The 68,369-nt window shown below is 52.4% G+C and overlaps 5 protein-coding genes and 2 long non-coding RNA genes across 9 annotated transcripts; 5 read left to right on the top strand and 2 right to left on the bottom strand.

The window, feature by feature from the left end:
• The first annotated feature begins 2,451 nt into the window (after nt 1-2,451).
• Nucleotides 2,452-3,489, top strand: LOC133626979 (testis-specific serine/threonine-protein kinase 1-like). The gene is given in 3 exon segments (XM_062009419.1): nt 2,452-3,157; nt 3,160-3,404; nt 3,406-3,489. Coding segments are annotated over 3 exon segments (1,035 nt in total).
• Nucleotides 3,490-8,337: 4,848 nt separating this feature from the next.
• Nucleotides 8,338-9,931, top strand: LOC133626892 (uncharacterized). The gene is made up of 3 exons (XR_009819826.1): nt 8,338-8,592; nt 9,489-9,577; nt 9,809-9,931. It is a non-coding gene; the product is annotated as an uncharacterized LOC133626892 (long non-coding RNA).
• A 9,602-nt stretch (nt 9,932-19,533) lies between these two features.
• On the top strand, nt 19,534-20,571 carry LOC133626978 (testis-specific serine/threonine-protein kinase 1-like). Its single transcript, XM_062009417.1, is given in 3 exon segments — nt 19,534-20,239; nt 20,242-20,486; nt 20,488-20,571. Coding segments are annotated over 3 exon segments (1,035 nt in total).
• Nucleotides 20,572-37,552: 16,981 nt separating this feature from the next.
• On the top strand, nt 37,553-38,590 carry LOC133626977 (testis-specific serine/threonine-protein kinase 1-like). The gene is given in 3 exon segments (XM_062009416.1): nt 37,553-38,258; nt 38,261-38,505; nt 38,507-38,590. Coding segments are annotated over 3 exon segments (1,035 nt in total).
• A 4,617-nt stretch (nt 38,591-43,207) lies between these two features.
• On the top strand, nt 43,208-44,962 carry LOC133626963 (uncharacterized). The gene is made up of 3 exons (XR_009819859.1): nt 43,208-43,636; nt 44,478-44,566; nt 44,798-44,962. It is a non-coding gene; the product is annotated as an uncharacterized LOC133626963 (long non-coding RNA).
• A 9,815-nt stretch (nt 44,963-54,777) lies between these two features.
• On the bottom strand, nt 54,778-55,821 carry LOC133626937 (interferon regulatory factor 9-like). Its single transcript, XM_062009197.1, has 3 exons — nt 55,498-55,821; nt 55,288-55,403; nt 54,778-54,921 (listed from the first exon to the last, which is right to left on the bottom strand). Exons 1-3 carry the CDS (start codon nt 55,778-55,780, stop codon nt 54,850-54,852), a joined length of 471 nt encoding a protein of 156 aa, XP_061865181.1. The 5' UTR covers nt 55,781-55,821; the 3' UTR covers nt 54,778-54,849.
• A 713-nt stretch (nt 55,822-56,534) lies between these two features.
• Nucleotides 56,535-67,564, bottom strand: LOC133626917 (matrix metalloproteinase-24-like). Of its 3 annotated transcripts, XR_009819837.1 has the most exons (5): nt 67,437-67,564; nt 65,307-65,455; nt 63,040-63,189; nt 60,729-60,963; nt 56,535-57,336 (listed from the first exon to the last, which is right to left on the bottom strand). XR_009819837.1 is itself a non-coding variant. In XM_062009041.1 (3 exons), exons 1-3 carry the CDS (start codon nt 67,533-67,535, stop codon nt 57,249-57,251), a joined length of 336 nt encoding a protein of 111 aa, XP_061865025.1. In that variant the 5' UTR covers nt 67,536-67,564; the 3' UTR covers nt 56,535-57,248. The 3 variants fall into 3 exon arrangements, 1 of the variants encoding a protein (XP_061865025.1); XR_009819836.1 differs by lacking the exon at nt 56,535-57,336 and having other exon boundaries at nt 60,837-60,856; XM_062009041.1 differs by lacking the exons at nt 60,729-60,963; nt 63,040-63,189.
• Nucleotides 67,565-68,369: the final 805 nt, after the last annotated feature.

Genomic DNA, 68,369 nt, shown 5'->3' with positions numbered 1-68,369 from the left:
GTGTGGGCAGCAGGATATGGGAGCTGCTCCTGCCCCTCTCCTCTGCCATCTCTGGTGAGGCTCCATCTGCAGTCTCGTGCCCAGTTCTGGGCTCCCCTTGCTCGCTTTGAAGCTCCTCTCAGCCTCTGGGGAAGGGTTGGGCCGAGTCCATGTGTTCCTACAGGCTCTGCCGTGTTTCTCCTGTGTAGGTGACGTGCTGTCAGAGGAGACTTTACACGTCCCATTGTCAGAGAAGGATGCTGTGAACTCTTTTTCAAGCAGCAGCAGCAGCTGCAGTGGAAGCTGCGAGAGCAGCTGCAGCGGCAACAGCAACTGTGGATGCGGGTGCAATAGCAGCGGCAGCATGGTGATTAAGGTGATGATCCCAGCCCTGCTCCCTCACCCTGGGGAACCCTCTGCTCTCCTCCTCCTCTGCTCTGCAGCCTCTGCACTGTCTCCCTTCGCTCCCTATTTTTGCCCTTACAAGTTCAGCAAAACCCCACTTTGGCCCCCAAAGCTCAACTTTTGCCCTCAAAACCACACCACAACCCAACTTTTGCTCTCAAAAGCCCACTTTTGCCCTCAAACCTCCACCAAAACCCAACTTTTGCCCTTTAAACTCTACTTTTGTCCTCAAAGCTCCACCAAAACCCAACTTTTCCCCTCAAAACACCACCAAAAACCAACTTTTGCCCTTAAAACTCCACTGTTGCCCTCAAAACACCTCCAAAACCCAGTATTTGCCCTCAAAACTCCACTGTTGCCCTTAAAACTCAACTTTTGGCCTCAAAACCCCACCAAAACCCAACATTTTCCCTTTAAACTCCACTTTTGCCCTCAAAACTCCCCAAAAACACACCTTTTACCTTCAAAACTTCACCAAAAGCCAACTTTTGGCTTCAAAACTTCCCCAAAACCCATCTTATGCCCTCAAAAGTCTTCTTTTGGCCTCAGAACTCCCCCAAAACCCCACACTTGGCCTCCAGACTCCTTCAGAACCCTCTTCCCCATCTCCAGGCTCAAGCTCCCCTGGGACAAGTCTGGGCTCGTTTCCTCCTGTCGCTCAGTACCGCTGTCAACCTCCCTCCAGGTCCTTTACACCAGCCCAGCTCTCAAGCAGTGCTGCTCAGCCGAGCTGCTGGAGGAACAGCTCTCGCCTACTGAGAAGACAGAGGTGGTCGTCTGGATCATTGAGGCCTTGGGAGGAGACCAAGTGCCCCAGAAGCAGAAAGCCGTCCTGGACGCCGTCGTGAGAAACCCGAGCTCCTGGCTTTGGGATGTAAGTTTGCCCCGAGGTTGGCTTTCCTCCTCCCTGAACCCACCCGAGGCCTTTCCAAAGCGGCAGAGGGGGCTGGGAGAGGGGCAGGAGCTTTAGAGGAGGACGGGTCGGCATGGCCACACCTTTGTTCTCCTTCACACCGTCCCCACGCCTCCCAGCCCCATGAGCCGAGCCTCCTCCTTCCCACCCCGTGAGGAAAACCACCTCAACCTTCCTCCTGAGTGTCCCAAGAGGGAGGGGGAAGGTGCCAAGAGGCACCTGGAGCCAACCCTGCCGCTGCCTCCCGCAGGGCTGCCATGGCCATGTTGGAGGTGATATTCTCCACGCCCAAACTACTGTGTTCAGCCTTGAAGGAGATGCTGGCGCTGCTCCAGCACAGGCTGTTCCGGAAGGTGTTCAGCTCCCACGTGGAAGACACCTACATCTACCCCCTGGCTGTGAGTGGGGACTCAGTGGCACGTGGAGTGCTGGGGGTGGGAAGGGAATCTTCAGGGATCATCCAGCCCAAGCCCCTCGTCAAGCCTAGCTGATCTCAGCAGAAAGCTTCTGCTGTCAAAATGGCCCCAAACCCTCACCTTTCCCCTCAAAACACCCCCACACCCTCACCTTTCGCCTCAAAATGCACCCAAACCCTCACCTTTCTCCTCAGAACGCCACCAAAATCCCACTTTTCCCCTCCAACTCCTCCCAGCCCTCCTCAGTGCCTCTCCTGCCCCTGCAGATCCTGGCTGGGGCTCACCCTGGCATCAACTTCACCTCCATCTACAAGTTTTGTCACTTCCTCAAGTGGCCTCGCAGCCCGATGCTGCCCCTGGTGCTCACAGCCCTCCTCACCTTGTCTGAGGACACCAAGACGGTACGTGCTGATCCAGCCAAGCACAGCCTCTGAGTTCTGGGGGCAAAAAGGGCTGCTGTGGCTTCACCACAACCTCTTTCCCCTCCCAGGCCAGGACCATCAGCTTGCTGGTGCCTGATATCTTGGAGCTCATGGCACATGCCAGCACTGATGTCAAGGTGAAGGCTTTGGCCGTCTTGAGGAGGGTGTTTGGAGCCGTGAAGAAACGAGACCCCAAGCCCACGATCATGAAGCTCTGTGAAGAGCTGCCACGGTTCTTTGATGATGTGAGGAGCTGCTGGGAGCTTCGGTGGCATCTGTGGGGAGGATGGTTTTGGGCTTCCCCAGCTCTCCCACCATGTCTGATGCTGTGGCGCTGGCAAAGAAAGGCTACAGCCTGAGAAAGACACTCGGAGAAGGTTCTTATGGGAAAGTGAAATCTGCCCACTGTGTCCAGCTGAAACGCAACGTGGCCGTCAAGATAATCAACAAGAGAAAAGCTACTCAGCACTTCCTGGAAAGATTTCTGCCCAGGGAAATCGAGGCATTGAGATGTTTGCAGCACCCCTCAATCACCAAAACCTTTGAGATTTTTCAGACACCAGCTAGGAAAGTGTACAGAGTGTTGGAGCTGGGGGAAAAGGGAGACCTCCTGGACTACATGGGGATCACAGGAGCTATGACAGAGGACATCGCTGGCACCAAGTTTCAGCAGTTGGCATCTGCCATCAAGTATTGCCACGACTTGGACGTTGCTCACAGGGAGCTGCAATGTGAGAACATCCCTCTCCATGCACATCTCAATGTCAAGCTGGCAGACTTTGGCTTTTCCAAACTCCTGTCTCGGGAGGAAAATGGCAGAATTGTTCTCAGCCAAACCTTCTGTTGTTCTCCTGCGTACGCAGCCCCTGAAGTGCTGGAGGAAATTCCCTCTGACCCCAGGATTGCTGACACATGGACTCTGGGTGTCAGCCTGTACTCAATGGTCTGGGCTTCGTTGCCTTTCAATGATTCCAACGTCAGCAAAATGACCCGTGTTCAGAAACGACAGCGGATCCCCTTCCCCAGTCCAAACATCTGACTGCAGAGTGCAGGGATCTCGTTCACCGCTTGCTCCCGCCCGTCGTGGCTCAGAGGTTGTGCGTAGATGAAGTCTTGAAGCACTCATGGCTGCACACTCCAAAATGCACGATCCCTTTGCCTCTGCCAGCTGCAAAAGAGGGTGAGTGTTCCCAAACCCTTTGTGAAGGAAAGCCTGGGCACTACCAGCAAGCCAAATCCCCTTCTGTATACGGGGGAGGAGAGAAGGACAAAGGATCCTCTTAAGGACAGCTTTACTTTCCAAGTCAGGAAACCAGCGACTCCACATCTCAGTGCTGTAGCTGGCACGGGATAATTCTTCCCTGCTCCAGCTGAGGATAGAGAGGGATGAAGAACACTCAGCTGCTGAAGTAAACGCATTTCACCTCCTCAGAAAATGTGCCAACTTGATAGGGGTTTATCATTTCTTGACAGTTTTTCCTGATGGGCTCTGCTGCTGCTTTTGCTTAATGTTGTTGTGGCATCTTTGAGGCGTTCTTCAGTTTCTTACAAAACCAGTAATAAAGAATGGATTAAAGCTATTTCTCAAATCAAGGAAAAGCATTTCTCGTGATAAACTCTTCCTATTTCGGTCTAGAAAGAATTAACAAGGACAAAATGATACCCAACATATTTTCCCTCTTGCTTCCAAGCAGCTGTTACTTGATTCTGAGCTCTTGGCCAGAGCTCGCAGGGGTGCAACCAGGAAGGCTGAAGCCCTTCTACAATCAAATCTAGCCAGGACAGTTAAGGAAAACAAGAAGGGGTTTTTCAGGCACATTGGTAGTAAAAGGAAGCTGAGGGGGAATGTGGGCCCGCTGCTGAACACAGAGGGTGCCCTGGTGACCGAGGACGCAGAGGAGCCCGAAGTACTGAATGCCGCCTTTGCTTCGGTCTTTACGGCCACGGCCGGCCCTGGGGAAGCCCAGTCCAGCAAGGACAGTCGCCTGGCCTGGACAGCAGAGGACTTGCCCTGGGTGGAAGAGGAAGAGGTAAAAAGCTTGTTGGCTGAGCTTAACACTCATAAGTCAATGGGTCCCAATGGGATGCGTCCAAGAATGCTGCGGGAGCTGCTGATGCGATTGCTAAGCCTCTCTCCATCATGTTTGAACAACCATGGAGGACAGGTGAGGTGCCTGAGGGCTGGAGCAAGGCCAGTGTCACTGCATTCAGTGCTGCCATTCAGTGACATCAGGACAGGCTGAGAGTTGGGCAGAGAGAAACCTCACGAGGTTCAACAAGGACAAGGGCAGAATCCTGCAGCTGGGAAGGAACAACCCCCTGCACCAGGACAGGCTGGGGGTGACCTGCTGGAGAGCAGCTCTGCAGACACAGACCTGGGAGTGCTGGTTGAGGGAGGTTCTGCTCCTCCTCTACTCTGCCAAGGGTAGAACTCCTGGAGAGAGGCCAGTGCAGGGCCACCAGGATGCTGAGGGGACTGGAGCATCTTCCTTATGAGGAAAGGCTGCGGGACCTGGGGCTGTTCAGCCTGGAGGAGACTGAGGGGGGATCTCATTAATAGTGACAAATATCTCACTGGTGGGTGTCAGGAGGTTGGGGCAGCACTTTTTTCGATGGTATCTAGCAACAGGACAAGGGCTGATGGGATGAAGCTGGAACAAAAGTTTCCATTTCAACATAAGGACAAACTGTTTCCCTGTGAGATGAGGGAGCCCTGGCCCAGGCTGCCCAGGGAGGGTGAGGAGGCTCCTTCCTTGGAGGGCTTCAAGACCTCCTGCATGACATGTTCCCGCGTGACCTGATGTAGATGGGAGCTGCTTCTGCAGGGGGTTGGACTGGATGAGCTCTACAGGTCCCTTTAACCCCCACCGTGCTGTGATTCTTTGAAAAAAGATTCTGAGGGAGAACCACTAGAATGCTGAGATGGAAAGGGCAGCTGAGCTCCGGACTGGTCTGTGCCCCACACCCTCTTCTGCCCCACTGCCCCGGGTCCCCAGCTGCGTCCTGCAGTGTTCCTCTCTCCCTGTTCTTCTCTCCTTGCAGCACTGATTCCCCTCGAGGCGTCAGAGCCTGGGTGCTTTCCTCTTGCCGTAACTGCGCACCGTTGGCTGAATCTTTCTGGGCTGCAGCCGGGCTGTTTCAGTCTGGGCTGAGCAGACTCACTGCAAACATCTCGAGATTGCTCCCACACTGAAAAGGCTCCAAAGGCTGCTGTGATTTAAAGCCAGCTGACAATAAGCAAAGCCTGCAGTTGTTCACTGCGCCCCACCTCAGCAGGGCAAGGAGGAGAATCGGGAGGAAAAGATGAAGCTTTGTGGGTTGAGATAAGGAGAGTTTAATAAAACACCACGAGGAGAGAACAAAGCGTTGTAAGAGCAGCAAAGGAAAGCAGCAAAGGAGCGATGGCAGGTGCAAGGGCTCAGTGCCTGCAGCCCCACGCTCAGTCCCGATGGAAAGGCCGCAGTTGTCACGCGTGGACTGTGCTGCCGTGTCCTCAGGCTCCCGAGGAGAGGCTCCCGCAGTGCCTGTGGCCACTCTCAGCGTGCTGCAGCCATGAGCCAAGGCGCACAGAAGGAACCCGGCCTGGCCCCTCTCAGCCTGCGCCGGGGGCCGATTCAGAGGGAGATGTTTGTGTGTCAGGAGCGCAGCCAGCGCAGCTGAGCGTAGTCCTCGGAGCTCAGCACATAGTCCAGGAGCCGCCGCAGCCAGGCGGGATCTCGGCGGCGCGCCAGCAGGAAGCTGAGCTGCCCGTCCCTGCTGTGATCCCCGGAGCCCAGCTCGTGGTCCAGGAGCCGCCGCAGCCACAGCGGCTCCTGGCGGGGCCACGGCACGTGGCGGGGCCGCCTGCGCCTGTCCTGCAGCCCGGCGGGGCCACGCTGCCCACGCTCAGCCCCGGCTCTCCGGCCCCGCTGCCCTCTGGGCCCCCGCCGCCGCCGCCCCTGCGGCTGCGGCCCCGGCCCCGCGGCGGGACGGAGGCGGCCGTGAGGCTGCCGGGCCCCCCCGGCGTCGCCCTCCTCTGCAGGCAGGAGGCAGAGGGCCAGGATGGGCTGGTGGCACAGCGGGCAGTGGGCGGCAGCCCAGCGCTGGGTGCAGGCCTGGCACAAGGCGTGCCAGCACGGCTCCAGGGCACAGGGCCGTTGCAGGGGACCGAGGCAGACGGGGCAACCGTCCCTCTGCTCCTGCCTGGGCACCTCCATGGCCGCTGCTGGCACTTGCTGTCCTCTCAGCTGCTGGCGGGTCGGGATCTCAGCCACCGCAGGCAGGACTCGCCGGCTGCCACCGGTGGGACTCAAAGGCTTCAGGCGCTGCTGCTGCGACTCGGCGGCTCCTCAGGCACGTGCCGACGTCTGGCTGCTGAGGGCAGGACTCGAGGGCTCGGCTGCTGCCTCCAGGGCTCGACGTCTGCCGTGTGCCGGGCAATCTGCAGCTGGGCTGCTGCCGTGTCCCACAGGGGCCTGTGACTGTCTGTGACATCACAAGGCTGTCGGGAGCACGGCCAGGAGCATCCTCCCCGTGCTGCAGGAGCACGCGGCCTGCGGGGAGCAGCAGGGCAGCGATTGGCCGAGGAGCTGCGTGTGCCTGTGACGTCACAGAGGGGAGGGGGCGGGGCTTAGTGCGGCGGGGGGCGGGGCTCCAGCAGCTCCTCCGGGGGTGGGGGAAGGTGGCCAATCAGAGAGCAGGCCACGCCCGCTCTCAGACCACGCCCCCAGCCCTCACCAGCACCTCGGTGCGATCCAGCGCTGCCCCCTCCAGCCCGTGGAGCAAAGCAGCGTGGGAAGGGGACAACGGGGCCTCCCCAAACCTCTTCTCTAGGGGAAGCCCCTGCCCAAGTCCCTCCAATGCCCCAAATGGACCCCAAAACTCACTCTCAATGCCCCAAGGGGACCCTAAAATTCCCTGAATGCCTCAAGGGGACCCCAAAAACCCTCAAACCCCTCCCCAATGCCCCAAGGGGACCCCAAAACTCCCTGAATGCCTCAAGGGGACCCCAAAACCCCTCAAACCCCTCCCCAATGCCCCAAGGGAACCCCAAAAGCCCCCCAAAACCACCCCCAAAGCCCCAAGGGAATCCCAAAAGACCCCCCAAACCACCCCGAAAACCCCCAGGGGACCCCAAAACCTCCCCCCAATGCTTCAAGGGGACCCCAAAACCCCTCAAACCCCTCCCTAATCCCCAAGGGGACCGCAAAATCCCCTCAAAACCTCCCCCAAGTTAAAATTTAATCTTAGTAAGTGTTGATTAGAAATTGATGATGAAGGAAACACTCTCTATCAACTGGTAACAAAATGAAGGAAATTGCACATGTTCCAGTTCAGACTTGCAATGGAATCGATCTGGGAGGACGAGGGGGGAACCTGATGAACGGTGATTGGCTTCCTAACCTTGGGATAGTAGTACTGGGGATATTTGGAGGATTCTTAATAATTCCATGTTTAATACCTGTTTTTTACCAGATTAATGCACTCGGTTATACAAGCAATGCAGATAACTGCAGGGCCCGTTGATTCAGAACCAGGGAAGGAGAAAACTCATTCCTTGATGAGACTAAAAACAAAAGAAGATCCGAAATTGATACCAATTCGGCAAGTACTGACTCGATTAGAAACAAAACCACGAATCAATACCATAAAGAAGAAGATGGGGGATTGTGAACTGTGTTCACCTGAGTTGTGTCACTGTGAAACAATGCCGGGGCCCCAGGGTATAATGTGACTTTGAACCACTCTGTTTGTCCCTGTATAACCACAGGTTTAGGAGAAGCAGGATGGTGTGTATACAGAGGGATTGCTAGTGCTTGGGGTAGTTTCCCTCCCTCATCAGGGCCATATAGAAAGGCTGTGTGAGCCTGGGCTTGAGGTGGGAGCAGTGCAGGGGTGGAAACAAATGCTTCTCCTCAGCAGTGCTCCCTGAGGCTGACAGGGAGTGAGACCTGGCTGGCAGGGGCTGTGCTCTGGGCTGTCACTGGCCCGATGGCTCCTTCCTGTGCAGCATTTCTGGTTCATTCTCCCTGCTGTCTCCACAGGCTCCCCGGGAAGCGCTTTCCCAGACCCTTCTGGCTGAAGTGCCCAAGCAGCTGGTGTCCTGTTATAAATGGCAGGGATGGCCACCTCTGAAACCACCAGAGATAAAGAAGGTGTAGACTGCAGCCTGGTGCTGGCAACCTGGATCCCTGGGGTGAAGAGAGCTGTCAGCACCCAGGCCCTGCCGTGCAGCTATGGGTGCTCAGTGCCTTGAGATTGTGCCATTCACACCAATTCTCCTCCCTGCCCCTGCTTTGTATCTTTGATCTTTTCTGTTCCTGAATGGAAGAAATGTAAATACATGTTCTGGTTTAGCAAGGAGCAGCTTTTGGCTTAGTAACAGGGGGAGGGGGTTGCAGTGAAGACCCGGTAAAGAGTTTGTGGACAGAAGCTATCGGGAACAGACTAACTGAAACCCCCACTGCAGAGAGGGGAGGTGAGGGCAAAGTGGGGGATGAGGGCAAAGTGAGGTGTGCGGGGCACGGGGGTCCCTCCACAGCATCGATGGGATGGGATGGGATGGGATGGGATGGGATGGGATGGGATGGGATGGGGTGGCATGGGATGGCATGGGATGGGATGGGATGGGATGGGATGGGATGGGATGGGGTGGCATGGGATGGGATTGGATGGGGTGGGGTGGGGTGGCATGGGATGGGATGGGATGGGATGGGATTGGATGGGGTGGGGTGGGGTGGCATGGGATGGGATGGGATGGGATGGGATGGGACGTGGCGGCTGTGGGGTGTGGGAGGGGGCCGGGGCGCAGGGCAGCGTCAGCCCACGTTCCTCACGGCCGGTCAGAGCTTGGCTGTACCAGAGCAGCAGGGAATTCTCAGTACCTGGATCTCTCCCATCCCGCCTGGATGCCTCTGTGCTCCATGGAGAAAGGAGAAGGATTCAGGGGCAGGAGGGCCCTTTCCCTCTTGCCAGCCTCCAGGCAGTTGGGCACTTTGGGTGTGAGGTGAATTGCAGCCTCAGGGGATCTCATCCATGGTACCTTCCTCATGCACCGTCTCACCCTGCAGCCAGCTCAGCCACCGCAGCAGGCACCTGCATCCTCCTCTTTCCAGATGATGCTGTGGCTGCTTTAGCAGCTGACCTACAGCTGTGTGCTGCTGGTGGGGTTCTCACTCCCTTCCCATCCCTTCCTCCATTGCGAGCTGCAGGGTCTGCCCTGGCCAGCAGGAAAATAACTGCCCACCCCAGCAGCTTTTTGTGATGCTCAGTGGTTTGGTCACCTTGCAGAGGAGACCAACGAGCCACGTGGGAAACATGGGAAAGCGTGTCTGGGAATGACCTGTCGTCTCTCTCCCCTCTGTTTGTTTGTAGCTCTTTGGCTGGCCTCACTACGGGAAGCTGGCCGTGGGAGAAACGCTGTCCATTAAGGTTTACAACTGCAGCAAGGTCTTCAGTAACAGGTGGGTGCTCTGGTTGTTGAGTGACCAGCAGAGGTGGGGGAGGAGGCACACTGAGCTTTAAGTGTTCTACTGGGGAAGTAGAAACTGTTTATTGGCAATTTGATGGAAGGATGATGAGCAGATGCTCAGCCTTTGGATTCCTTCCTGGGGCTTGGAAAGAAGGGTGGCTCCTTCCTTCCTGACGAGGTTTCCTAAGTCACTGCTAGCTTTCTCTCTGCTGGGCCTCTCCAGAGCTGTCTCAGCCAGAGCAGAGCCGTGCCGGTCCTTACAGCTCGTGCAGACCTGGGATTCCTCAGCTTGAAGCTGATGCTGGCCATCCCCTGTGTGCCATCACTAACCAGGAGACCGCTCTGTTGTCCTATTGCCATGGCAACAAGAGGCGCCAACCGCTGTCCCCAGAAGCAGACAGTCACTTCGAGGCAGAGCGACCTCGGGGACCGTGGGATCAAACCTCACCTGCCTTGTGCCACGTTCATCATCTGTGGGCGCTCGAGGCGATCTTCTGCCCGGTGAGTTCAACAAGAGAAGTGGAACTTCATCATGTTCTGGTGACCGCCAGGAACTTCTGTGCTTGAACTGCTGCTGGAGTTTAGGTCCAGAATGAGTTCCAGTGCGTCACTGGCTTGGGGAAAGCGGCACTATTTTACCTGCAATCTAAAGGGGAGGGAAACAGAAAGAAATGCATTTCTCCAGCTTTGTGGCCCAATTCTAGAAGAGATCTAGAATTGTCTGTCAGGGGAACTACAATCATTGTCAGTTGGCAGCAAGAATTCTCAGGTCTAGAAGTGCAATTCACATGCTGTATTTGAGGAATAAGCTGAAGTTGATCACGGCTTTTGAGCTCTTTTCAAGCGAGACAGCCAGTTTGCTGCTTCAACTGACATGTCCGGGAGTATCTCAAGTGCAATGGAATAACTGCCTTGAGAACAAACCCCGTAGCAAATCCACAGACTCCTCAGAGCGTGGCAGGGGTTGGAAGGGACGTCTACCGACCATCTCCAAGCCCCTGCTAAAGCAGGTCCAGCTAGCTCAGGTTGCAGAGGGAAGCGCACGTGGCAAGACTTCCAAAGCTGCACTGAAGTTGAACCCGCATGAAGCTCTGCAGGAGCAGAATCGTGTCAGATCAGATGCACATTGACGCTGCTTCTGCTGAAAAACAGTGTGGCCCAAACGGGAAAAACGGGAGTACTGAGTCCCGTACAGTACCTTGCACAGGGGTTAGGAGCGTGCCCATGCTCACCCGCCACATGATGTTAATGCAGCACTTTCTTCCCAAGGACATACTCATAATGGTCAGTGTCAAAAGACCTTTTTCCTACCCCCAGCCAAAGCATTGCAAAGTACAGAACAAATGACTTTACCAAGCTGGTTTTGTCTCTTTCAGGGGATGGAGTCAGGAAGCAGGTCTCCTGAAATGAAGAAAAAAGCTGTGAAGCGAGGACACGTGGCAGCTGTAAATATCACAGACTCACAGCCTCACAGCATTGCTTTAGTTGGAAAAGTCCTTGTACGAGCATCAAGTCCAACCACTAACGTAACACTGCCAAGGCCACCACTAACCCATGGCCCTCCTCAGCTCCACAGATTTGCAGTATCTCCAGGGGCAGGAGATCAGCAGCTCCCTGGGCAGCCTGGGACAGTGTCTAACAGCCCTGTGGGCGAAGCAATATTTCCTCATCCCCAGACTAATCTTCCCCTGGTGCAGCTTCAGGCCCGTTGCCTCTTGTCCCATCTCTGGTTACTTGGGAGCAGAGACTGACTCCCACCTCACTGCAGCCTCGTCCTGTCAGGGAGCTGAACATGAGCTGCCTACCTCAGCGCATGGTAGAATGAGATGTTATTCAAGAGCTCTGAGGTGCTGTAAACAACTTCTTGGGTAAAGAACTGAAGTCAGTTAATGGTTTCCAAAGTGGTTTTGTATGGTTGAAGTTAAGGATTAACCGGAATGTGTTTTGTGTTTGTTCACTTGGAGGAGCAGCAAGAGCCACCCCAACCTGGACAAAGCCCAGACAGTGACACTGCTCTGCACAACCTTGACAGTCCACATCAAACCCACCTGTTTGCCCCGTATGGCAGTATGTGCACAGGTATCCCCAGGGCTGCCTTTGTGCAAAGGGAAAGAGATGTTATACAAAGTGTTGGGAGGAAGGAAGAAAAGGACCTTGAGAGTTAAACACTCATCAAAAGCCTTTGATGTACATTTCTAGATGTGATTTCAACACCTGGAGATGACAGACCCTGTAAGAAGATGAAGATGACGGCTCCCGTCCAAAAGGCAGAGTCAGAATCAAAAGCAGAAGTGCAGCCCAGGTTTCAGAGCCCTGCGGCAAGTCCAACAGCAGAGCCTGAAGTTCATGGGTCACCCAATATCCCGTGCGTACACTTAGGACAAAGCCAAGCCACTGAATCTTTCATGTGGCTGTTTTCACAGTCCCAAGTGTCCCCGTCCTGCTCCCCGTCCCCCAGCCCAAAGTCAGGATCAACTTGAAAGTTCAGGCAGCCTTCCTGCTTTGTGTTTGCTTGGCAGTGTTGCAGAGTCATTCTCGCCTCAAGACAGCGACGCTTCTTCCTCGGACTCTTCCCTCAGCGCCGTTTGGAGAGGATTATTTAAGCTGCGGAGTGTGGCCACGTATCTCAGCAAAGCATATCCCGTGTCTGGCTGCTTTGATAATCTTAGTGAGGTCAGCACTGCCATGTCTTTGTCTTTGGATCTGTTCTGCAGTTCTGTGGCTAGAAAGGCCGGGGATGCTGCGTAGTTATTAGAGCAGTGCTCATGGTGATGGCTTCCCTTTAGTAACAGCAAAAGGAGCTGGAGGATGGGAAAAAGCACCTTCTAAAAATTCCTCTCAGATTGGTGGAGGATGCTCAGGACTGTAAATGTGTTTGGAGATGTGTTTGGATCTGGAAGAACAGCTTCCTGTCAGCTTCCTTCTTGGGAAAGAGGTTCCAAACAAGGCAGCATTTCAAGTCGATGCCTTGTTCTGTTCTGAACCGAGATGGGTCACTGATGTGACCTGTCAGAAAGTTTTGGTTGTCCATGGATGAAAAATACCATCCTTCTCACTAATTTTCAACTGAAACCAGTTGGATGATGACATTCATGAGTCTCTTGGTGTTTCTCAGCCTGCCATGTCATGCTTCTTGTTTAGGAATTACCAGAGACGCTTCGGGTTGGTGGGACGATCCCACCGAAGGCAGTCTGGGATTACATTGCTGACCTCAGAACTGCACCTCATCAGGTATCCACTGAAAATCTTCTTTATTTCTTGCTCTTGAGCTGCAGATCCCCTTGATCTCTCTCTCCTGCAGAGCACTTAAATCTCCTTGCTCCTAATTCATTTGTAACGATTGAACACAAACTAATTATTCAATGTTGAAGACTGAAATTCCATCTAGAAATAAGGAGATCTGATCATTGAATGCAGGAAATAGAATTCAGTACTAAGTCCACTTCAGAAGTGAAAGTTGATGCTCTGTACAAAAATAGAGGCCCGAAACTGAGACTTTTCTGTTTCTTTCTGGATCACTTGGAGCATCCAGCTGTTGAGTTTGATGTCAGACGAGCACTGTATTTCTGATAAGGACAGATGGTATCAGCTGGACTATTGCCTGGGAAACATCAAGAGAGTGATAATTGTACCACTGCTTTTTACCCCTGAGGTTGGCCCTTTCCTGCTTGATTTGCTGCTCTGTTGAAGGCTGAATTGTTCCCCTTTGCTTTTCTATTGCAGGAATTGTGTTTGATTCGTTTCCGTCCCGTGTATGAAGAGGAAGATATTTATGCCTATGTGTCTCTCTACGCCTACTTGATCAGTCGTGGTTGTTTTGGGGTTGTAACTAATACTCCCAAGAGAAGTATCAAGAATTTTTACCTGATCCCCCTGAGCTCTGAGGACCCAATTCCATCCCAACTCTTGCCTCTTCATGGGCCAGGTAAGCACAAAAGAGGGGAGGCTAAATGCTGCAGAAGCTGAAAACGTTACAATGCAGGTCATTCTTCATTGGCACAGCAAAGATTTGCAAAAGATTCACCAGCAGTTATGAAGCAGCAGATGTGAGGAGCTGACCTGTCTCTGTCTTACTCTCTGTGTGATATTATTTGGGAAATAAGGTGTCTATGGGATCAGGTTTGAACCTAAGAGGTGGCAGAATGGGTGATCTAGGGGGATATTGTGTGAACAGAGGTTATTGCAGAATGGAATTGCAAGGGGTCATCTCATGGAATTGAGACAAACAAGTTCTGTGGGGGTCAGTCTGGAATTAGGAAGTTTCTCTTGACAGCAGAATCAGAACTCAGTCTCTCAGCGGTGCACTGTTTGTGTTCCCTTTCAGGTCTCGCGTCATCTCGGCCCAATGTAATTCTCGGAGTGATTGTTCGTCAGATCAAGAAGCATTAAGTTTATGTTTGTAATCTTCTTAGGGGCTTGTTAAAATATTGTTACATTATTATCATTATTATTGTTGTTTTCACTCTTACCAGTTTTAGCAATCAGTTTGCTGTTCTCGTTCAAATAAACAACATTGTTTTGCAACAGAGCAAGGGCTGAGTCAGTATCTTTGGTATATATGGAGTAAGGAAAAGGTGGTGGGCAGAGGAGAGGGTCAGTGCTGTGTCAAGGCCTCTGAGCCCTGGCCAAAGGGGGTTTGGGGAGGATTTTGAAGCTGCTGGGAATGCCAGCATTGGTGGGAGGATCTCAATTCCATCCCTTTTCATCGACCAGGTAAGCCTAAAAGAGGGGAGGCTAACTGCTAGGTAAAATCAGCAGCCAAAAAATCCATCTGAGACAAGTTGCTGCATCTTTAATGTAAAGATGATGAATTTGTTATAGAAAGATACTTTTCAAAATGGGGGGGGGGCACCTAAAAATGAGGGAAAGGGATTAGTGGCGAGGGGGCCCCCAAAAATGAGGGGATGGGGGTTAAAATGAGGGGGGAGGGTAAAAGTGGTGGGAAGGGGGTTAAATATGGGGGGGCACCTCAAAAAAGGGGGTTAAAAATGGGAAGAGGAGCAGAAAAGGATGGAGGAGGCCCAAAAATGATGAAAAGAGGCCTAAAATGAGAGGGGGGAGGAGCAAAAACGGCGGGAAAAGGCCTAAAACCGAGTGGGGGGGCAGCCCAAAATGGGGTAATGGGAGACCTCTGGATTTGGGGAGGGGGTTGTGGACCCTGCCTCAGGTTTTGGGGTGTTGCTGACCCCTCCCCCCCCTTTTATTGTTCTTTTAGGAGACGTCACGGGAGGTCACGTGACCAAAGATCTGTTTTTGGGGCTGTTTGTGGGGATTTGGGGTGTTTCCAACTCCCCTCCCCCCAAAGTAAACCTGCTTTAGCCCCTTCCCCATCCTTGTGTGAGCAGTGTGTGGCATTGTGACGTCATCAGAGCGTCGTTGTGACGTCATCAGAGGGGGGAGGGGCAATGGGCGCCATCTCCCGCCAAAAATGGCCGCCCAGGCCTCAAAACAGCCCTCAGAAACCATCCAAAACCCCAGTTTTGCCCTCAAAACTCCACCAGAACCACATTTTTTCCCCTCAAAACCACACTTTTTCCCCTCAGGAGTCCACAAGCACCCTAATTTTCCCCTCAAATCTACATTTTGTCCCTGAAAGCTCCACCAAAACCCCACTTTTTCCCTCAAAACTCCACCAAAATCCCCCTTTTCCCCTCAGAACTCCACCAATACTCCACCTTTTCCCTCAAAGACCCCACCTTTCCCCTCAGCTTCACTTTTTCCCTTAGCTGACCTCAAAAATGGGGTTTTGTCCTCAGAACTCCACCACAACCCCACTTTTTCCCCTCCTAAGTCCATCAAAACCCCACTTCTCCCCTCAAATCTCCACAGAAACCCCATTTTATCCCTCAAATCTCCTCTGAAACCCCATTTTCTCCCCCAGAACTCCACCAAAACCACACTTTTTCCCCTCCTAAGTCCATCAAAATCCCATTTTCTCCCTCAAATCTCCACAGAAACTCCATTTTCTCCCTCAAATCTCCTCTGAAACCCCATTTTCTCCCTCAGAACTCCACCAAAACCACACTTTTTCCCTTCAGAAGTCCACAAGCCCCCTATTTTTTCCCTCAAATCTCCACTTTTCCCCTCAGAACTCCACCAACACCCCACTTTTTCCCTCAAAGACTCCAATTTTCCCCTCATCTGTCCATGAAAATCCCACTTTTCCTCTCCAAACTCCACTGAAAACACACTTTCTCCCTCAAATCTCCACCAAAACTGCACTTTTCCCCCTCAAAATTCCACCAGAACTTCACTTTTTCCCTTAGATGACCTCAAAAAGTGGAGTTTTGAGGGAAAAAAGTTGGGTTTTGTGGAGTCTTGAGGGCAAAAGTGGAGTCTTGAGGGCAAATTGGAGTTTTGAGGGCAAAAGTGGAGTTTTGAAAGAGAAAGTTGGGTTTTGGGGGAAAAAATTTAGGGTTTGGTGGAGTCTTGAGGGAAAATGGATGGTTTTGGTAGAGTTTTGAGGCAAAAGTTAGGTTTTGGAGGAGTTTTGATGTAAAAAATGGAGTTCTGAGGGAAAAAGTTGGGTTTTGGAGGAGTTTTGAGAGCAAAAGTGGAGTTTTGAAAGAGAAAGTTGGGTTTTGAGGGAAAAAAGTTGGATTTTGGTGGAGTCTTGAGGGAAAATGCTGGGTTGTGATAGAGTTTTGAGGTGAAAGTGAGGTTTTGGTGGACTATTGAGGGAAAATGCTGGGTTGTGAGGGCGAAAGTGGAGTGTTGAGGACAAAAGTGGGCATTTGGTGGAGTTGTGAGGGCAAAAGTGGACGTTTGGTGGAGGTCTGAGGGGCAAAGCATGGAAAAGGAAGCAGAGGAGAGCAGCAGTGGAAAGGGCTCAGGTGGAGGCTGGAGCTGCCCAGAGCTGTTTCCCCGAGGGGGCCGCAGCCCCTGTGCCAGGCTGCCCAGCGAGCTGGTGGCTTCCCCATCCCTGGAGGGCCCCCAAAGCCGTGGGGCCGAGCTGCCGAGGAGACCCTTCCCGAGGCCGTGACCATGGCTTCTGCCAGCTGGCCCTTGACTGGGCCCTTTTTCCATCGGAATGCTCTTCCTTATCCTTCCCTGAACCCCTCGGTTGTGGATCGGGCCTGGGAGGAAGCGCAGACATCCCAGACGAGCTCAGCCGTGCGAGCTGTGAGCGAGGCTGAGTTGCTGCAGAGCAGCGAGTGAGGGTTTCCCCCCCTTTCCCCACACCCCCCATCAGGGCTGGGCAAGGGAGGGGGAGTTCAGCAAAGCCTTGGGTGATGATACCTCGGCGGTGACACCTCGCTGGCGCGGGCTCGACGCTCCTCTTGGGTGGCAAGAGGCTGAACGGGAGCCGGTGGTGGCCAAGGCGGCCTTTTGTGGGGGCATCAAGGAGAGTGTGGGCAGCAGGATATGGGAGCTGCTCCTGCCCCTCTCCTCTGCCATCTCTGGTGAGGCTCCATCTGGAGTCCTATGCCCGGTACTGGGCTCCCCTTGCTCACTTTGAAGCTCCTCTCAGCCTCTGGGGAAGGGTTGGGCTGAGTTGATGTGTTCCTACAGGCTCTGCCGTGTTTCTCCTGTGTAGGTGACGTGCTGTCAGAGGAGACTTTACACGTCCCATTGTCAGAGAAAGATCCTGTGAACTCTTTTTCAAGCAGCATCAGCAGCTGCAGTGGAAGCTGTGAGAGCAGCTGCAGCGGCAACAGCAACTGTGGATGCGGGTGCAATAGCAGCGGCAGCATGGTGATTAAGGTGATGATCCCAGCCCTGCTCCCTCACCCTGGGGAACCCTCTGCTCTCCTCCTCCTCTGCTCTGCAGCCTCTGCACTGTCTCCCTTCGCTCCCTATTTTTGCCCTTACAAGTTCAGCAAAACCCCACTTTGGCCCCCAAAGCTCAACTTTTGGCCTCAAAACCCCACTTTTGCCCTCAAACCTCCACCAAAACCCAACTTTTGCCCTTTAAACTCTACTTTTGTCCTCAAAGCTCCACCAAAACCCAACTTTTCCCCTCAAAACATCACCAAAAACCAACTTTTGCCCTTAAAACTCCACTGTTGCCCTCAAAAAACCTCCAAAACCCAGTATTTGCCCTCAAAACTCCACTGTTGCCCTTAAAACTCAACTTTTGGCCTCAAAACCCCACCAAAACCCAATTTTTGCCCTCAAAACTCCACTTTTGCCCTCAAAACTCCCCAAAAACACAACTTTTACCTTCAAAACTTCACCAAAAGCCAACTTTTGGCTTCAAAACTTCCCCAAAACCCATCTTATGCCCTCAAAAGTCTTCTTTTGGCCTCAGAACTCCCCCAAAACCCCACACTTGGCCTCCAGACTCCTTCAGAACCCTCTTCCCCGTCTCCAGGTTCAAGCACCCCTGGGGCAAGTCTGGGCTCGTTTCCTCCTGTCGCTCAGTACCGCTGTCAACCTCCCTCCAGGTCCTTTACACCAGCCCAGCTCTCAAGCAGTGCTGCTCAGTCGAGCTGCTGGAGGAACAGCTCTCGCCTACTGAGAAGACAGACATGGTCGTCTTGGTCATTGAGGCCTTGGGAGGAGACCAAGTGCCCCAGAAGCACAAAGCCGTCCTGGAGGCGGCCGTGAGAAACCCGAGCTCCTGGCTTTGGGATGTAAGTTTGCCCCGAGGTTGGCTTTCCTCCTCCCTGAACCCACCCGAGGCCTTTCCAAAGCAGCAGGGGGGGCTGGGAGAGGGGCAGGAGCTTTAGAGGAGGACGGGTCGGCATGGCCACGCTCCCCTCCTCCAGGTGTCAGGATCATGAGGTGCATCCATGGGATGATGACCAAGGTGTGCACGGGGTTCTCCCAAACGCAGCTGCAGGTCCTCCTGAAGACGCTGGTCGAGCACTACCCCAGCCAGTTGTGTCAGAGCCTGTGGATGTTCTCTCCAAGTCAGGACAGGTACTGACCTGAGCGGCCGCCAGGCTTTGTTCTCCACACCGTCCCCACGCCTCCCAGCCCCATGAGCCGAGCCTCCTCCTTCCCACCCCGTGAGGAAAACCACCTCAACCTTCCTCCTGAATGTCCCAAGAGGGAGGGGGAAGGTGCCAAGAGGCACCTGGAGCCAACCCTGCTGCTGCTTCCCGCAGGGCTGCCATGGCCATGTTGGAGGTGATATTCTCCACGCCCAAACTACTGTGTTCAGCCTTGAAGGAGATGCTGGCGCTGCTCCAGCACAGGCTGTTCCGGAAGGTGTTCAGCTCTGACGTGGACGACACCTACATCTACCCCCTGGCTGTGAGTGGGGACTCAGTGGCACGTGGAGTGCTGGGGGTGGGAAGGGAATCTTCAGGGATCATCCAGCCCAAGCCCCTCGTCAAGCCTAGCTGATCTCAGCAGAAAGCTTCTGCTGTCAAAACGCACCCAAACCCTCACCTTTCCCCTCAAAACTTCACCAAACCCTCACCTTTCACCTCAAAATGCACCCAAACCCTCACCTTTCTCCTCAGAACGCCACCAAAATCCCACTTTTCCCCTCCAACTCCTCCCAGCCCTCCTCAGTGCCTCTCCTGCCCCTGCAGATCCTGGCTGGGGCTCACCCTGGCATCAACTTCGCCTCCATCTACAAGTTTTGTCGCTTCCTCAAGTGGCCTCGCAGCCCGATGCTGCCCCTGGTGCTCACAGCCCTCCTCACCTTGTGTGAGGACACCAAGACGGTACGTGCTGATCCAGCCAAGCACAGCCTCTGAGTTCTGGGGGTAAAAAGGGCTGCTGTGGCTTCACCACAACCTCTTTCCCCTCCCAGGCCAGGACCATGAGCTTGCTGGTGCCTGATATCTTGGAGCTCATGGCACATGCCAGCACTGATGTCAAGGTGAAGGCTTTGGCCGTCTTGAGGAGGGTGTTTGGAGCCGTGAAGAAACGAGACCCCAAGCCCACGATCATGAAGCTCTGTGAAGAGCTGCCACGGTTCTTTGATGATGTGAGGAGCTGCTGGGAGCTTCAGTGGGGAGGATGGTTTTGGGCTTCCCCAGCTCTCCCACCATGTCTGATGCTGTGGCGCTGGCAAAGAAAGGCTACAGCCTGAGAAAGACACTCGGAGAAGGTTCTTATGGGAAAGTGAAATCTGCCCACTGTGTCCAGCTGAAACGCAACGTGGCCGTCAAGATAATCAACAAGAGAAAAGCTACTCAGCACTTCCTGGAAAGATTTCTGCCCAGGGAAATCGAGGCATTGAGATGTTTGCAGCACCCCTCAATCACCAAAACCTTTGAGATTTTTCAGACACCAGCTAGGAAAGTGTACAGAGTGTTGGAGCTGGGGGAAAAGGGAGACCTCCTGGACTACATGGGGATCACAGGAGCTATGACAGAGGACATCGCTGGCACCAAGTTTCAGCAGTTGGCATCTGCCATCAAGTATTGCCACGACTTGGACGTTGCTCACAGGGAGCTGCAATGTGAGAACATCCCTCACCATGCACATCTCAATGTCAAGCTGGCAGACTTTGGCTTTTCCAAATTCCTGTCTCGGGAGGAAAAAGGCAGAATTGTTCTCAGCCAAACCTTCTGTTGTTCTCCTGCATACGCAGCCCCTGAAGTGCTGGAGGAAATTCCCTCTGACCCCAGGATTGCTGACACATGGACTCTGGGTGTCAGCCTGTACTCAATGGTCTGGGCTTCGTTGCCTTTCGATGATTCCAACGTCAGCAAAATGACCCGTGTTCAGAAACAACAGCGGATCCCCTTCCCCAGTCCAAACATCTGACTGCAGAGTGCAGGGATCTCGTTCACCGCTTGCTCCAGCCCGTCGTGGCTCAGAGGTTGTGCGTAGATGAAGTCTTGAAGCACTCATGGCTGCACACTCCAAAATGCACAATCCCTTTGCCTCTGCCAGCTGCAAAAGAGGGTGAGTGTTCCCAGACCCTTTGTGAAGGAAAGCCTGGGCACTACCAGCAAGCCAAATCCCCTTCTGTATACGGGGGAGGAGAGAAGGACAAAGGATCCTCTTAAGGACAGCTTTACTTTCCAAGTCAGGAAACCAGCGACTCCACATCTCAGTGCTGTCTCTGGCACGGGATAATTCTTCCCTGCTCCAGCTGAGGATAGAGAGGGATGAAGAACACTCAGCTGCTGAAGTAAACGCATTTCACCTCCTCAGAAAATGTGCCAACTTGATAGGGGTTTATCATTTCTTGACAGTTTTTCCTGATGGGCTCTGCTGCTGCTTTTGCTTAATGTTGTTGTGGCATCTTTGAGGCGTTCTTCAGTTTCTTACAAAACCAGTAATAAAAATGGATTAAAGCTATTTCTGAAATCAAGGAAAAGCATTTCTCGTGATAAACTCTTCCTATTTCGGTCTAGAAAGAATTAACAAGGACAAAATGATATCCAACATATTTTCCCTCTTGCTTCCAAGCAGCTGTTACTTGATTCTGAGCTCTTGGCCAGAGCTTGCAGGGGTGCAACCAGGAAGGCTGAAGCCCTTCTACAATCAAATCTAGCCAGGACAGTTAAGGAAAACAAGGGGTTTTTCAGGCACATTGGTAGTAAAAGGAAGCTGAGGGGGAATGTGGGCCCGCTGCTGAACATAGAGGGTGCCCTGGTGACCGAGGACGCAGAGGAGGCCGAAGTACTGAATGCCGCCTTTGCTTCGGTCTTTACGGCCACGGCCGGCCCTGGGGAAGCCCAGTCCAGCAAGGACAGTCGCCTGGCCTGGACAGCAGAGGACTTGCCCTGGGTGGAAGAGGAAGAGGTAAAAAGCTTGTTGGCTGAGCTTAACACTCATAAGTCAATGGGTCCCAATGGGATGCGTCCAAGAATGCTGCGGGAGCTGCTGATGCGATTGCTAAGCCTCTCTCCATCATGTTTGAACAACCATGGAGGACAGGTGAGGTGCCTGAGGGCTGGAGCAAGGCCAGTGTCACTGCATTCAGTGCTGCCATTCAGTGACATCAGGACAGGCTGAGAGTTGGGCAGAGAGAAACCTCACGAGGTTCGACAAGGACAAGGGCAGAGTCCTGCAGCTGGGAAGGAACAACCCCCTGCACCAGGACAGGCTGGGGGTGACCTGCTGGAGAGCAGCTCTTCAGACACAGACCTGGGAGTGCTGGTTGAGGGAGGTTCTGCTCCTCCTCTACTCTGCCAAGGGTAGAACTCCTGGAGAGAGGCCAGTGCAGGGCCACCAGGATGCTGAGGGGACTGGAGCATCTTCCTTATGAGGAAAGGCTGCGGGACCTGGGGCTGTTCAGCCTGGAGGAGACTGAGGGGGGATCTCATTAATAGTGACAAATATCTCACTGGTGGGTGTCAGGAGGTTGGGGCAGCACTTTTTTCGATGGTATCTAGCAACAGGACAAGGGCTGATGGGATGAAGCTGGAACAAAAGTTTCCATTTCAACATAAGGACAAACTGTTTCCCTGTGAGATGAGGGAGCCCTGGCCCAGGCTGCCCAGGGAGGGTGAGGAGGCTCCTTCCTTGGAGGGCTTCAAGACCTCCTGCATGACATGTTCCTGCGTGACCTGATGTAGATGGGAGCTGCTTCTGCAGGGGGGTTGGACTGGATGAGCTCTACAGGTCCCTTTAACCCCCACCGTGCTGTGATTCTGTGATTCTATGAAAAAAGATTCTGAGGGAGAACCACTAGAATGCTGAGATGGAAAGGGCAGCTGAGCTCCGGACTTGTCTGTGCCCCACACCCTCTTCTGCCCCACTGCCCGGGGTCCCCAGCTGCTTCCTGCAGTGTTCCTCTCTCCCTGTTCTTCTCTCCTTGCAGCACTGATTCCCCTCGAGGCGCCAGAGCCTGGGTGCTTTCCTCTTGCCGTAACTGCGCACCGTTGGCTGAATCTTTCTGGGCTGCAGCCGGGCTGTTTCAGTCTGGGCTGAGCAGACTCACTGCAAACATCTCGAGATTGCTCCCACACTGAAAAGGCTCCAAAGGCTGCTGTGATTTAAAGCCAGCTGACAATAAGCAAAGCCTGCAGTTGTTCACTGCGCCCCACCTCAGCAGGGCAAGGAGGAGAATCAGGGGGAAAAGATGAAGCTTTGTGGGTTGAGATAAGGAGAGTTTAATAAAACACCACGAGGAGAGAACAAAGCGTCACAAGAGCAGCAAAGGAAAGCAGCAAAGGAGCGATGGCAGGTGCAAGGGCTCAGTGCCTGCAGCCCCACGCTCAGTCCCGATGGAAAGGCCGCAGTTGTCACGCGTGGACTGTGCTGCCGTGTCCTCGGGCTCCCGAGGAGAGGCTCCCGCAGTGCCTGTGGCCACTCTCAGCGTGCTGCAGCCATGAGCCAAGGCGCACAGAAGGAACCCGGCCTGGCCCCTCTCAGCCTGCGCCGGGGGCCGATTCAGAGGGAGATGTTTGTGTCTCAGGAGCGCAGCCAGCGCAGCTGAGCGTAGTCCTCGGAGCTCAGCACATAGTCCAGGAGCCGCCGCAGCCAGGCGGGATCTCGGCGGCGCGCCAGCAAGAAGCTGAGCTGCCGGTCCCTGCTGTGATCCCCGGAGCCCAGCTCGTGGTCCAGGAGCCGCCGCAGCCACAGCGGCTCCTGGCGGGGCCACGGCACGTGGCGGGGCCGCCTGCGCCTGTCCTGCAGCCCGGCGGGGCCGCGCTGCCCACGCTCAGCCCCGGCTCTCCGGCCCCGCTGCCCTCTGGGCCCCCGTCGCCGTCGCCCCTGCGGCCGCGGCCCCGGCCCCGCGGCGGGACGGAGGCGGCCGTGAGGCTGCCGGGCCCCCCCGGCGTCGCCCTCCTCTGCAGGCAGGAGGCAGAGGGCCAGGATGGGCTGGTGGCACAGCGGGCAGTGGGCGGCGGCCCAGCGCTGGGCGCAGGCCTGGCATAAGGCGTGCCAGCACGACTCCAGGGCACAGGGCCGTTGCAGGGGACCGAGGCAGACGGGACAGCCGTCCCTCTGCTCCTGCCTGGGCACCTCCATGGCCGCTGCTGGCACTTGCTGTCCTCTCAGCTGCTGGCGGGTCGGGATCTCAGCCACCGCAGGCAGGACTCGCCGGCTGCCACCGGTGGGACTCAAAGGCTTCAGGCGCTGCTGCTGCGACTCGGCGGCTCCTCAGGCACGTGCCGACGTCTGGCTGCTGAGGGCAGGACTCGAGGGCTCGGCTGCTGCCTCCAGGGCTCGACGTCTGCCGTGTGCCAGGCAGTCTGCAGCTGGGCTGCTGCTGTGTCCCACAGGGGCCTGTGACTGTCTGTGACATCACAAGGCTGTCGGGAGCACGGCCAGGAGCATCCTCCCTGTGCTGCAGGAGCACGCGGCCTGCGGGGAGCAGCAGGGCAGCGATTGGCCGAGGAGCTGCCTGTGCCTGTGACGTCACAGAGGGGGAGGGGGCGGGGCTTAGTGCGGCGGGGGGCGGGGCTCCAGCAGCTCCTCCGGGGGGTGGGGGAAAGTGACCAATCAGAGAGCAGACCACGCCCGCTCTCAGACCACGCCCCTCTCAGGCCACGCCCCTCTCAGGCCACGCCCCCAGCCCTCACCAGCACCTCGGTGCGATCCAGCGCTGCCCCCTCCAGCCCGTGGAGCAAAGCAGCGTGGGAAGGGGACAACGGGGCCTCCCCAAACCTCTTCTCTAGGGGAAGCCCCTGCCCAAGTCCCTCCAATGCCCCAAAGGGACCCCAAAACTCACTCTCAATGCCCCAAGGGGACCCTAAAACTCCCTGAATGCCTCAAGGGGACCCCAAAAACCCTCAAACCCCTCCCCAATGCCCCAAGGGGACCCCAAAACTCCCCGAATGCCTCAAGGGGACCCCAAAACCCCTCAAACCCCTCCCCAATCCCCAAGGGGACCCCAAAAGCCCCCCAAAACCACCCCCAAGTTAAAATTTAATCTTAGTAAGTGTTGATTAGAAATTGATGATGAAGGAAACACTCTCTATCAACTGGTAACAAAATGAAGGAAATTGCACATGTTCCAGTTCAGACTTGGAATGGAATCGATCTGGGAGGACGAGGGGGGAACCTGATGAACGGTGATTGGCTTCCTAACCTTGGGATAGTAGTACTGGGGATATTTGGAGGATTCTTAATAATTCCATGTTTAATACCTGTTTTTTACCAGATTAATGCACTCGGTTACACAAGCAATGCAGATAACTGCAGGGCCCGTTGATTCAGAACCAGGGAAGGAGAAAACTCATTCCTTGATGAGACTAAAAACAAAAGAAGATCTGAAATTGATACCAATTCGGCAAGTACTGACTCGATTAGAAACAAAACCACGAATCAATACCATAAAGAAGAAGATGGGGGATTGTGAACTGTGTTCACCTGAGTTGTGTCACTGTGAAACAATGCCGGGGCCCCAGGGTATAATGTGACTTTGAACCATTCAGTTTGTCCCTGTATAACCACAGGTTTAGGAGAAGCAGGGTGGTGTGTGTACAGAGGGATTGCTAGTGCTTGGGGTAGTTTCCCTCCCTCATCAGGGCCATATAGAAAGGCTGTGTGAGCCTGGGCTTGAGGTGGGAGCAGTGCAGGGGTGGAAACAAATGGTTCTCCTCAGCAGTGCTCCCTGAGGCTGACAGGGAGTGAGACCTGGCTGGCAGGGGCTGTGCTCTGGGCTGTCACTGGCCCGATGGCTCCTTCCTGTGCAGCATTTGTCCTGGTTTAGCAAGGAGCAGCTTTTGGCTAGGTAACAGGGGGAGCGAGCTCCTGGGTTCACACCCACCTCCGGCCCAGCTGGGCCAATCTGGCGCCTCTGCCAGCACTATTTAGGGACGGGAATTTGAAGTGCTGGCAGGAGGTGTGAGAGTGATACAAGATGGAGGCGACCACGTGGACCCTTCAGCCAGAGAAGGAGGAAGGAACGAGAAGCACTAGACCGGAGACCCCTCTGCAAGCCGTGGCGAGAATACAAGCTGTGCCCCTGAAACCTATGGAGATTCGTGGCAAGACTGAGAGCCACCAACAGCTCCGTGTGGGTGAGCCCGGACGGGCGGGGGACTGTGTGGGGAGGGGCCATGGCCCAGGCCGTGCTGGAGAGCCTGCACGCCGCAGAGCAGCCCCACACGAGAGGCAGAGACGAGCTGCAGCCTTTGGAGTCAGTGGGCATCGGAGCAGCCCGTGCAGGGCTGTGTGTGTGTGAGTTACCCCACGGACTCGCAGGGAGGACTGGTGTGGAGTTCACCCGTCCTGAGGCGGGACAAACGGCAGAAGCTATCGGGTACAGACTAACTGAGACCCCCACTGCCTGCCCCCCCGAACCGTTCAGGGGGGGGACAAGGTAAAAACCCCGGGATCAGGGCTCTGAGCCCGGGAAGAGGGGAGGGGTGGCAAGAAGGTGTTCTTAAAAAGGCTGGTTGGACTCTCCATTGATGTATTACTCTGGGTTGTTTCATTTTGGTTGTGTTTTGGTTGATTTTGCATTAAATTATTTTCTGTTTTCTTCCCCAAACCGAGTAGCCTGGTCTGTTTTGTCCTGAACCTTAAGCGGCAATTAAGCTCTCCCTGCCCTCGAGCAATCCTCAGCCTCTTCAGTACTGGAGGCTAATCGTGGCCTTTGTTCCCTGATGGGCCTAAACCAGGACAGCATTTCTGATTCATTCTCCCTGCTGTCTTCACAGGCTCCCCGGGAAGTGCTTTCCCAGACCCTTCTGGCTGAAGTGCCCAAGCAGCTGGTGTCCTGTTATAAATGGCAGGGATGGCCACCTCTGAAACCACCAGAGATAAAGAAGGTGTAGACTGCAGCCTGGTCCTGGCAACCTGGATCCCTGGGGTGAAGAGAGCTGTCAGCACCCAGGCCCTGCCCTGCAGCTATGGGTGCTCAGTGCCTTGAGATTGTGCCATTCACACCAATTCTCCTCCCTGCCTGTGCTTTGAATCTTTGATCTTTTCTGTTCCTGAATGGAAGAAATGTAAATACATGTTCTGGTTTAGCAAGGAGCAGCTTTTGGCTTAGTAACAGGGGGAGGGGGTTGCAGTGAAGACCCGGTAAAGAGTTTGTGGACAGAAGCTATCGGGAACAGACTAACTGAAACCCCCGCTGCAGAGAGGGGAGGTGAGGGCAAAGTGGGGGATGAGGGCAAAGTGAGGTGTGCGGGGCACGGGGGTCCCTCCACAGCATCGATGGGATGGGATGGGATGGGATGGGATGGGATGGGATGGGATGGGATGGGATGGGATGGGGTGGCATGGGATGGGATTGGATGGGGTGGGGTGGGGTGGCATGGGATGGGATGGGATGGGATGGGATGGGACGTGGCGGCTGTGGGGTGTGGGAGGGGGCCGGGGCGCAGGGCAGAGTCAGCCCATGTTCCTCACGGCCGGTCAGAGCTTGGCTGTACCAGAGCAGCAGGGAATTCTCAGCACCTGGATCTCTCCCATCCCGCCTGGATGCCTCTGTGCTCCATGGAGAAAGGAGAAGGATTCAGGGGCAGGAGGACCCTTTCCCTCTTGCCAGCCTCAAGGCAGTTGGGCACTTTGGGTGTGAGGTGAATTGCAGCCTCAGGGGATCTCATCCATGGTACCTTCCTCATGCACCGTCTCACCCTGCAACCAGCTCAGCCACCGCAGCAGGCACCTGCATCCTCCTCTTTCCAGATGATGCTGTGGCTGCTTTAGCAGCTGACCTACAGCTGTGTGCTGCTGGAGGGGTTCTCACTCCCTTCCCATCCCTTCCTCCATTGCGAGCTGCAGGGTCTGCCCCGGCCAGCAGGAAAATAACTGCCCACCCCAGCAGCTTTTTGTGATGCTCAGTGGTTTGGTCACCTTGCAGAGGAGACCAACGAGCCACGTGGGAAACATGGGAAAGCGTGTCTGGGAATGACCTGTTGTCTCTCTCCCCTCTGTTTGTTTGTAGCTCTTTGGCTGGCCTCACTACAGGAAGCTGGCTGTGGGAGAAATGCTGTCCATTAAGGTTTACAACTGCAGCAAGGTCTTCAGTAACAGGTGGGTGCTCTGGTTGTTGGGGTGACCAGCAGAGGTGGGGGAAGAGACACACTGAGCTTTAAGTGTTCTACTGGGGAAGTAGAAACTGTTTATTGCCAATTTGATGGAAGGATGATGAGCAGATGCTCAGCCTTTGGATTCCTTCCTGGGGCTTGGAAAGAAGGGTGGCTCCTTCCTTCCTGACGAGGTTTCCTAAGTCACTGCTAGCTTTCTCTCTGCTGGGCCTCTCCAGAGCTGTCTCAGCCAGAGCAGAGCCGTGCCGGTCCTTACAGCTCATGCAGACCTGGGATTCCTCAGCATGAAGCTGATGCTGGCCATCCCCTGTGTGCCATCACTAACCAGGAGACCGCTCTGTTGTCCTATTGCCATGGCAACAAGAGGCGCCAACCGCTGTCCCCAGGAGCAGACCGTCACTTCGAGGCAGAGCGACCTCGGGGACGGTGGGATCAAACCTCACCTGCCTTGTGCCACGTTCATCATCTGTGGGCGCTCAAGGCGATCTTCTGCCCGGTGAGTTCAACAAGAGAAGTGGAACTTCATCATGTTCTGGTGACCGCCAGGAACTTCTGTGCTTGAACTGCTGCTGGAGTTTAGGTCCCAAATGAGTTCCAGTGCGTCACTGGCTTGGGGAAAGCGGCACTATTTTACCTGCAATCTAAAGGGGAGGGAAACACAAAGAAATGCATTTCTCCAGCTTTGTGGCCCAATTCTAGAAGAGATCTAGAATTGTCTGTCAGGGGAACTACAATCATTGTCAGTTGGCAGCAAGAATTCTCAGGTCTAGAAGTGCAATTCACGTGCTGTATTTGAGGAATAAGCTGAAGTTGGTCACGGCTTTTGAGCTCTTTTCAAGCGAGACAGCCAGTTTGCTGCTTCAACTGACATGTCCGGGAGTATCTCAAGTGCAATGGAATAACTGCCTTGAGAACAAACCCCGTAGCAAATCCACAGACTCCTCAGAGCGTGGCAGGGGTTGGAAGGGACGTCTACCGACCATCTCCAAGCCCCTGCTAAAGCAGGTCCAGCTAGCTCAGGTTGCAGAGGGAAGCGCACGTGGCAAGACTTCCAAAGCTGCATTGAAGTTGAACCCGCATGAAGCTCTGCAGGAGCAGAATCGTGTCAGATCAGATGCACATTGACGCTGCTTCTGCTGAAAAACAGTGTGGCCCAAACGGGAAAAACGGGAGTACTGAGTCATAACCAAGTGTGTCACGGTTCTGCCGTGTCAGGGTTTGAAGGTACCTGCTATTACAGGCTTAAAAAGACCTTTTTATTCTGGCTTTAATGTGAAAAGTCATCACACTTCCAGTTAAAGTTCCGGAGTCTGCTGCTTTCACAGAAACATTTAGAATGTCTGACTGAAATGACTCTTAAGATGCAACTGCACTGTTAATTTCTTTAGAGCTTGGGAAAAGTTGACTAAAGGCTGGCCCCAAAAACTTGTAGCTGTCTATTTAACTTAGTACTTTGAAGGAATTCACTCAACTGTGGTGGTATGAAGGGACTGTGAGTGGCTTCAAATTCAAGGGAAGTGTTTGTTACAATACCGTGAGATGACATCAGAACATTTCATATCAGGCTGGGACTAGTTTTGATTTTGAGTTTTGACCCTTCCTCGTGTTTCTCTTCAGCATTTCAGAGTGAGGACAGTGGTGTGTGTGCTGTGGAACTTGCTGGAAGCTGAGAGCCGGTGCATTGCAAAGTACAGAATAAATGATTTTACCAAGCTGGTTTTGTTTCTTTCAGGGGATGGAGTCAGGAAGCAGTTCTCCTGAAATGAAGAAAAAAGCTGTGAAGCGAGGACACGTGGCAGCTGTAAATATCACAGACTCACAGCCTCACAGCATTGCTTTAGTTGGAAAAGTCCTTGTACGAGCATCGAGTCCAACCACTAACGTAACACTGCCAAGGCCACCACTAACCCATGGCCCTCCTCAGCTCCACAGCTTTGCAGTATCTGCAGGGACAGGAGATCAGCAGCTCCCTGGGCAGCCTGGGACAGTGTCTAACAGCCCTGTGGGCGAAGCAATATTTCCTCATCCCCAGACTAATCTTCCCCTGGTGCAGCTTCAGGCCCGTTGCCTCTTGTCCCATCTCTGGTTACTTGGGAGCAGAGACTGACTCCCACCTCACTGCAACCTCGTCCTGTCAGGGAGCTGAACATGAGCTGCCTACCTCAGAGCATGGTAGAATGAGATGTTATTCAAGAGCTCTGAGGTGCTGTAAACTTCTTCTTGGGTAAAGAACTGAAGTCACTTACTGGTTTCCAAAGTGGTTTTGTATGGTTGAAGTTAAGGATTAACCGGAATGTGTTTTGTGTTTCTTCACTTGGAGGAGCAGCAAGAGCCACCCCAACCTGGACAAAGCCCAAACGGTGACACTGCTCCGCACAACCTTGACAGTCCACATCAAACCCACCTGTTTGCCCCGTATGGCAGTATGTGCACAGGTATCCCCAGGGCTGCCTTTGTGCAAAGGGAAAGAGATGTTATACAAAGTGTTGGGAGGAAGGAAGAAAAGGACCTTGAGAGTTAAATACTGATCAAAAGCCTTTGATGTACATTTCTAGATGCGATTTCAACACCTGAAGAGGACAGACCCTGTAAGAAGATGAAGATGACGGCTCCCGTCCAAAAGGCAGAGTCAGAATCAAAAGCAGAAGTGCAGCCCAGGTTTCAGAGCCCTGCGGCAAGTCCAACAGCAGAGCCTGAAGTTCATGGGTCACCCAATATCCCGTGCGTACACTTAGGACAAAGCCAAGCCACTGAATCTTTCATGTGGCCGTTTTCACAGTCCCAAGTGTCCCCGTCCTGCTCCCCTTCCCCCAGCCCAAAGTCAGGATCAACTTGAAAGTTCAGGCAGCCTTCCTGCTTTGTGTTTGCTTGGCAGTGTTGCAGAGTCATTCTCGCCTCAAGACAGCGACACTTCTGGCTCGGACTCTTCCCTCAGCGCCGTTTGGAGAGGATTATTTAAGCTGCGGAGTGTGGCCACGTATCTCAGTAAAGCATATCCTGTGTCTGGCTGCTTTGATAATCTTAGTGAGGTCAGCACTGGCATGTCTTTGTCTTTGGATCTGTTCTGCAGTTCTGTGGCTAGAAAGGCCGGGGACGCTGCATAGTTATTAGAGCAGTGCTCATGGTGATGGCTTCCCTTTAGTAACAGCAAAAGGAGCTGGAGGATGGGAAAAAGCACCTTCTAAAAATTCCTCTCAGATTGGTGGAGGATGCTCAGGACTGTAAATGTGTTTTGAGATGTGTTTGGATCTGGAAGAACAGCTTCCTGTCAGCTTCCTTCTTGGGAAAGAAGTTCCAAACAAGGCAGCATTTCAAGTCGATGCCTTGTTCTGTTCTGAACCGAGATGGGTCACTGATGTGACCTGTCAGAAAGTTTTGGTTGTCCATGGATGAAAAATACCATCCTTGTCACTAATTTTCAACTGACACCAGTTGGATGATGACATTCATGAGTCTCTTGGTGTTTCTCACCCTGCCATGTCATGCTTCTTGTTTAGGAATTACCAGAGACGCTTCGGGTTGGTGGGACGATCCCACCGAAGGCAGTCTGGGATTACATTGCTGACCTCAGAACTGCACCTCATCAGGTATCCACTGAAAATCTTCTTTATTTCTTGCTCTTGAGCTGCAGATCCCCTTGATCTCTCTCTCCTGCAGAGCACTTAAATCTCCTTGCTCCTAATTCATTTGTAACGATTGAACACAAACTAATTATTCAATGTTGAAGACTGAAATTCCATCTAGAAATAAGGAGATCTGATCATTGAATGCAGGAAATAGAATTCAGTACTAAGTCCACTTTAGAAGTGAAAGTTGATGCTCTGTACAAAAATAGAGGCCCGAAACTGAGACTTTTCTGTTTCTTTCCGGATCACTTGGAGCATCCAGCTGTTGAGTTTGATGTCAGACGAGCACTGTATTTCTGATAAGGACAGATGGTATCAGCTGGACTATTGCCTGGGAAACATCGAGAGAGTGATAATTGTACCACTGCTTTTTACCCCTGAGGTTGGCCCTTTCCTGCTTGATTTGCTGCTCTGTTGAAGGCTGAATTGTTCCCCTTTGCTTTTCTATTGCAGGAATTGTGTTTGATTCGTTTCCGTCCCGTGTATGAAGAGGAAGATATTTATGCCTATGTGTCTCTCTACGCCTACTTGATCACTCATGGTTGTTTTGGGGTTGTAACTAATACTCCCAAGAGAACTATCAAGAATTTTTACCTGATCCCCCTGAGCTCTGAGGACCCAATTCCATCCCAACTCTTGCCTCTTCATGGGCCAGGTAAGCACAAAAGAGGGGAGGCTAAATGCTGCAGAAGCTGAAAACGTTACAATGCAGGTCATTCTTCATTGGCACAGCAAAGGTTTGCAAAAGATTCACCAGCAGTTATGAAGCAGCAGATGTGAGGAGCTGACCTGTCTCTGTCTTACTCTCAGTGTGATATTATTTGGGAAATAAGGTGTCTATGGGATCAGGTTTGAACCTAAGAGGTGGCAGAATGGGTGATCTAGGGGGATATTGTGTGAACAGAGGTTATTGCAGAATGGAATTGCAAGGGGTCATCTCATGGAATTGAGACAAACAAGTTCTGTGGGGGTCAGTCTGGAATTAGGAAGTTTCTCTTGACAGCAGAATCAGAACTCAGTCTCTCAGCTGTGCACTGTTTGTGTTCCCTTTCAGGTCTGGCGTCATCTCGGCCCAATGTAATTCTAGGAGTGATTATTCGTCAGATCAAGAAGCATTAAGTTTATGTTTGTAATCTTCTTAGAGGATGGTTAAAATATTGTTACATTATTATCATTATTATTGTTGTTTTCACTCTTACCAGTTTTAGCAATCAGTTTGCTGTTCTCGTTCAAATAAACAACATTGTTTTGCAACAGAGCAAGGGCTGAGTCAGTATCTTTGGTATATATGGAGTAAGGAAAAGGTGGTGGGCAGAAGAGAGGGTCAGTGCTGTGTCAAGGCCTCTGAGCCCTGGCCAAAGGCGGTTTGGGGAGGATTTTGAAGCTGCTGGGAATGCCAGCATTGGTGGGAGGATCTCAATTCCATCCCTTTGCATCGACCAGGTAAGCCCAAATGAGGGGAGGCTAACTGCTAGGTAAAATCAGCAGCCAAAAAATCCATCTGAGACAAGTTGCTGCATCTTTAATGTAAAGATGATGAATTTGTTATAGAAAGATACTTTTCAAAATGGGAGGGGGGCACCTAAAAATGAGGGAAAGGGATTAGTGGCGGGGGAGCCCCCAAAAATGAGGGGAAGGGGGTTAAAATGAGGGGGGAGGGTAAAAGTGGTGGGAAGGGGGTTAAATATGGGGGGACACGTGAAAAAAAGGGGGTTAAAAATGGGAAGAGGAGCAGAAAAGGATGGAGGAGGCCCAAAAATGATGAAAAGAGGCCTAAAATGAGAGGGGGGAGGGGCAAAAATGGCGGGAAAAGGCCTAAAACCGAGTGGGGGGGCAGCCCAAAATGGGGTAATGGGAGACCTCTGGATTTGGGGAGGGGATTGTGGACCCTGCCTCAGGTTTTGGGGTGTTGCTGACCCCTCCCCCCCCTTTTATTGTTCTTTTAGGAGATGTCACGGGAGGTGACGTGAGCGAAGATCTTTTTTTGGGGCTGTTTGTGGGGATTTGGGGTGTTTCCAACTCCCCTCCCCCCAAAGTAAACCTGCTTTAGCCCCTTCCCCATCCTTGTGTGAGCAGTGTGTGGCATTGTGATGTCATCAGAGCATCGTTGTGACGTCATCAGAGGGGGGAGGGGCAATGGGCGCCATCACCCGCCAAAAATGGCCGCCCAGGCCTCAAAACAGCCCTCAGAAACCATCCAAAACCCCGGTTTTGCCCTCAGAACTCCACCAGAACCACATTTTTTCCCCTCAAAACCACACTTTTTCCCTTCAGGAGTCCACAAGCACCCTAATTTTCCCCTCAAATCTACGTTTTGTCCCTGAAAGCTCCACCAAAACCCCACTTTTTCCCTCAAAACTCCACCAAAATCCCCCTTTTCCCCTCAGAACTCCACCAATACTCCACCTTTTCCCTCAAAGACCCCACCTTTCCCCTCAGTTTCACTTTTTCCCTTAGTTGACCTCAAAAATGGGGTTTTGTACTCAGAACTCCACCACAACCCCACTTTTTCCCCTCCTAAGTCCATCAAAACCCCACTTCTCCCCTCAAATCTCCACAGAAACCCCATTTTATCCCTCAAATCTCCTCTGAAACCCCATTTTCTCCCCCAGAACTCCACCAAAACCACACTTTTTCCCCTCCTAAGTCCATCAAAATCCCATTTTCTCCCTCAAATCTCCACAGAAACTCCATTTTCTCCCTCAAATCTCCTCTGAAACCCCATTTTCTCCCTCAGAACTCCACCAAAACCACACTTTTTCCCTTCAGAAGTCCACAAGCCCCCTATTTTTTCCCTCAAATCTCCACTTTTCCCCTCAGAACTCCACCAAAACCCCACTTTTTCCCTCAAAGACTCCAATTTTCCCCTCATCTGTCCATGAAAATCCCACTTTTCCTCTCCAAACTCCACTGAAAACACACTTTCTCCCTCAAATCTCCACCAAAACTGCACTTTTCCCCCTCAAAATTCCACCAGAACTTCACTTTTTCCCTTAGATGACCTCAAAAAGTGGAGTTTTGAGGGAAAAAAGTTGGGTTTTGTGGAGTCTTGAGGGCAAAAGTGGAGTCTTGAGGGCAAATTGGAGTTTTGAGGGCAAAAGTGGAGTTTTGAAAGAGAAAGTTGGGTTTTGGGGGAAAAAATTTGGGGTTTGGTGGAGTCTTGAGGGAAAATGGATGGTTTTGGTAGAGTTTGGAGGCAAAAGTTAGGTTTTGGAGGAGTTTTGATGTAAAAAATGGAGTTCTGAGGGAAAAAGTTGGGTTTTGGAGGAGTTTTGAGAGCAAAAGTGGAGTTTTGAAAGAGAAAGTTGGGTTTTGAGGGAAAAAAGTTTGATTTTGGTGGAGTCTTGAGGGAAAATGCTGGGTTGTGATAGAGTTTTGAGGTGAAAGTGAGGTTTTGGTGGACTATTGAGGGAAAAAGTGGAGTTTTGAGGGCGAAAGTGGAGTGTTGAGGGCAAAAGTGGGCGTTTGGTGGAGTTCTGAGGGCAAAAGTGGACGTTTGGTGGAGGTCTGAGGGGCAAAGCATGGAAAAGGAAGCAGAGGAGAGCAGCAGTGGAAAGGGCTCAGGTGGAGGCTGGAGCTGCCCAGAGCTGTTTCCCCGAGGGGGCCGCAGCCCCTGTGCCAGGCTGCCCAGCGAGCTGGTGGCTTCCCCATCCCTGGAGGGCCCCCAAAGCCGTGGGGCCGAGCTGCCGAGGAGACCCTTCCCGAGGCCGTGACCATGGCTTCTGCCAGCTGGCCCTTGACTGGGCCCTTTTTCCGTCGGAATGCTCTTCCTTATCCTTCCCTGAACCCCTCGGTCATGGATCGGGCCTGGGAGGAAGCGCAGAGATCCCAGACGAGCTCAGCCGTGCGAGCTGTGAGCGAGCCTGAGTTGCTGCAGAGCAGCGAGTGAGGGTTTCCCCCCCTTTCCCCACACCCCCCATCAGGGCTGGGCAAGGGAGGGGGGGTTCAGCAAAGCCTTGGGTGACGATACCTCGGCAGTGACACCTCGATGGCACGGGCTCGACGCTCCTCTTGGGTGGCAAGAGGCTGAACGGGAGCCGGCGGTGGCCAAGGCGGCCTTTTGTGGGGGCAGCAAAGAGAGTGTGGGCAGCAGGATATGGGAGCTGCTCCTGCCCCTCTCCTCTGCCATCTCTGGTGAGGCTCCAACTGCAGTCTCGTGCCCAGTTCTGGGCTCCCCTTGCTCGCTTTGAAGCTCCTCTCAGCCTCTGGGGAAGGGTTGGGCCGAGTCCATGTGTTCCTACAGGCTCTGCCGTGTTTCTCCTGTGTAGGTGACGTGCTGTCAGAGGAGACTTTACACGTCCCATTGTCAGAGAAGGATGCTGTGAACTCTTTTTCAAGCAGCAGCAGCAGCTGCAGTGGAAGCTGCGAGAGCAGCTGCAGCGGCAACAGCAACTGTGGATGCGGGTGCAATAGCAGCGGCAGCATGGTGATTAAGGTGATGATCCCAGCCCTGCTCCCTCACCCTGGGGAACCCTCTGGTCTCCTCCTCCTCTGCTCTGCAGCCTCTGCACTGTCTCCCTTCGCTCCCTATTTTTGCCCTTACAAGTTCAGCAAAACCCCACTTTGGCCCCCAAAGCTCAACTTTTGCCCTCAAAACCACACCACAACCCAACTTTTGCTCTCAAAAGCCCACTTTTGCCCTCAAACCTCCACCAAAACCCAACTTTTGCCCTTTAAACTCTACTTTTGTCCTCAAAGCTCCACCAAAACCCAACTTTTCCCCTCAAAACACCACCAAAAACCAACTTTTGCCCTTAAAACTCCACTGTTGCCCTCAAAACACCTCCAAAACCCAGTATTTGCCCTCAAAACTCCACTGTTGCCCTTAAAACTCAACTTTTGGCCTCAAAACCCCACCAAAACCCAACATTTTCCCTTTAAACTCCACTTTTGCCCTCAAAACTCCCCAAAAACACACCTTTTACCTTCAAAACTTCACCAAAAGCCAACTTTTGGCTTCAAAACTTCCCCAAAACCCATCTTATGCCCTCAAAAGTCTTCTTTTGGCCTCAGAACTCCCCCAAAACCCCACACTTGGCCTCCAGACTCCTTCAGAACCCTCTTCCCCATCTCCAGGCTCAAGCTCCCCTGGGACAAGTCTGGGCTCGTTTCCTCCTGTCGCTCAGTACCGCTGTCAACCTCCCTCCAGGTCCTTTACACCAGCCCAGCTCTCAAGCTGTGCTGCTCAGCCGAGCTGCTGGAGGAACAGCTCTCGCCTACTGAGAAGACAGAGGTGGTCGTCTGGATCATTGAGGCCTTGGGAGGAGACCAAGTGCCCCAGAAGCACAAAGCCGTCCTGGACGCCGTCGTGAGAAACCCGAGCTCCTGGCTTTGGGATGTAAGTTTGCCCCGAGGTTGGCTTTCCTCCTCCCTGAACCCACCCGAGGCCTTTCCAAAGCGGCAGAGGGGGCTGGGAGAGGGGCAGGAGCTTTAGAGGAGGACGGGTCGGCATGGCCACACCTTTGTTCTCCTTCACACCGTCCCCACGCCTCCCAGCCCCATGAGCCGAGCCTCCTCCTTCCCACCCCGTGAGGAAAACCACCTCAACCTTCCTCCTGAGTGTCCCAAGAGGGAGGGGGAAGGTGCCAAGAGGCACCTGGAGCCAACCCTGCCGCTGCCTCCCGCAGGGCTGCCATGGCCATGTTGGAGGTGATATTCTCCACGCCCAAACTACTGTGTTCAGCCTTGAAGGAGATGCTGGCGCTGCTCCAGCACAGGCTGTTCCGGAAGGTGTTCAGCTCCCACGTGGAAGACACCTACATCTACCCCCTGGCTGTGAGTGGGGACTCAGTGCCACGTGGAGTGCTAGGGGTGGGAAGGGAATCTTCAGGGATCATCCAGCCCAAGCCCCTCGTCAAGCCTAGCTGATCTCAGCAGAAAGCTTCTGCTGTCAAAATGGCCCCAAACCCTCACCTTTCCCCTCAAAACACCCCCACACCCTCACCTTTCGCCTCAAAATGCACCCAAACCCTCACCTTTCTCCTCAGAACGCCACCAAAATCCCACTTTTCCCCTCCAACTCCTCCCAGCCCTCCTCAGTGCCTCTCCTGCCCCTGCAGATCCTGGCTGGGGCTCACCCTGGCATCAACTTCACCTCCATCTACAAGTTTTGTCACTTCCTCAGGTGGCCTCGCAGCCCGATGCTGCCCCTGGTGCTCACAGCCCTCCTCACCTTGTGTGAGGACACCAAGACGGTATGTGCTGATCCAGCCAAGCACAGCCTCTGAGTTCTGGGGGCAAAAAGGGCTGCTGTGGCTTCACCACAACCGCTTTCCCCTCCCAGGCCAGGACCATCAGCTTGCTGGTGCCTGATATCTTGGAGCTCATGGCACATGCCAGCACTGATGTCAAGGCGAAGGCTTTGGCCGTCTTGAGGAGGGTGTTTGGAGCCGTGAAGAAACGAGACCCCAAGCCCACGATCATGAAGCTCTGTGAAGAGCTGCCACGGTTCTTTGATGATGTGAGGAGCTGCTGGGAGCTTCGGTGGCATCTGTGGGGAGGATGGTTTTGGGCTTCCCCAGCTCTCCCACCATGTCTGATGCTGTGGCGCTGGCAAAGAAAGGCTACAGCCTGAGAAAGACACTCGGAGAAGGTTCTTATGGGAAAGTGAAATCTGCCCACTGTGTCCAGCTGAAACGCAACGTGGCCGTCAAGATAATCAACAAGAGAAAAGCTACTCAGCACTTCCTGGAAAGATTTCTGCCCAGGGAAATCGAGGCATTGAGATGTTTGCAGCACCCCTCAATCACCAAAACCTTTGAGATTTTTCAGACACCAGCTAGGAAAGTGTACAGAGTGTTGGAGCTGGGGGAAAAGGGAGACCTCCTGGACTACATGGGGATCACAGGAGCTATGACAGAGGACATCACTGGCACCAAGTTTCAGCAGCTGGCATCTGCCATCAAGTATTGCCACGACTTGGACGTTGCTCACAGGGAGCTGCAATGTGAGAACATCCCTCTCCATGCACATCTCAATGTCAAGCTGGCAGACTTTGGCTTTTCCAAACTCCTGTCTCGGGAGGAAAATGGCAGAATTGTTCTCAGCCAAACCTTCTGTTGTTCTCCTGCGTACGCAGCCCCTGAAGTGCTGGAGGAAATTCCCTCTGACCCCAGGATTGCTGACACATGGACTCTGGGTGTCAGCCTGTACTCAATGGTCTGGGCTTCGTTGCCTTTCGATGATTCCAACGTCAGCAAAATGACCCGTGTTCAGAAACGACAGCGGATCCCCTTCCCCAGTCCAAACATCTGACTGCAGAGTGCAGGGATCTCGTTCACCGCTTGCTCCCGCCCGTCGTGGCTCAGAGGTTGTGCGTAGATGAAGTCTTGAAGCACTCATGGCTGCACACTCCAAAATGCACGATCCCTTTGCCTCTGCCAGCTGCAAAAGAGGGTGAGTGTTCCCAAACCCTTTGTGAAGGAAAGCCTGGGCACTACCAGCAAGCCAAATCCCCTTCTGTATACGGGGGAGGAGAGAAGGACAAAGGATCCTCTTAAGGACAGCTTTACTTTCCAAGTCAGGAAACCAGCGACTCCACATCTCAGTGCTGTCTCTGGCACGGGATAATTCTTCCCTGCTCCAGCTGAGGATAGAGAGGGATGAAGAACACTCAGCTGCTGAAGTAAACGCATTTCACCTCCTCAGAAAATGTGCCAACTTGATAGGGGTTTATCATTTCTTGACAGTTTTTCCTGATGGGCTCTGCTGCTGCTTTTGCTTAATGTTGTTGTGGCATCTTTGAGGCGTTCTTCAGTTTCTTACAAAACCAGTAATAAAGAATGGATTAAAGCTATTTCTGAAATCAAGGAAAAGCATTTCTCGTGATAAACTCTTCCTATTTCGGTCTAGAAAGAATTAACAAGGACAAAATGATACCCAACATATTTTCCCTCTTGCTTCCAAGCAGCTGTTACTTGATTCTGAGCTCTTGGCCAGAGCTCGCAGGGGTGCAACCAGGAAGGCTGAAGCCCTTCTACAATCAAATCTAGCCAGGACAGTTAAGGAAAACAAGAAGGGGTTTTTCAGGCACATTGGTAGTAAAAGGAAGCTGAGGGGGAATGTGGGCCCCCTGCTGAACACAGAGGGTGCCCTGGTGACCGAGGACGCAGAGGAGCCCGAAGTACTGAATGCCGCCTTTGCTTCGGTCTTTACGGCCACGGCCGGCCCTGGGGAAGCCCAGTCCAGCAAGGACAGTCGCCTGGCCTGGACAGCAGAGGACTTGCCCTGGGTGGAAGAGGAAGAGGTAAAAAGCTTGTTGGCTGAGCTTAACACTCATAAGTCAATGGGTCCCAATGGGATGCGTCCAAGAATGCTGCGGGAGCTGCTGATGCGATTGCTAAGCCTCTCTCCATCATGTTTGAACAACCATGGAGGACAGGTGAGGTGCCTGAGGGCTGGAGCAAGGCCAGTGTCACTGCATTCAGTGCTGCCATTCAGTGACATCAGGACAGGCTGAGAGTTGGGCAGAGAGAAACCTCACGAGGTTCAACAAGGACAAGGGCAGAATCCTGCAGCTGGGAAGGAACAACCCCCTGCACCAGGACAGGCTGGGGGTGACCTGCTGGAGAGCAGCTCTGCAGACACAGACCTGGGAGTGCTGGTTGAGGGAGGTTCTGCTCCTCCTCTACTCTGCCAAGGGTAGAACTCCTGGAGAGAGGCCAGTGCAGGGCCACCAGGATGCTGAGGGGACTGGAGCATCTTCCTTATGAGGAAAGGCTGCGGGACCTGGGGCTGTTCAGCCTGGAGGAGACTGAGGGGGGATCTCATTAATAGTGACAAATATCTCACTGGTGGGTGTCAGGAGGTTGGGGCAGCACTTTTTTCGATGGTATCTAGCAACAGGACAAGGGCTGATGGGATGAAGCTGGAACAAAAGTTTCCATTTCAACATAAGGACAAACTGTTTCCCTGTGAGATGAGGGAGCCCTGGCCCAGGCTGCCCAGGGAGGGTGAGGAGGCTCCTTCCTTGGAGGGCTTCAAGACCTCCTGCATGACATGTTCCCGCGTGACCTGATGTAGATGGGAGCTGCTTCTGCAGGGGGTTGGACTGGATGAGCTCTACAGGTCCCTTTAACCCCCACCGTGCTGTGATTCTTTGAAAAAAGATTCTGAGGGAGAACCACTAGAATGCTGAGATGGAAAGGGCAGCTGAGCTCCGGACTGGTCTGTGCCCCACACCCTCTTCTGCCCCACTGCCCCGGGTCCCCAGCTGCTTCCTGCAGTGTTCCTCTCTCCCTGTTCTTCTCTCCTTGCAGCACTGATTCCCCTCGAGGCGCCAGAGCCTGGGTGCTTTCCTCTTGCCGTAACTGCGCACCGTTGGCTGAATCTTTCTGGGCTGCAGCCGGGCTGTTTCAGTCTGGGCTGAGCAGACTCACTGCAAACATCTCGAGATTGCTCCCACACTGAAAAGGCTCCAAAGGCTGCTGTGATTTAAAGCCAGCTGACAATAAGCAAAGCCTGCAGTTGTTCACTGCGCCCCACCTCAGCAGGGCAAGGAGGAGAATCGGGAGGAAAAGATGAAGCTTTGTGGGTTGAGATAAGGAGAGTTTAATAAAACACCACGAGGAGAGAACAAAGCGTTGTAAGAGCAGCAAAGGAAAGCAGCAAAGGAGCGATGGCAGGTGCAAGGGCTCAGTGCCTGCAGCCCCACGCTCAGTCCCGATGGAAAGGCCGCAGTTGTCACGCGTGGACTGTGCTGCCGTGTCCTCAGGCTCCCGAGGAGAGGCTCCCGCAGTGCCTGTGGCCACTCTCAGCGTGCTGCAGCCATGAGCCAAGGCGCACAGAAGGAACCCGGCCTGGCCCCTCTCAGCCTGCGCCGGGGGCCGATTCAGAGGGAGATGTTTGTGTGTCAGGAGCGCAGCCAGCGCAGCTGAGCGTAGTCCTCGGAGCTCAGCACATAGTCCAGGAGCCGCCGCAGCCAGGCGGGATCTCGGCGGCGCGCCAGCAGGAAGCTGAGCTGCCGGTCCCTGCTGTGATCCCCGGAGCCCAGCTCGTGGTCCAGGAGCCGCCGCAGCCACAGCGGCTCCTGGCGGGGCCACGGCACGTGGCGGGGCCGCCTGCGCCTGTCCTGCAGCCCGGCGGGGCCGCGCTGCCCACGCTCAGCCCCGGCTCTCCGGCCCCGCTGCCCTCTGGGCCCCCGTCGCCGTCGCCCCTGCGGCCGCGGTCCCGGCCCCGCGGCGGGACGGAGGCGGCCGTGAGGCTGCCGGGCCCCCCCGGCGTCGCCCTCCTCTGCAGGCAGGAGGCAGAGGGCCAGGATGGGCTGGTGGCACAGCGGGCAGTGGGCGGCGGCCCAGCGCTGGGCACAGGCCTGGCACAAGGCGTGCCAGCACGGCTCCAGGGCACAGGGCCGTTGCAGGGGACCGAGGCAGACGGGACAGCCGTCCCTCTGCTCCTGCCTGGGCACCTCCATGGCCGCTGCTGGCACTTGCTGTCCTCTCAGCTGCTGGCGGGTCGGGATCTCAGCCACCGCAGGCAGAACTCGCCGGCTGCCACCGGTGGGACTCAAAGGCTTCAGGCGCTGCTGCTGCGACTCGGCGGCTCCTCAGGCACGTGCCGACGTCTGGCTGCTGAGGGCAGGACTCGAGGGCTCGCTGCTGCCTCCAGGGCTCGACGTCTGCCGTGTGCTGGGCAGTCTGCAGCTGGGCTGCTGCCGTGTCCCACAGGGGCCTGTGACTGTCTGTGACATCACAAGGCTGTCGGGAGCACGGCCAGGAGCATCCTCCCTGTGCTGCAGGAGCACGCGGCCTGCGGGGAGCAGCAGGGCAGCGATTGGCCGAGGAGCTGCCTGTGCCTGTGACGTCACAGAGGGGAGGGGGCGGGGCTTAGTGCTGCGGGGGGCGGGGCTCCAGCAGCTCCTACGGGGGGTGGGGGAAAGTGACCAATCAGAGAGCAGGCCACGCCCCTATCAGGCCACGCCCCCTTCCAGACCACGCCCCCAGCCCTCACCAGCACCTCGGTGCGATCCAGCGCTGCCCCCTCCAGCCCGTGGAGCAAAGCAGCGTGGGAAGGGGACAACGGGGCCTCCCCAAACCTCTTCTCTAGGGGAAGCCCCTGCCCAAGTCCCTCCAATGCCCCAAAGGGACCCCAAAACTCACTCTCAATGCCCCAAGGGGACCCTAAAACTCCCCGAATGCCTCAAGGGGACCCCAAAAACCCTCAAACCCCTCCCCAATGCCCCAAGGGGACCCCAAAAGCCCCCCAAAACCACCCCCAAAGCCCCAAGGGAATCCCAAAAGACCCCCCAACCCACCCCTAAAACCCCCAGGGGACCCCAAAACCTCCCCCCAATGCCTCAAGGGGACCCCAAAACCCCTCAAACCCCTCCCCAATCCCCAAGGGGACCGCAAAATCCCCTCAAAACCTCCCCCAAGTTAAAATTTAGTCTTAGTAAGTGTTGATTAGAAATTGATGATGAAGGAAACACTCTCTATCAACTGGTAACAAAATGAAGGAAATTGCACATGTTCCAGTTCAGACTTGCAATGGAATCGATCTGGGAGGACGAGGGGGGAACCTGATGAACGGTGATTGGCTTCCTAACCTTGGGATAGTAGTACTGGGGATATTTGGAGGATTCTTAATAATTCCATGTTTAATACCTGTTTTTTACCAGATTAATACACTCGGTTACACAAGGAATGCAGATAACTGCAGGGCCCGTTGATTCAGAACCAGGGAAGGAGAAAACTCATTCCTTGATGAGACTAAAAACAAAAGAAGATCTGAAATTGATACCAATTCGGCAAGTACTGACTCGATTAGAAACAAAACCACGAATCAATACCATAAAGAAGAAGATGGGGGATTGTGAACTGTGTTCACCTGAGTCGTGTCACTGTGAAACAATGCCGGGGCCCCAGGGTATAATGTGACTTTGAACCATTCTGCTTGTCCCTGTATAACCACAGGTTTAGGAGAAGCAGGATGGTGTGTATACAGAGGGATTGCTAGTGCTTGGGGTAGTTTCCCACCCTCATCAGGGCCATATAGAAAGGCTGTGTGAGCCTTGGCTTGAGGTGGGAGCAGTGCAGGGGTGGAAACATGGTTCTCCTCAGCAGTGCTCCCTGAGGCTGACAGGGAGTGAGACCTGGCTGGCAGGGGCTGTGCTCTGGGCTGTCACTGGCCCGATGGCTCCTTCCTGTGCAGCATTTCTGGTTCATTCTCCCTGCTGTCTCCACAGGCTCCCCGGGAAGCGCTTTCCCAGACCCTTCTGGCTGAAGTGCCCAAGCAGCTGGTGTCCTGTTATAAATGGCAGGGATGGCCACCTCTGAAACCACCAGAGATAAAGAAGGTGTAGACTGCAGCCTGGTGCTGGCAACCTGGATCCCTGGGGTGAAGAGAGCTGTCAGCACCCAGGCCCTGCCGTGCAGCTATGGGTGCTCAGTGCCTTGAGATTGTGCCATTCACACCAATTCTCCTCCCTGCCCCTGCTTTGTATCTTTGATCTTTTCTGTTCCTGAATGGAAGAAATGTAAATACATGTTCTGGTTTAGCAAGGAGCAGCTTTTGGCTTAGTAACAGGGGGAGGGGGTTGCAGTGAAGACCCGGTAAAGAGTTTGTGGACAGAAGCTATCGGGAACAGACTAACTGAAACCCCCACTGCAGAGAGGGGAGGTGAGGGCAAAGTGGGGGATGAGGGCAAAGTGAGGTGTGCGGGGCACGGGGGTCCCTCCACAGCATCGATGGGATGGGATGGGATGGGATGGGATGGGATGGGATGGGATGGGATGGGGTGGCATGGGATGGGATTGGATGGGGTGGGGTGGGGTGGCATGGGATGGGATGGGATGGGATGGGATTGGATGGGGTGGGGTGGCATGGGATGGGATGGGATGGGATGGGATGGGATGGGACGTGGCGGCTGTGGGGTGTGGGAGGGGGCCGGGGCGCAGGGCAGCGTCAGCCCATGTTCCTCACGGCCGGTCAGAGCTTGGCTGTACCAGAGCAGCAGGGAATTCTCAGCACCTGGATCTCTCCCATCCCGCCTGGATGCCTCTGTGCTCCATGGAGAAAGGAGAAGGATTCAGGGGCAGGAGGGCCCTTTCCCTCTTGCCAGCCTCAAGGCAGTTGGGCACTTTGGGTGTGAGGTGAATTGCAGCCTCAGGGGATCTCATCCATGGTACCTTCCTCATGCACCGTCTCACCCTGCAACCAGCTCAGCCACCGCAGCAGGCACCTGCATCCTCCTCTTTCCAGATGATGCTGTGGCTGCTTTAGCAGCTGACCTACAGCTGTGTGCTGCTGGAGGGGTTCTCACTCCCTTCCCATCCCTTCCTCCATTGCGAGCTGCAGGGTCTGCCCTGGCCAGCAGGAAAATAACTGCCCGCCCCAGCGGCTTTTTGTGATGCTCAGTGGTTTGGTCACCTTGCAGAGGAGACCAACGAGCCACGTGGGAAACATGGGAAAGCGTGTCTGGGAATGACCTGTCGTCTCTCTCCCCTCTGTTTGTTTGTAGCTCTTTGGCTGGCCTCACTACGGGAAGCTGGCCGTGGGAGAAACGCTGTCCATTAAGGTTTACAACTGCAGCAAGGTCTTCAGTAACAGGTGGGTGCTCTGGTTGTTGAGTGACCAGCAGAGGTGGGGGAGGAGGCACACTGAGCTTTAAGTGTTCTACTGGGGAAGTAGAAACTGTTTATTGGCAATTTGATGGAAGGATGATGAGCAGATGCTCAGCCTTTGGATTCCTTCCTGGGGCTTGGAAAGAAGGGTGGCTCCTTCCTTCCTGACGAGGTTTCCTAAGTCACTGCTAGCTTTCTCTCTGCTCGGCCTCTCCAGAGCTGTCTCAGCCAGAGCAGAGCCGTGCCGGTCCTTACAGCTCGTGCAGACCTGGGATTCCTCAGCTTGAAGCTGATGCTGGCCATCCCCTGTGTGCCATCACTAACCAGGAGACCGCTCTGTTGTCCTATTGCCATGGCAACAAGAGGCGCCAACCGCTGTCCCCAGGAGCAGACAGTCACTTCGAGGCAGAGCGACCTCAGGGACGGTGGGATCAAACCTCACCTGCCTTGTGCCACGTTCATCATCTGTGGGCGCTCGAGGCGATCTTCTGCCCGGTGAGTTCAACAAGAGAAGTGGAACTTCATCATGTTCTGGTGACCGCCAGGAACTTCTGTGCTTGAACTGCTGCTGGAGTTTAGGTCCCAAATGAGTTCCAGTGCGTCACTGGCTTGGGGAAAGCGGCACTATTTTACCTGCAATCTAAAGGGGAGGGAAACAGAAAGAAATGCATTTCTCCAGCTTTGTGGCCCAATTCTAGAAGAGATCTAGAATTGTCTGTCAGGGGAACTACAATCATTGTCAGTTGGCAGCAAGAATTCTCAGGTCTAGAAGTGCAATTCACGTGCTGTATTTGAGGAATAAGCTGAAGTTGATCACGGCTTTTGAGCTCTTTTCAAGCGAGACAGCCAGTTTGCTGCTTCAACTGACATGTCCGGGAGTATCTCAAGTGCAATTGAATAACTGCCTTGAGAACAAACCCCGTAGCGAATCCACAGACTCCTCAGAGCGTGGCAGGGGTTGGAAGGGACGTCTACCGACCATCTCCAAGCCCCTGCTAAAGCAGGTCCAGCTAGCTCAGGTTGCAGAGGGAAGCGCACGTGGCAAGACTTCCAAAGCTGCATTGAAGTTGAACCCGCATGAAGCTCTGCAGGAGCAGAATCGTGTCAGATCAGATGCACATTGACGCTGCTTCTGCTGAAAAACAGTGTGGCCCAAACGGGAAAAACGGGAGTACTGAGTCCCGTACAGTACCTTGCACAGGGGTTAGGAGCGTGCCCATGCTCACCCGCCACATGATGTTAATGCAGCACTTTCTTCCCAAGGACATACTCATAATGGTCAGTGTCAAAAGACCTTTTTCCTACCCCCAGCCAAAGCATTGCAAAGTACAGAACAAATGACTTTACCAAGCTGGTTTTGTCTCTTTCAGGGGATGGAGTCAGGAAGCAGGTCTCCTGAAATGAAGAAAAAAGCTGTGAAGCGAGGACACGTGGCAGCTGTAAATATCACAGACTCACAGCCTCACAGCATGGCTTTAGTTGGAAAAGTCCTTGTACGAGCATCGAGTCCAACCACTAACGTAACACTGCCAAGGCCACCACTAACCCATGGCCCTCCTCAGCTCCACAGCTTTGCAGTATCTGCAGGGACAGGAGATCAGCAGCTCCCTGGGCAGCCTGGGACAGTGTCTAACAGCCCTGTGGGCGAAGCAATATTTCCTCATCCCCAGACTAATCTTCCCCTGGTGCAGCTTCAGGCCCGTTGTCTCTTGTCCCATCTCTGGTTACTTGGGAGCAGAGACTGACTCCCACCTCACTGCAGCCTCGTCCTGTCAGGGAGCTGAACATGAGCTGCCTACCTCAGAGCATGGTAGAATGAGATGTTATTCAAGAGCTCTGAGGTGCTGTAAACTTCTTCTTGGGTAAAGAACTGAAGTCACTTACTGGTTTCCAAAGTGGTTTTGTATGGTTGAAGTTAAGGATTAACCGGAATGTGTTTTGTGTTTCTTCACTTGGAGGAGCAGCAAGAGCCACCCCAACCTGGACAAAGCCCAAACAGTGACACTGCTCCGCACAACCTTGACAGTCCACATCAAACCCACCTGTTTGCTCCCATCCAAAAGGCAGAGTCAGAATCAAAAGCAGAAGTGCAGCCCAGGTTTCAGAGCCCTGCGGCAAGTCCAGCAGCAGAGCCTGAAGTTCATGGGTCACCCAATATCCCGTGCGTACACTTAGGACAAAGCCAAGCCACTGAATCTTTCATGTGGCCGTTTTCACAGTCCCAAGTGTCCCCGTCCTGCTCCCCGTCCCCCAGCCCAAAGTCAGGATCAACTTGAAAGTTCAGGCAGCCTTCCTGCTTTGTGTTTGCTTGGCAGTGTTGCAGAGTCATTCTCGCCTCAAGACAGTGACACTTCTGGCTCGGACTCTTCCCTCAGCGCCGTTTGGAGAGGATTATTTAAGCTGCGGAGTGTGGCCACGTATCTCAGCAAAGCATATCCTGTGTCTGGCTGCTTTGATAATCTTAGTGAGGTCAGCACTGCCATGTCTTTGTCTTTGGATCTGTTCTGCAGTTCTGTGGCTAGAAAGGCCGGGGACGCTGCGTATTGTTATTAGAACAGTGCTCATGGTGATGGCATCTCTTTAGTAACAGGAAAAGGAGCTGGAGGATGGGAAAAAGCACCTTCTAAAAATTCCTCTCAGATTGGTGGAGGATGCTCAGGGCTGTAAATGTGTTTTGAGATGTGTTTGGATCTGGAAGAACAGCTTCCTGTCAGCTTCCTTCTTGGGAAAGAAGTTCCAAACAAGGCAGCATTTCAGGTCGATGCCTTGTTCTGTTCTGAACCGAGATGGGTCACTGATGTGACCTGTCAGAAAGTTTTGGTTGTCCGTGGATGAAAAATACCATCCTTCTCACTAATTTTCAACTGAAACCAGTTGGATGATGACATTCATGAGTCTCTTGGTGTTTCTCACCCTGCCATGTGATGCTTCTTGTTTAGGAATTACCAGAGACGCTTCGGGTTGGTGGGACGATCCCACCGAAGGCAGTCTGGGATTACATTGCTGACCTCAGAACTGCACCTCATCAGGTATCCACTGAAAATCTTCTTTATTTCTTGCTCTTGAGATGCAGATCCCCTTGATCTCTCTCTCCTGCAGAGCACTTAAATCTCCTTGCTCCTAATTCATTTGTAACGATTGAACACAAACTAATTATTCAATGTTGAAGACTGAAATTCCATCTAGAAATAAGGAGATCTGATCATTGAATGCAGGAAATAGAATTCAGTACTAAGTCCACTTCAGAAGTGAAAGTTGATGCTCTGTACAAAAATAGAGGCCCGAAACTGAGACTTTTCTGTTTCTTTCTGGATCACTTGGAGCATCCAGCTGTTGAGTTTGATGTCAGACGAGCACTGTATTTCTGATAAGGACAGATGGTATCAGCTGGACTATTGCCTGGGAAACATCAAGAGAGTGATAATTGTACCACTGCTTTTTACCCCTGAGGTTGGCCCTTTCCTGCTTGATTTGCTGCTCTGTTGAAGGCTGAATTGTTCCCCTTTGCTTTTCTATTGCAGGAATTGTGTTTGATTCGTTTCCGTCCCGTGTATGAAGAGGAAGATATTTATGCCTATGTGTCTCTCTACGCCTACTTGATCAGTCGTGGTTGTTTTGGGGTTGTAACTAATACTCCCAAGAGAAGTATCAAGAATTTTTACCTGATCCCCCTGAGCTCTGAGGACCCAATTCCATCCCAACTCTTGCCTCTTCATGGGCCAGGTAAGCACAAAAGAGGGGAGGCTAAATGCTGCAGAAGCTGAAAACGTTACAATGCAGGTCATTCTTCATTGGCACAGCAAAGATTTGCAAAAGATTCACCAGCAGTTATGAAGCAGCAGATGTGAGGAGCTGACCTGTCTCTGTCTTACTCTCTGTGTGATATTATTTGGGAAATAAGGTGTCTATGGGATCAGGTTTGAACCTAAGAGGTGGCAGAATGGGTGATCTAGGGGGATATTGTGTGAACAGAGGTTATTGCAGAATGGAATTGCAAGGGGTCATCTCATGGAGTTGAGACAAACAAGTTCTGTGGGGGTCAGTCTGGAATTAGGAAGTTTCTCTTGACAGCAGAATCAGAACTCAGTCTCTCAGCGGTGCACTGTTTGTGTTCCCTTTCAGGTCTGGCGTCATCTCGGCCCAATGTAATTCTCGGAGTGATTGTTCGTCAGAACAAGAAGCATTAAGTTTATGTTTGTAATCTTCTTAGGGGCTTGTTAAAATATTGTTACATTATTATCATTATTATTGTTGTTTTCACTCTTACCAGTTTTAGCAATCAGTTTGCTGTTCTCGTTCAAATAAACAACATTGTTTTGCAACAGAGCAAGGGCTGAGTCAGTATCTTTGGGATATATGGAGTAAGGAAAAGGTGGTGGGCAGAAGAGAGGGTCAGTGCTGTGCCAAGGCCTCTGAGCCCTGGCCAAAGGGGGTTTGGGGAGGATTTTGAAGCTGCTGGGAATGCCAGCATTGGTGGGAGGATCTCAATTCCATCCCTTTTCATCCACCAGGTAAGCCCAAAAGAGGGGAGGCTAACTGCTAGGTAAAATCAGCAGCCAAAAAATCCATCTGAGACAAGTTGCTGCATCTTTAATGTAAAGATGATGAATTTGTTATAGAAAGATGCTTTTCAAAATGGGGGGGGGGGGGCACCTAAAAATGAGGGGAAGGGGGTTAAAATGAGGGGGGGAGGGTAAAAGTGGTGAGAAGGGGGTTAAATATGGGGGGGCACCTCAAAAAAGGGGGTTAAAAAGTGGGGGGAGGAGTGGAAAAGGATGGAGGAGGCCCAAAAATGATGAAAAGAGGCCTAAAATGAGAGCGGGGAGGGGCAAAAACGGTGGGAAAAGGCCTAAAACTGAGTGGGGGGCAGCCCAAAATGGGGTAGTGGAGGGACCTCTGGATTTGGGGAGGGGGTTGTGGACCCTGCATCAGGTTTTGGGGTGTTGCTGACCCCTCTCCCCCCTTTTATTGTTCTTTTAGGAGACGTCACGGGAGGTGACGTGACCGAAGATCTGTTTTTGGGGCTGTTTGTGGGGATTTGGGGTGTTTCCAACTCCCCTCCCCCCAAAGTAAACCTGCTTTAGCCCCTTCCCCATCCTTGTGTGAGCAGTGTGTGGCATTGTGATGTCATCAGAGCGTCGTTGTGACGTCATCAGAGGGGGGAGGGGCAATGGGCGCCGTCTCCCGCCAAAAATGGCCGCCCAGGCCTCAAAACAGCCCTCAGAAACCATCCAAAACCCCTGTTTTGCCCTCAAAACTCCACCAGAACCACACTTTTTCCCCTCAAAACCACACTTTTTCCCCTCAGGAGTCCACAAGCACCCTAATTTTTCCCTCAAATCTACGTTTTGTCCCTGAAAGCTCCACCAAAACCCCCCTTTTCCCCTCAGAACTCCACCAAAACCCCACTTTTTCCCCTCAAAACTCCACCAAAATCCCCCTTTTCCCCTCAGAACTCCACCAATACTCCACCTTTCCCCTCAGCTTCACTTTTTCCCTTAGTTGACCTCAAAAATGGGGTTTTGTCCTCAGAACTCCACCAAAACCCCACTTTTTCCCCTCCTAAGTCCATCAAAACCCCACTTCTCCCCTCAAATCTCCTCTGAAACCCCATTTTCTCCCTCAGAACTCCACCAAAACCACACTTTTTCCCCTCTAAAGTCCACAAGCCCCCTATTTTTTCCCTCAAATCTCCACTTTTCCCCTCAGAACTCCACCAAAACCCCACTTTTTCCCTCAAAGACCCCAATTTTCCCCCCAGCTGTCCATGAAAATCCCACTTTTCCTCTCCAAACTCCACTGAAAACACACTTTCTCCCTCAAATCTCCACCAAAACTGCACTTTTCCCCCTCAAAATTCCACCAGAACTTCACTTTTTCCCTTAGATGACCTCAAAAAGTGGAGTTTTGAGAGAAAAAAGTTGGGTTTTGTGGAGTCTTGAGGGCAAAAGTGGAGTCTTGAGGGCAAAAGTGGACTTTTGAGGGCAAAAGTGGAGTCTTGAGGGAAAAAGTGGAGTTTTGAAAGAGAAAGTTGGGTTTTGAGGGGAAAAAATTGGGGTTTGGTGGAGTCTTGAGGGAAAATGGATGGTTTTGGTAGAGTTTTGAGGCAAAAGTTAGGTTTTGGAGGAGTTTTGATGTAAAAAATGGAGTTCTGAGGGAAAAAGTTGGGTTTTGGAGGAGTTTTGAGGGCAAAAGTGGAGTTTTGAAAGAGAAAGTTGGGTTTTGAGGGAAAAAAAATGGGTTTTGGTGGAGTTTTGAGGGCAAATGCTGGGTTGTGATAGAGTTTTGAGGTAAAAGTGAGGTTTTGGTGGACTCTTGAGGGAAAAAGTGGAGTTTTGAGGGTGATAGTGGAGTGTTGAGGGCAAAAGTGGGCATTTGGTGGAGTTGTGAGGGCAAAAGTGGACGTTTGGTGGAGGTCTGAGGGGCAAAGCATGGAAAAGGAAGCAGAGGAGAGCAGCAGTGGAAAGGGCTCAGGTGGAGGCTGGAGTTTTCCTTTGTTAGGCAACAAATTCTGCATATTCTGCTTACACTTATTATGGAGGCCTAAAGTTTTTAATCTCCTTCCCCACATGGCCTCAAATCCCGAGCTTGTTCTTTTCTCCAAGAGTGGTACCCAATTGTGTAAAAATTGCCAGGCAGGCTTTGCCAGTGGGAAGAAGGAAGGAACAACACCTGAAAGGAAGGTAGGGTGGAGGTCTGTTCAGTGGAGGATATGTAGTTTCCTGTAAGGAAACCAGGGGATAGTACCTAGAAAGGCCTTCTCATACCCTGCAATCAAAAAACTTGGCAAACTTTGTGTCTCCCTGCAGCTAGTGGGTTGAACTGGAATTTTGCTCAGCAATAGGCAAGCGAGTAGTCCTGGGAGCACCTGGGACAGGCAGCGTGCTGGCACCTCACAGAAGTGGTCACTGTTGTGTTTGTTGTAATCAATCACATGGCCCTGGAGGGAACCAAGTATTAGTCTTACTTGTGTTGTAAGTGTCTTGTAAGCCTTGTGAAGCCTGTTATGTGGGTCCCTCACCTTGGGATACACGGGTGTTTGAAGACAGCACTCCCACCAGCTCAATAGCAGGCAATTGAAAGTGACAGTTTCCTTTGTTTAGGAGAGTCCTGTGGAGGCCTTGGAGCCTGAACAGGGGAGAGCAGTTGTCTGTGTCTGGACAAGAGCTGGAAGTCACTGCTTTTGGAAATCACCTGTTTTCTGCATGCCAAGCAGCTGGAGGAATGCAATTGTCTGTATGTGAAAAGTGCCAAGTGTAAATCTGGATGTTCTAAAAAATGGTGTTAATTGGTGCCTCATTTAAAACAAAAAGTGTAAGGGAGCAACCATAAATATCTGAATCCTGCTCCAAGTAATTGTCTTCTGTTGGTTTGGATGCAATGTGTTTTTGTAAGTCCCCTGGAACACAGAAAGGGTTATCCAAGCTGCTCAGTAGAGAACTGCTGACAAAAAGCTCAGCTGATGAAGACCAACAGTAGCAAGCTGCAGCTTTCTCATTGGTTTGCCTTAGATCTGCCCTGCTGAGAGGAGGTTGCTGGACTTGGACCCTGGCCCATGTGGTTAGAGGAGGGCCTGTATGTCTTGGAAGTAAGTTGAATAGGGAACTGGTCCAGATAAACATTCTCAGCTTGCCATTAGCACAGGCTGTTGACAACTTGAGTACTGCCTACAACCAGGTAGTTGGGCTTTTTAATGAGATCTGTTTTAGAAAGTGTGTAGCTGAGCTCTGGAGCACACTGTGGTAGAATACGATGGTTCAGACAGACATAAGTGTAGAGGGGTTGAAAGAGGAGTTAGGCAGCCACGTGTAGTGCAAGTCTAGTGCCAGCTCTGCGAACGCTGATGCTGGGCTCAAGCCCTTGAAGCCCCTGGCTGCTGGTATTGCTGCTTGCCTCTGGAACAGATTCCTGCCCTGCCCTGTCTCCTTATGTTGTGATGGAGCTGATATGGGGCAGGGAGTTTGACTGTCTTTGAGGGAATGAACTTTTGATTGGATCTCTGTGCAGTTCTGATTGGCTTTGGTAGCACAGGACTAATCTATGTGGGGGCTGATTCCTGGGAGCCTGCTGGGCATAGGGCAGCTGTTGGGAAGGTGCAGATAGTGCTTGTACATGAAACAAACGTTGAGGCGTGGGAGACCTGGCAATGTATTGCTAGTGTGTCAGCATAGCTAGAACTATCCTGGAAGGTCCTGGTGACCTTTCCTACATATCCATGTGGGTTTGGTGTTACCTTTTTGTCTTACCGTGTTACCTTTTTGTCTTCTAGATGATACTGGGAAAGATAAAACAGAAGGTACTTTTCTGACTGTATTCAGTGCTTGATGATGGTAATGTTCAGAGTAGTGGAGTTCTCATGAAGCTCAAGAGATGAAAACTCAATTCATGCCACGGTTTGTGTAAGGTTCTGCTGAAAACTCTGTAGCATGTCATGTGACCGAATTTTAAAATGAAATCCTTAGGAAATATCTAGGAGAATAGAGGCTGACACCTCTCTAGCAAAGTGATAGCAGCAGGGCAAAAGAGCTGTAGCCCAGGCGGGTCCAAGGGTGTCCCAGGGGGCACGGGGGCAGCCAGCAGATAGTCACCAGGGGGCAAGTAGCCCTTCCAGGCCAGAGCCCCCCCCCAGCCACAGCTGCAGGCCCAAGGCGGCGTCCCCTGTGTGCAGAGGGAGGTCAAGGGGAGCGCGGGATGGCAGAGACACGAGCCCTGCCCTTGAGCAGGGTGCACTCCCCAGGTGTGGCAGAGGGACAAGGGGGAGGGTCTCACCTTGGGCAGGGGGAAGGGGCTTCAGTGTTACCTCTCTGATGCCCCATTTCCTGCCACCTTCTGGCAATTTTACAGCTTTTAAAAAAAGTTGAGATGTCTCTTCAGCCTGTTTTATTTGTTTTCCTTGTGCTGGGAGTAGCCTTTGTTTTCACCACTTGCATGTAATACCTCAAAAGCACATTTAGAATATGTCCATATGTTATGTTTTTCTCAATATGGCCCATTCCAAAGCTCTAGGTAGAGCTGTTATCTCAGCCTTTTGTGCAGATGTTCCTGTGGAGAAGGATTCAGATTCTATCACCTGGTGAATTGTGGTTACTGCATACCCTGCTTTGTGACTTCCTTGCTTTACAAACACATAACAGATAAACCCAGGTTTCAAAACATAAATGAATTTCTCTCTTCACTTGTCTCCAGCCGCATTCCACTCGCCACAGTTACGCTGCATCTTCTCCACTCACACACACACAACCCACAAAGCTTTGACACAGAGTCCAAAAGAGTACCAGCAACCAGAAACTGAAGAACAGTAAGAGGAACTCAGAAATGAGATGACTCTTAGGCTGAGCAGGGCAAGGAGTCACTCCAGGAAATCAGCACAGAGTCACCAAGATGACCAGGACACTGGAGCATCTGCCTGATGAGGAAAGGCTGCGGGACCTGGGGCTGTTCAGTCTGGAGGAGACTGAGGGGGGAGCTCATCAATAGTCACAAATATCTCACTGGTGGGTGTCAGGAGGTTGGGGCTGCACTTTTTTTTGTTGTATCCAGTGACAGCCCAAGGGATGAAGCTGGAACACAAACAGTTCCAGTTAAACATAAGGAAAAGCTGTTTCCCTGTTTCAGTGAGGGAGCCCTGGCCCAGGCTGCCCAGGGACAGGGTGGAGGCTCCTTCTCTGGATGTCTTCAAAACCCTGCAGGCCCCAGGTGCCTCCCAGGGGCCAACGATGCCTTCTGCAGCCCCCAGGTGCCTCCCAGGGGCCAGCAATGCCTTCTGCAGCCCCCAAGTGCCGCCAGGGGCCAACGATGCCTTCTGCAGCCCCTTGGTGCCTCCCAGGGACCAACAATGCCTTCTGCAGCCCCTTGGTGCCTCCCAGGGGCCAACAATGCCTTCTGCAGCCCCCAAGTGCCTCCCAGGGGCTCCCAAGTCCCACAAGAGCCCCCACAGCGCCCCCCAAGGGCCGCCCTTGGCCCAGACACCCTCGAGTCCTGCCACGGCCAATGGGAGGCGCTGAGCCGCCGCCCTTTTCCCGCCCCACCCGCTCTCATCCAATCAGAGAGCGCCGCTCGCCTCAGCGAGGCGGGTTTAGGGGAGCGGCGGCCAATCAGCATCTCCTCTCAAGGCACGTTCCTGCTCTCGGCCAATCGGGGGGCAGCGCCGCTTTCCCGCCCTTTCCCCTCAACACGGCCAGCGGCCCGGACACAATGGCGGCCGGACGCAGGTTTATTGCGGGGTCGGGTCACAGCGGCCGGGCCGGGGCTCGGGGGGGCCGGGCGGTCTCAGGCCCGTGGCGGAGGCAGCCGCAGGGGTCGCACGTTGTCCAGGAGCTGCCGGGCCAAGGCCTGTTCCAGCTGCGGGGGAGGCGGTTATGGGGCGCGGCGGGGGCGGGGGCTCATCCCGCTGCCGCTGCCTCACAGCAACCCACACGTGCCTCATCAGAACCCTGCACTGCCCCACGGCAGCAAATCCCCCTGAAGCGGCTCCAGCTGCCCCACCGGCACCAGCAACCGCCCCCCAGCCCCAGCTGCCCCATAGTGCCCCACAAGCAGCCCACAGCCAATCCCCGCTGCCCCACAGTGACCACCGACCCACCGCCCCACCGTGGCAAAAGGCCCCACAGCAACTCTGCAGCAGCCTCACAGCAACCCCAACTGCCCCACAGAAAAACCCCCACCCCACACCTGCCCCTGCCCCACCGCTGCCTCCCCGCTCCTCACCTGCAGGACCAGGGTGCGGTTGTGCGGCCCATCATCGGGGCCCAGCTCCTGTCCCACGGCCAGCGTCACCTGGTGCTTGGGGAGGGGGCCCAGCCCAGCGCGGTGCTGGCTCAGCTCTGCAGGGTGACCAGGGGGTGCTGGTGAGGAGCAGAGCACGGGGGGACAGCACCATATCCCTTCCTTCAATCCCCCCTGCCCCACATCACTCACCCTCCTGGAAACGCTGAGGGTCAAACGGCTGCACGAGCTGCCCCTCCAGCAGGGGCCCCCCCGGGCTGTGGGGGCCATTGCAATGAATCGTGCACCCCGCAGGAGCCAGTGTCCCTGCAGGCCGCCGCCGGAGGAAGATCCCGTGCTGGGCACTGGCTACCAGCAGCCCTGGTCGTAGCCCAGCCAGTAGCCGGCCCAGATCAGGGGGGGCCTCCTCAGGGGGCGGCAGGAGGAGCAGGCGAGGCAGTAGCCCAGGCGGGTCCAAGGGTGTCCCAGGGGGCATGGGGGTAGCCAGCAGGGGGCAAGTAGCCCTTCCAGGCCAGAACCCCCCCAAGCCACAGCTGCAGGCCCAAGGCGGCCTCCCCTGCGTGGGGAGGGAGGTCAAGGGGAGCATGGGATGATGGGGACATGAGCCCTGCCCTTGACCAGGGTGCACTCCCCAGGTGTGGCAGAGGGGCAAGGGGGAGGGTCTCACCTTGGGCAGGGGGAAGGGGCTGCTGGGCATCCACCATGATGGCCACAGCTGGAGGAGCCAGGGCTGTGGGGCAAGGTCAGCTCTTCCCCGTTCAGACTCCCACCTGCCCCCCATTGCCCCCCTCCAGCCCTCCAACTGCTTGTCAGCTGACCCCCGTGTCCTCCCAGCCCCCCAGCTGCCCCTCCAATTCCCTCCCAGCCCTCAAGTGCCTTTCCAGCCTCCATCGCCTCACATTCCTGCTTTATCCTCAGTCACGTTCAGTGACTCAGTGCACATTTCCAGGTCTCTGAGATGCGCGGTAGCTCCTCCACCCTGTCGTGAGAGACAAGCTGTGTGGTTACCGGCCACTGTAGGGAAAACAGGAGGTACTTTGATGTCTTTGCACTGCAGAGCAGAGAATAACAGTGAGAGAGACTCCCAGCTCTCTTTTCTCCATGCAGTCTTTTCTTGGTATAGGGCAGTCATACATCTCGTTCCCTGTGGTTCTTTACTCCATCCTCAAGGAAAGAGAACCACTTGTACAGTAGGTCTTCCTGAGGCACATGCAGAGCAATTACTATGATTCAGGCTTTACACTGTATATTTAAACCCATTCAATCCAGGCACTTACATCTCCATATCCTGCTTCAGTCTCAAATGTTTGCGTTAAAGTATTTACTTCAGTTAAATTCTTTACTTAAGTTATAGTTACAATCTTTGGGTCATTTGGTGGGTCTCATGGTTTTATTTTAGGTGATGTAGTAGGAGTTGCTATCCTTTGACTCAGTCCCCTCTTTGATTTCTACACTACAATCCTGAATCCCTTCCATTTATATCTGCTCCAAGTCCATAGGTTCTATTTGACAAGCATTAAACTGTATAGTTTGTGGAGCCTCCCTATCAGTTACGTTTATCCATAGTTTAACTGAACACTACTTTGTCCCACTCCAGTGGTCATGATGCTGTCCCCTGGATTTCCAACAAACAATAGCCCATAATTACAATGATCTCCCTCATTTTCAACAATTAACGACATTTCTGCTACCACCACCTCATCAGTTAGTAATAGTAATGAGTGTCCTTGTTTCCATTGGATTCTTACTGCTTCTTTAAGACACAAGTAGTTTGTAGTCTGACAGACGTGCCGCTGTCCATCCTCGAGTCAGAGTCCATTGCTCCTCTGAGTCTGATGTAATGAGTCCAGTCTTTTTTTTTTTCCAGCCATTCTTACTGCTGTCTCAGTGGTCAGTAACACCTGGAACAGGCCTTGCCATTCGGGTTGCAGTTTGGTTTCTTTTCAGGACTTGATCAAGATCTGCCCTTCATGCTCGATGGTGTGGGCTGCAAACTCGAGAGGTGGTGTTTGGGCTATAAGCCCTTTTTTCCTGAGGAAAGACAAAATGACAATCCAGTATCTAATTCTTTTAATCAGTATCTTTGGTTTAAAGGGCCTTAGGCCAGGTTCTCTCTTTCCTGGGGCTTATTTCCTCAGGATCTTTTTGGTTTTTTGGTTTTTTCCAGCCTGTTTCCCCTGGCCCTAAAAGAATTCCGTTTTTGATGCCCATTCACAAGGACTACTGCAATCTCATTTGGAAATGATAAATTCTTTAATAACTGTTTAATTACTTCTCCATGTACTAATACTTTTCCCTTGCTATTGAGTAACCCTCTTCTCATGCCTTTCCAAAAGTTCATACCACTTCAGAGGCATACCTTGAATCAATATAAAATGTTCATCTTTTCCTTCTCACAGCTCTAAGGTTCTGTTTAAAGCCTATAATTTGTATGTCTGGGCCGACCAGTTATTTGGTAATCACCCTGCTTCTTTTATTTCTTGACTCATTCTTTCAATAATTGCAGAGCCATTATGCCTTTTGCCTTGAATTACTCTCAAGGCCTGTATGTAAAGGTATTTCTTTCAATTCAGGTCACACTGATACTCTGTTACATCTTAACAATTGTGTTCAAAGTTTTCCCGTGTCATGACTCTCTTCCATAGGGAAGTGGCTGGATTAAGGCATGGGCTGGCAGTCAAGATTCAAGTTGAGATTTTTCTAAAAGTTGTGGTTTTTTAACATTATCTTTTATATCAATATTCTAGAATGGGTTTAGCCACCTTTCAGCTTTTCGAGTTAAAATCGTTTTCACTTATCGGGAGGTATTTATTACTAATATCATTCCAAACATTAACTTTTCTGCTTTCCCCTACTAAGAGGGCAGTGGCAGCTTTTGCCTGTACACACTCTGGTCATCCCCTCAATACGGGATCCAGAAGTTTGGATATATACGTGCTATTGATCAGCATTCATCCCTCCCATTCTTGAGTTAACGCTCCCTCATCTACTGTGACAGACAAAACAAGCGGTTTGCCTAAAGATGACAGTGCTAACACAGTGGTGATTACACTTTGTTTTGATTCTTGGATTAGCTTTTCTTTTCCTTCTGTCCAAGTTAAAACATCTGGCTCTTCATTTAGCAATTTTGAATCTAGCCCATTTGTTTTCTGTGCATAAAAGTTTACCCACAGAGGGCCATAGTCAGTTAATCACAAACACTTTGTTAATTACTTTTTGTTTGTTTGTTTGTTTGTTTGCAAGAAGAGCAATTCCACAACTCCCTTTATTCTCTCTGGATTCAATCTGGGTTTCCCTTCACAAATACAATGTCCAAAATATCTAACTTTCTTTTTGACAGATTGCAATTTGGATTTTGATACTTCTTGCTCTCCTAAAAAGTTTAATAATCAACAAAAAAAAAATCTGTGGCTTCTTTTACCACACTGTTTTCTTTGCCTGAAATTAAAAAGTCATCAATATACTGAAGTAAAATAACATCAGAAGAAGGACTATAATATTTATTTGTTCTTATATTCTTTGTTAATAACATCAGTTTAAACATAAAACTCTCTCCTTTAGCTCCCAAGAGTTTTATTTGTTGATAACTTTGCCCCATAGGGTATAAAGTTTAATGAGATTCTGGCCACTACCGTGCCAACCAAGAGGACCACCTCTTCTTCCTGGGATCCCACCTTTAGATTTATCAAGGGCTCCCAATGGGACTTCTCATTACGAAACTCCAGACCTCTCCATTCAGTATCTTCAAAAGCCAGTAATGACATCACCTTTTCTTTTTCCTTCGACTTGGGGCATTCTCTCTCAAAGTGCCCTGCTGCCCCACACCCAACATCTCGCTGGGGAGGAAACAATCTACATTGCCTGCCCAGGCTGTCCTTTACCTTCCCACAACACTTCTTCCTCTGGCTCCTTTCGTGCCTCTTTCTTTGTTCCATTCAATACACTCCTATCTTCCTTCACATTCCAATCACACACATCAAATTTCCAACCATTATTCGACAAACTCTGTCCCTTCGCTCAACTTCCATGATCCCAGTCTAAAGTCATTCTGAGGCTAAATTAAAATTTCATCCCACATTCCTGTCAATTATCTTTTCTTTCTCTTCAAACAAAATGAGTTTCACATACATTTTAACATCAACTTTAGATTATATCCTGAACATCAAAAAAAATAACACACACTGACCTTCCTCACACACACAGACGTAGCATATCAAGGGGTTAAAACCTTCCACAAAATCTCACTCACTGATTGCAAAACATTTTACATAAACACACTCTTCACACATACAGTGCAGAGACAGCTCTGCAGGCGCCTTTAGTTAAGAGCACACACAATTGCTGCAGCTTAAATTTTTTCTTTTTCCTCTAATGTTTATAGTATACAACCTGAACTGCAGCTTTTTTGGCTACAGGCTGATAAGTGTTTAACTTACCAGCAAACAATTTGTTTTGATGTTGCCATATTACAATTTGACTTTACAAATCACACTGTCATTCTATATGAGTGCTTTAATAACAACTTCTCCTTTTGTTGGAGCTGGTTTCACTGTGCTGTTAGATCAATTCTTGTCTTCCTCAGCCCACAAGTTCCTTTTCTTTTTCAATAGACAATTTTAATTTTTTCTTTTTTTTTCCTCATTCAGGAATGTGAAGTTGAACTGCTGCGCTGAGTTTATAAAACAATCCTCTCTGTGACACTACACTTATTTTGTCAAATGACAGGGACAATGAGAAAGACGCAGACATCAACAAAAAGACCAGTCCCACTTTACTCTCTAAGTCCAAATGTCACAGAAAACAGGACAATGCATTCAGCCACCACAAAAAGTCTACTGCACTCTGAGCAACAACAACAACAAAAAACAAGACAAAATGACACAACAAAGCAACACACGTAATCATTTATATATTATGAAAGTTTTCAGGTGAGCTCACTCGATGTCAATAATTGGATGCTTGGAGACATCAAAATCTAAGGTCCACAAACACTCATGCTGCCAAAACTCGTTTCCTCATCCCTTTAGACCACATAAAACAACAGCACTGTATCCTGAGTACCCGACATGTCTTCTCAGCTTCCAACATCCTCCCGACAGACTATGTGGAGGAATGTTCACGGGACTCTTTTCCTTGTCCCTTTTATTTCCCTCAGGCCTGGCACTTCTATTTCCCATTCTGACTTCCCGAGACTTTTACTGTCACTCTGTGCTTTTGCTTTGTCCTTCTCCAGCTGTTTTCCTCGTGGAACAACAGAACCGCGGATCCGGACTCTGCACTCACTTCATACCTGTTGTACGTCTCACACACACGCACACAGAAAGTCTCAGAATGCCTTAACCATCCAGGTAATACTTAATAGTCAATTTTCTTACCCTGGATACCCGACCACCAAAGTAATACTTTATAGTCATTTTTCTTACCTTGGTCTGTGCACAGAGTTTCCTGGTTGATACGATTGTGCCTACTATTCCCATCCTTCCCCCCTGTGGTTCACTGGGTCTGCCTTCAAAACTCGGTCTCAGGATCCGGTTGGTCTCCTCTGGAACCCCTGTCGATGATCCACGAGACCGTTGAAATCAACGGGATGCGTCTTCCCGTCCTTCAGCGACAGAGGCCCCCCAGGAAGACGACTTCAGCTCCCGGACAAGCCCCCATCTGTGAGAAACAAAACAAGCTTTCTCGCGAAAGACTCGGGTCAGACTCTGCAGTGAAGCACTTTTATCAAGCGTTCTTGCAAGAGCGGGTGTCCTAGCTAGTAGGCACACCCAATAGATACAGTATTCGGCTTGTTCTTCCCTATCCCGGCCGCAAGGTCCCTCCCTTGTTTCCCCATTGATCAGGTACTCCAAGATTTACAACTTCTCCAGGCACCTAAAATCCTCCCCAGAGGGTGTCTGGTTTTTGTATCTTCTCGTGGATTCCCCCCACTATCCTAAGATTTAATTAACACTTCAAACAAACAGATGTTAGTTGCTACACAGAAACAGATAACAGTCCCAAAGTTAATTCACTGATTTAGGCTACACAGAAACAGACAAGGCCAGTTCACTGATTGATACTATACAGAAACGGTAACAGAAAAAAACCCAATTCTTTGTCTTCTCTTCTAATTTTGCAAAAACAACATCAGCATTTCTCACAATCACACAATGATTTGGAAACATCGTCGTCCAAAACGATTTGTGTGTGCATTTACTATTGAATGTGATGACCATGTTACCTTTGGTCTCCCTCAGCAATAACAGCAACCAGCATATCTGCTCCAGGTGTAAGAGTATCTGCTTCATTACCTCAGCTACGCAAATTAGGATGCTGGCTTGGCAAACAAAGTAATCAAACCTCAACAACATTAGAAGGCTTGATTAGTGATGTAAGCAGCATTAGACATGCAACCTGCAACAGAGCTGCCATAGATGTTTGGCTTTTGGCTCATGGTCATGGTTGCGAAGATTTTGAAGGCATGTGCTGTATGGATCTAAATGATCATTCCAAAGCAATTCACAAACAAATACAGCAACTTATGGACCACACTTCTAATATCAAGCAAGATGTGGGATTTTTTGGCCTAGATGGTTGAGTGTCCTGGATGGGCCTTGAAGGATGGGTACCAAGTTTGTTGAAAACTGGATTGCTTATATTGATCCTGATAATTGTAGGGTTCTGTGTATTTGGCTCTGTGCTTTCTTGTGTAAAGAAACTGATGTTGGGAATAACCAGTGAAGCATGGATTGTGCAAGAAGAAAAAGGGGGCATTGTAGTGAAATGTCTTTCTAATATAGGACATGGATTTTGTTAGAAGCATGTTTGCACAATCCAGGCTTTCACACAGACAGTCAGGTCAGCTTGACCTTGGGCACATGCCAGGAGGAGGCTGCCTGAAAACTGAGCAGCTGAAAAGAAGTAAAAGCAGGATATGTTTAACCACAGCTGTACTGAGGTTTTGCTTAAAACTAAGAGTGTGAGCTTTAGCAATTAACCAATGAGCTTGTGCCAAGCAGCAGATTGCTTTGCAGATGTAACCAATACATGTGATGTTCCTATCACCTGAATTCTGTCCTATTGTATAAATATCAGTGTGTATGACTAATAAACGAGCACTGACTCTACCTCCATGAGGATACGTCTCTGACTGCGGAAAGCTCCCGCGCATCAGATGGGCACCTGGGGAACAACTGCTCTGACTACTAAAGGCTGAGATGAAGAAGGCATGAAGTACCTCAGCTTTATCCTCAGCCTTTATCCTGTGTTTTTCTCCTATATCCAATAAAGGATGGAGATTCTTCTTGGCCGCCTTTTTGTTGCTAATGTAGTTAGAGAACCATTTCTTATTGTCTCTGGTAGCCCAGTCCATTGGTCTTCCTGTGGCCTTTGAATTAACAGGCTAAAGTAACCTCAGCCTTCTTTTCCAAGACTGTCTCCAGTAGACACAACAAGGCACGTACCTGCTGCTGTCCCATCAAGTACTCGGCTCAGAGGGATGTCACAACCCACATCCAAGCCCTCTTCTTGGATGGGCCCAGCAGGTTACTTAGGGAAAGTGATTCACACCATTGACTTGCCAGCCACAAGCCTTCTGCTGGCCTACTGGATGCTGGCAGGTGTGAGCACATAACCCAGCCACGAGGGTTGACCCATCAGCTACCGTTCACAGTCCCTTTCCCAGTCCTGTCCCTGCTGCTGCCCTCTCAACTCCAGAGAGAGAAGTGACTTTACAGTCACTTGTGCCTGTACCTCAGCCACCAGCATGAGCTGGTCGCTCATCCTGAAGAACAGGGGGATGAGGTTCCTCCTCACGATCTTGAGGTGCTTCTTGTTCCTCTCCATGGCGTCGATCACCTCTCTCAAGAGGATGATGGAGGTTCTCCTCACCTGGGTGGACTCCTGCGAGGGAGGCAGACGAGGCAAAGTTCATCCCCCAGCCCCAAACGCCTCCCCCAGACCCCTCCAGGCCCAAAACCATCCTCCCCACAGATGCCACCGAAGCTCCCAGCAGCTCCTCACATCATCAAAGAACCATGGCAGCTCTTCACAGAGCTTCATGATCATGGGCTTGGGGTCTCGTTTCTTCACGGCTCCAAACACCCTCCTCAAGACAACCAAAGCCTTCAGGCAAACTCACAGGGCTGCAGAAGCAGCTCACTAACTTTCCAAACTGGCACCCCAATATCCTAGTCCCTTCTTCCCTCACTCTCGCTCTTCCAACTCATAAGCATCCCAGCTGTACATACACAACTCTGGCTCTGCTTCAGCATTCACTTACAAACTGTTATTAATGGCAAAGATACCCCAGATGGAAAATCCCTCCTTTAAAAAACATTTCATCTTCAACTCGTTTGAAAAGCAAAGAGGATTTTCTCTATCCCTCAATGGAGAACAGGGGGGTTTCCTGTGAGATAAAGGAGGGAACGTTACATTCACTGGAGAGGTATTCACAGACTCTCAGAATGGCAGAGGATGGAAGGGACCTCTAGAGATCATCCAGCCTCACCCCCTACTAAAGCAGGTTCCCCTCGACCAGGAGGCACAGGAACATGTCCAGTTGGGTTTGGAAACCGGCAGAGAAAGAGACTCCACACTCTCTCTGGGCAGCTTGTGCCAGGGCTCCCTCGCCTCAACTTTGGCAAAGAAGTTTCTCCTTGCTCAAGTGGAATTCCTGTGTCCCAGCTTGTGCCCGTTACCCCTTGCCGTGTCACTGGGCACCACAGAAAAAGGACTGGTCCCATCCCCTCGACAACCACCCCTTAGGTATTGATAAGGACTGATAAAGTCTTCCCAGGCTAAATAGCCTCAGGTCTTGTAGCCTTTCCTTGTCAGAGGGATGCTCCAGTCCCCTAATCATCTTGGTAGTCCTCTACTGGACTCTCTCCAAGTCCAGGATGATTCCCTCCTGCTTACTTCTCCATTTCTTATGTTTCTCCCTCTTCTTGTTGTCTGGAAAGCATACAACCAAACCCCTTTGTTCTTGACACTATTTGGCTACTTAATGCCTCTTTCTTCTGCGCTACTGTCTTTTACCTGCTGAGTGCCGTAACAGGAGAGATGAAGAACTAGGTAGAACACGCTCAAAAAGGGTCTGCTAATGCAACGTGAAAAGGCCAAAGGAAAACCCTCTGGCAGGGCCTAAGCAGGTTCTATGATTTGTACTTTCTTTTTTTATTCACCATGAGATGCTTCTTTCCCATTAGTAAGATCTTATCCACATTCTGCTTTAGGCGTCAGATGCTCCCCTGCTCCATACCAAAAGCACACAGATTCAGCCAATACAAGACATCCAGGTGAGCTGACAGGATGCCAGTCAGGTAGCAGCAGCAAACACCACCTCCCCCCTAGAGTACTGCTTTCACATCACAATTCACAGTACACACTGAAGACTAAAGGCAACAGCCTTTAAAGAACAACGACCCTTCAGCCTAGGTGATTTAGACCAATGCTTCTGTGCCATCAAGCCACCGATCACAAACAACAAATAACACGGTCAGCATACAGTAGAGAACATCTAATGTCCAATAAATAGCAGTCATCGACAGCTAAGTAGCCTTGCCTATCATCATCAGACTACAACAACTCACTTCAACTCAGAACTAGAGATCTCCACAGAGAGCATCCATGGAGATCCACAACTCCAAATAATTAAGAAATACATTAGAAGCCATTTCTGAAGCCGAAGTTTCACCTAAACCCAGACAGAGACAGAAATAAAACTCCTGACAGCCTCTGCTTCCAGAAGCTCACAAGACTCACATTTTGCCTTCGTACCAGAAAAAAATGACATTTAACAAGAGCTTCTCCCCACACTTACAAATGGTACTGGTGGCAAAAAGAAAAGGTGGAGTTTTCCACGTGTTTTTTGTTAGGGAAGTCTTTTCTTGTGACTCTTCTCTGGCAGAGTCAGTCAAATATATTCCTTTTGAGGGCTTCTCATAGCGGGAATAATTACCCTGGTCATTTGACAACGCATTAAGAAAGGGAGAGACAAAATTAGCCTACGTTAATCTTACTCAATAGTTGTCTGGTCCAAAACTCCTGTTACTGGGATCCCATAAAACTGTTGCATAGTGGCAACCGCGGACTGCACAGCTTTTCCCGACTGCACGGCAGACGTGTGGCTGTCAGACGGAAGCAAGTAGCCGTAAGTTTTTAACCAATCCTGAAACAGAAAGAAACAGATGGTAAGATGCCACAGTAAGCTGGCATTAACCGATCCAAACGTTTGCTCAAAAAGTGGTGAACTAGCCAAAATATTCAACCACCTCTCCTTTTTTGGTTAAGTTTGGTAATATCATCTGAGCTCTAAGAAGGGCTAAAGACACAGTGTCATACCACTCATCACCCAGGACAATGCAGACCTGTCCACTAAAAGGCTGTCGTCCCCACCGAGTAACTGGGGCAGACTTAGGTCTTTGAGAGCACCAAAAATGTCCAAGAAGCTTCATCCCTGTTCCAGAAGCCTCCTGTGCACTCTGTCACCTTGCCATCACAAGATTTCTAAGTCCCCACAACATCACAATCACAATAATCCAGTGCCCATCATCCACTGCTGCCTCTGGACCACTTCTCCAAGCAAGGGGCTTAACAGGCCCTGGCAATCCCTGCAAACACAGGTTCAGCTTTACACTTGCACTAAGCACTGCAGTATTTCTTTAAAAAGAAAAACCAAAACCACACAACAAAGCAACAAAACACACACGAAATTCACCCTCGGACAGTTTGCAGGGACTCTGGTTAGACAGACTTTCCCACTACTAATAGCAGATACCTAGCAAACTGTCAGACCAACTCTCCTCGAGAGGCTTTGTCTTTTTTCCCAGCCTCCCCAGCTCCCCCCCGAAAATGGAACCTTAAATAAAACATGTCAAATGTGTCAAAATGCTAAGGACAGAATTTTCAAAAACACCCATTCATTCAGGGTTTTTACTTCCTTCCCATCTCTTCCTGCTCCTCACTTATACCACAATGAAAAGGAAAGTTAATTCACCGTTAAGTGCAAATGGCAATAAAACTTGACTGGAGGCTGTTTTCATAAACTTTCATGCACACATCCCAGTGCTTCTCTTCTTTATGGCCAGCACCCCAGCCCTCTGATTCAACACTTAGACCACTGTAAAATCCACATATATCCTGTAAACTATATCCATCTGACCCATGGGACACGGTCCTCAACACACAATCGCTGATGAATCACCTGCGTGCACTGCTCCCACACTGGTAGCCTGTGCAACTTGATCTAGGTGGGACCTGCTTTGTCAGGGGGTTGAACCAGATGATCTCTAAAGTTCCCTTCCAACCCCTACTATTCTATGATTCTATGACCACTGAGAGAGGCACATCTTCCCTTAACACAACACAGCAGCATGAAAGGGGTCCAAGTCAGGAGAGGAACAAGAGAAAGAGCAATCTTCATTGCTTTGTAGCAACAAAAAGACAATAAAGTCCATTGGTAAGACAGAAAGGTCTTGCTTCCAAAGCAGGAGAAAGCAGGTGCGAGGCAGCACCTGGGCCAGGCATGTTAAAGCTCACCAAGTAAATGGACATACAGTGCTATTCAATGCTGACGTTATCAATGGCTCAAGACAAAGCCAAGCTGCAAAACCGCCCGGAGACCGGACATTTGCTTCCAGTGGCTAGGCATCCAGCATTTGTCTTTGACAAACACGGTGAGGTGGAACACGCAGACCTTCAGTCTGACCAAAACAAGCTGTCCTTGAGCAGCAAGGGCAGAGGACGCCAACCAAAACAGCTCTGAGCGGGGCTGCCCTCGCATGTTGCCTTTCTCCGGCAGACTCGGACGCAGCAGGGGGCAAGGGAAAGGAACACCACACGACGCCCACACCGGCACTGAGAGAAGCTCTATGAGGAAAGCTGCCGCTCAAGAGCAGACAGGAGGGGCACGGCTGCCTTTGCCCGACGGTTCCCAACCCGCCCAGACACCGACAAGAGCTGACAGCGGCTGTGGCAGCACACCTGAGCCCAGCCTGCCACCAGCGACTAGGACCGGCCGCTTGGCAGAGCGGCACAAGGGCCCACAGGAGACGCAGGGAGGCTTCCAGCGGGCGGGAGCGCCCGGCGCCGCAGCCCGGCCCCGCTGCCCCCAGCGCTGCGCCCCGGCCCCCTCCCGCTCCCGCGCCTACCCGGCCCGTGCTGGTGTCGGCGGCGGCGCGGAGCAGGGCGCAGAGCAACGGCAACAGGGAGCCCGGCGCGGCCCAGCCCCGGCGCCGCCTCGGCGCCATGGCAGCGCGGCGGGGCTCCGGCAGCGCTCCGTCCCGGCGGCGCGGGCTGCGGCTGCGCCCACAGGCCGGAACAGGAAGGCGAGCGGCGCCGCCTCTTCCTCTGGCGCCTCGGGTGCCAGGGCGAGCGCCCGGCCCGCGGAGGGGAGGCCCGGGGCGCGCTTCGGCCGCGGGAGGGACGCGGAGCCGGGCGCCGGCAGCCGCGGGTCGAGCGCCTCTGGCTGCGGGCGGGGCGGAGCGCGGGGCTCGCAGCGGCAAAGCGGGCGCGGGAGGGGCTTTCCCCGCGGGGCTCCTGTTGTGGCCGCGTTGTTTACTGTTCTGAAAGCTCCCCCTCCCCTGTAGAGTTCAGAGAGGGCTCTGCCATTGTTATGGGGCGTGCGGGGAGGGCTCTGTGGGGCAGGGGCGCGGTGCTGGCCCGAGCCGGGCTGTGTCCTGCGCGGCCAGCGCCTCCGCAGCTGCCTCCAGAGCCTGCTGCGGGACCGGCGGCGGCGTGGGGCGGCGGGAGCCTGTGCGGAGCACGCACCGCTGGCTGTGCCATGGCCCTGGGCTGCAGGTTGGCTGTGCCACGGCTCCCTGAGCTGCAGATGGCTGTGCCACGGCCCCCTGAGCTGCAGAGTGGCTGTGCCATGGCCCCCTGAGCTGCAGATGGCTGTGCCATGGCCCCCTGGGCTGCAGATGGCTGTGCCACGGCTCCCTGAGCTGCAGATGGCTGTGCCACGGCCCCCTGAGCTGCAGATGGCTGTGCCATGGCCCCCTGAGCTGCAGATGGCTGTGCCATGGCCCCCTGGGCTGCAGATGGCTGTGCCATGGCCCCTGGGCTGCAGATGGCTGTGCCAC

This window comes from Colius striatus, chromosome 16 (genome assembly GCF_028858725.1).
Source record: "Colius striatus isolate bColStr4 chromosome 16, bColStr4.1.hap1, whole genome shotgun sequence".
Lineage (NCBI taxonomy): Eukaryota > Metazoa > Chordata > Aves > Coliiformes > Coliidae > Colius > Colius striatus.
This window is presented reverse-complemented; position numbering and strand designations above follow the sequence as displayed.

Bases quoted from the DNA above. Each gene is read 5' to 3' on its own strand.
- LOC133626917 (XM_062009041.1), bottom strand. From the start codon at position 67,535: ATGGCGCCGAGGCGGCGCCGGGGCTGGGCCGCGCCGGGCTCCCTGTTG. The intron at 65,456-67,436 runs GTAGGCGCGGGA...TTTCTGTTTCAG, and splicing joins CCGACACCAGCACGGGCCGG to GATTGGTTAAAAACTTACGG. The intron at 57,337-65,306 runs GTAAGATTAACG...GTCTTTCCTCAG, and splicing joins TTGGACCAGACAACTATTGA to GAAAAAAGGGCTTATAGCCC.
- LOC133626937 (XM_062009197.1), bottom strand. From the start codon at position 55,780: ATGCCCCCTGGGACACCCTTGGACCCGCCTGGGCTACTGCCTCGCCTG. The intron at 55,404-55,497 runs GTGAGTGATGTG...GTCACCCTGCAG, and splicing joins CCCTCAGCGTTTCCAGGAGG to AGCTGAGCCAGCACCGCGCT. The intron at 54,922-55,287 runs GTGAGGAGCGGG...CCTCCCCCGCAG, and splicing joins ACCGCACCCTGGTCCTGCAG to CTGGAACAGGCCTTGGCCCG.